Source organism: Phocoena sinus, chromosome 1 (assembly GCF_008692025.1).
Source record: "Phocoena sinus isolate mPhoSin1 chromosome 1, mPhoSin1.pri, whole genome shotgun sequence".
In the NCBI taxonomy this organism is placed as follows: domain Eukaryota; kingdom Metazoa; phylum Chordata; class Mammalia; order Artiodactyla; family Phocoenidae; genus Phocoena; species Phocoena sinus.
In genome coordinates this window covers 97879194-97950269 of record NC_045763.1, presented here as the reverse complement: position 1 = coordinate 97950269, position 71076 = coordinate 97879194, and the positions used below count along the sequence as shown (strand labels likewise).

At 47.6% G+C, this 71076-nt stretch overlaps 1 protein-coding gene across 6 annotated transcripts; it reads right to left on the bottom strand.

Moving 5' to 3' along the window:
- Positions 1-37960: 37960 nt before the first annotated feature.
- On the bottom strand, positions 37961-58248 carry CSF1 (colony stimulating factor 1). 6 transcript variants are annotated; one of them, XM_032637723.1, is made up of 9 exons: positions 57759-58095; positions 54508-54630; positions 53178-53240; positions 51442-51612; positions 46946-47093; positions 44716-44846; positions 44144-44196; positions 43744-43802; positions 37961-40107 (listed from the first exon to the last, which is right to left on the bottom strand). In XM_032637723.1, the coding sequence occupies exons 1-8, from the start codon at positions 57795-57797 to the stop codon at positions 43757-43759; spliced, it is 774 nt and encodes a 257-aa protein (XP_032493614.1). In that variant the 5' UTR covers positions 57798-58095; the 3' UTR covers positions 37961-40107; positions 43744-43756. The 6 variants fall into 6 exon arrangements, with proteins under 6 accessions (XP_032493614.1, XP_032493576.1, XP_032493605.1 ...); XM_032637685.1 differs by having other exon boundaries at positions 44716-45737; positions 57759-58093; XM_032637714.1 differs by having other exon boundaries at positions 44716-45737; positions 51442-51498; positions 57759-57978.
- Between the last annotated feature and the right edge of the window lie 12828 nt (positions 58249-71076).

Here is a 71076-nt window from a genome sequence, read left to right as displayed (position 1 = left end):
CTCACCCAGGACTCTTTGGATATATGGCCAGAAATAACTTTCATCCTGTGGGTTTGCCCAAACTGTTGTCAGAGTCCAGGGATCAGAGCTGCCTGCTTAGAGAACAGAGTCAGGGCCAGCTGGAACAGAGGTGAAAACTCCACATCCCTTGAATAGGAAAACATGTGACTTAGGTTAGCTTATTTGAAAAAAAAAAAATAGGTGTTTTTGTCTTTTGGGTTTGATTTTTAAAACTCCCGTTGTCTGAGAGCTTTGTGTGTCAGTCCCCCAGCTCTGCCGTGCATGTTAGCATTCAGACTGCAAGACGGCTAGGGACTGGAGTTCAGCCTCTCTTTTATGCCCCCTGAACCAAAGTAACAGGTTTTCCCTTACACTAGGCTCACAGAATTGCCTGCTGCTGCTGCTGATGGTGACGACAGGGCCAGGTCTACAGGAAGCAGTACCTTTGCAGTCTGAGGCAAAAGGAGATCAGCAGGTGTGACTCCACTTACATGAATGCCTGGCCCAAGTAGAGGCTGGGGAGGCTGACCTAGAGGAGTCAAGGTGCTTACATTGAAAGCGGGAGGGCCAGCACTCCCTGTCCTGGTGGAAAGGCAGCAGGCCTAGGTGGTTCATGTCAGGCTAGAGCCAAGGGCATTCCTGGAAACAAGCACGCTGTGGAGGACACGGATGGTTGCCATCCCCATGGCTGTGTGTGGGCTGGAGATCAAAGAGCTCACCCAGTCGGAGGGTGTGACGACATAACATCGGTGAGAAGAGCCGTATGCTCCCCGCCCCCCACCAGATGACCCCCACAGGGCCCAGCTACGGGCATGACTGCTCATGGATGGAAGAAGTGACCTTCCCACCCAACCTGGCCCCAAGTCCAGCTACCAGCCTACTCACCCACCTGTCTGAGCTGAGCCTCCACGCTAGGTCAGGTGGGTGAGTCAGGGCTCACTGCTCTGAACGGCACCATCCCGATGACAGATGTGACTACAAGGAGCCAAGGTCTGAGAAGAGCAGGGACCCAAGGACAGGTACACCTGTTGTGTGTGGTGGGGGGACGTCTCCAAAGGGTCTAGAGCCCAGAGGGACCCTGCTCTAGAAGGGAGTAGCCTGAGGAGAGAGGTGAACTGGGAGATGCTGTTACCAGAAGGTACGGTATGTGGGCTGGGGCTGGTTAATCAAATTCGCTCTTCTGTCTACCCCCAACATTACCCTCCATGCGCATTCATTTCTATTTAATTCATAAGATATACCCTGAACGCTGAAGATGTGCTGCGAGCAGCGCTAGATGTTGGGACGACAGAGACAAGTGAAGTGCCGAGCCCTACCTGGGAGTGCTGGTGGGGTGGGGGATGGGAGGGTGAGCAGGAAAAGCTTTGCAGAGAAGATGCTGCCCCAGCTGCTTCTTGACATATGAGCAGCTGGACAAAGCAGGAAAGGGATTCCAGGCTGAGGGAATAGCCTGAGAAAAGGCAGGGCAGTGACACAGCCTGGCATATTACAGGAACTATAAAGATTTCAGTGTGGGTGGGGCATAGGGTGCAAAGCAGGGTGGAGCAAGAGCTGCAGCCGGAGCCAGATCCCACGGAGCCTGGTGAGCTGTGGGTGGCTGGTGGTGACGTCCCCTGGGGTTGGTGAACACAAGGAGGAAGAGAAGCGGGTCAGATGGAGGGGCTGCTAAGATCAGGAGTGAGCTTGAGACATGATGAGTTTGACATGTGTGTGCAGTGCACTGTCCCAGAGGCCCAGGGGAGCCTATGGTGGCTGTTCCCTGCTGGCCTGGCACCCTTCTAGAGCAAGGCCGTGCTCTCCCTAGAGCCCATTCACCTCCTGGGGTGTGAGCCCCAGTCTAGTCATTTTCTTTCTGTCCGGGAGCCCCCTTGTTGCACAACCCTGGGAGGCACCGTAGACACAGTAATTGATGTGAAGGGTGCCCCGAAATGTGACTCCAGATTGCTAATCTGCCCTGCTGGCCCTGAGGGGATGCCCAGGGGCAAGATTCCCAGCTGTACCTCTGTGGCTCTGGGCTCTGGCTCCCCAGGGATGCCAGGCTCCTACTTCCCACAGCTCCTGGTTCCCTACTTCCAGCCTCCTTCCCTCCCCTCTCTGCAATCCCAGCCCTGTTGGGAAGAGGCTCCAGAGGGCCAAGGGCTGAGAAAGACTCCTCCTTCTCTGTCTCCTCCTCTGCTTGTTATGATCATATGTATTATTTATTTTACTATTTATTATTACTTTGAACATAATCTTTAGAGGAAAGAAAAACCTGTGAAGATAAAAATCTCTTTAGGTCTCCTTAAGTTCACTTCTGGTTCTTCTCAGTTTGCAGAAGCTCACTTTTGCGTACCTGTGATCGGTAGGTACATGTCATTTTGCGTTCTGCTTTGGTCAAATTACAGTATTTCAAAAACATGTTACCACATACAGAGATTGTTTACATACTTATCATTGTCAGTGCTTCCCAAGGGTGCCATCGTATTGCCATAGGAGCTTGCCTAATTGTTTTCCAATTGTTGTTTGAGTCGTTTCCAACTCAGTGAAATATAAACAGAGTGTGTGCCGGGGTAGGAGTCAGAGTGGGAATGGCTTTCAAGCAAAACGGACAAGCTAGGGTTGCAGCATCAGATCCTTCCAGAGAGAAGGAGCAAAAATGTTAAGCACTGGGGTCAATTGTCCTAGCTGTAAACAGGGCCTGGGGGAAGGCACATTTTTGCCATAAGGGCATGTGCCTGGACCTCACGATGGCTGACTCACGGGGAGGCTGCATGGTATGGAGGGAAGCTGGGCAGATGGAAGTGTGGCCTCAAGTCTTGACTCTACTACTGACTTGGCCCCTGGAATCCTGAGTTTTTCTGGGCCTCTGTTTCCTCATGCAAAACAGGGTGATAGCTCTCCATCTGAGGCTTGTGATGATCCAGTCCAACAAAATAATAAATATAAAAGAGCTTTGAACAACTTGCAAGTATTGTGAAAATGTAAGTTATTAACATGTGGACCCAAGCTAAAAATCTGGAGGGGAAAGGAGTTATTGTCGAGAATTTGTGCCTTGCTTCCCAGAATGACAAGAATAAGCAGAAACGTGACTGCCGCAGAAAAGGATTGTCATTGCTGGTCCTGAGTACTTGTTTACACTGGGATTGTACTTCCTTGAAAAGGAAGGCTGGACCTGCCCCAACCATGAGCAGATGTTACTTCACTGGCCCAACCTGGCCCCTGGGTATGGCTACTGTGTGTCTAGCAGCCCCTCAAAACTTCCTCAGATGCTTTCTTTGGGGGGTTGGACCAGAGAGCCTGATGTATCTTTCTTTAGTTTCCAAAGCTGCAGCCCATAAAAATCAAGGCTGAGAAGGCATCCAGTAATTGTAAACAATGTTCAAGGAATCTGTTCTGATGATTCTTTGTGCTACTTTGTGTACTTTTGACAGTGTGTGTGTGTGTGTCTGTGTGTGTGTGTGCGTGTGTATGTGTTTGTGGTGAGGAGCTTACCAAAAAAGGACTCCAGAAATTGTGAAACTGGCCTTGGCTTTCAGCCTCTGCCCATGTCTCTGCCAGTCAGTTATTTACTGAACACCGGCTCTGCTAGGTGCCAGGGAGCCCAAAGTCAACAAGACAGGCACAGTTCCTGTCTTCATTGGGCTTAGAGTCAATAGCAGGCCTTTGTCACAAAATCTGGGTCCCCCAATACCTTCTCAGAGAGGAGCCCTCCTCCTTACTCTCTCCATGTGCCCTACCCTACAGAATCCTTCCTAGAAGTAAAAGTCATCTTCTCCCTGCCTCTGAGACGGTGCCGGGCCCCAGGGTGGGGAGAAGGACAGCAGTCCATCCCCAGAGTTCAGATAGACTTACCAACCCTCGGAGTCACCCTGAGTCTTTAAGAAGCTTCTGAAATACTGTCTCCCTGGCAGATATCCTTTCCCAAGACAATGGAGAGTGGGCTGGCAAGGTGGAGCTGCCGGTTTGCTGAGATCAGGTGCTGCAGTGCCTATCTGTGCCTGCCACAGGTACCGCCTCTCCAACCCCTGCCTGCCACTTGCTCCTTGCCAGGTGATTAGATACCCTGTTGGGGGCTAGTAGAGGCGTTTGCCTTGATTGGAAAGGCACTGGGACTGGATGGAGTGGGACAGGCGGAAGCGGCAACTTCCCAAATCCCAGGTGGCCAGGGTCTTGCCCCCTTCACCCCAAAGGCCCTGCCCTGTGGCTGGTTTGTTGGAGCTGGAGGAGAGAGAGTGGTCAGCTGTTGGCCGTGTGGAGGCCTGCTGCTGGGTGGGAACCCGCCTTCCTCACCCTTTCTGGTGTGCAGGGCGGGCCCTATTGCATCACCCTTGGAGCCTCTGCTCCGGCTTTGCAGCCAGCTGGGCCCCTGGAGGAGGGACTCTCCCTGTTTTTCAAAAAACCGTTAACCATTTCATCCTCCTAGGCCTTCCTATAGCCGATCTGGATTCCCCAGGCTGCCCCTCATGCCTGTCTGTCCAGGCCTTAAAAACCCCTGTTCTGCTTCACGATGCACGGATGTTCTGCCTTTTGAGGGCAGCCTTTTGAGGGTTGAAGTTTCCACCTTACCCAGTGCATGCCTGGCCTCTTCCCCAGGAAAGGAGTTAACCTCCCTCATCCCCACCCTAAGCATTTGTCCCATTCTGCAGCAGTGAGGAATGATTCGTCGGCCTCTGTCATGAGCTCATGCCACTTCCACACTCCAAACAGCGTCGGACAAAGGGTCAACACAATGTTTTAGACCAAGAGGAAGAGTGGCGCCCAAGACAGCATCTAGGAGCTTGGACATTGGCCTTGCTCCACAGCAACTCTAGCCATTTCCTACAGACCTGCTCGGGCCTTTGCCCTCTTTACGGGGACCAGGGAATGTGTGGGTGGAGCGACGGTCCTAAGGGGCCCAAGGGTGTGATGGAGGAGAGTCCCAAGTACACAGTGTTTCCCTGCTCCTGTAGGGGCTGGGAGAGGAGGCATGGGGGGTAGAGTGGGGACAGGAGGAGTGCAGAGAGGCCCTTCCAGTCAGTAAGGCCCAGACTACATTCCTGCTCAGGACTTTCATCTCCCAGCCTCAGCACTCCCCTCACTACCCCACCCGTTCCAGGGCCTGAAATAGCCTGAAACTTCATCCAAGCCTAGGCCTAGGTCCCAATTTTAGTTCCACAAACATTTGGCCGCACCATAGCTTGCAGAATCCTGGGCTGGGTCCTGTAGGGGATGTAGAGATGAATGAGGCCCAGCCTCTGCCTTCAGGGAGCTTGTAAAACATACCCTGTGACTGTAGTCAAAGGCATAAGACATCTGTGGGAGAAGAAAGAAAGATGGCTTTCTGTGGAAGGAATGAGAGCAGACTTGTGGAGGAGAGTTGTTTTTGTGGAATCTCAAAGAATGAGTACGATTTCAACTGGCAGAAATGAGGGGCACTGATTCTGGATGGAAGGAACAACAAGAGCAAACCTATGGAGGTGTGAAGCTTACAGTATGTTCTGGAACATGGCCCGAAGTCTGGTTTGACTGGAGCACAAGGGGAAATATTGAACGGTTTACAGTTTCCATGCATGTGTCATTTAATTTACCAGTGAGTTTGTCTAGCCTTCTTGCAGGCCGAAGACTCCAAAGGGGCAAAGACCTATTGGTTCCTAGAACTGTGCAGGCCAGAAAATGGAGGCACAGAGAGGTTGATGAAACTTGCTTGGAGCTATACAGCACATTAGTGATAGAGCGAGGACCAGGTTCCCCTACTCTTCTCTGTCTTGGCTCAGTTCAGGTCCCCTAGTCCAAGGAGCTTAATCCATGAGCTGACTGACCCCTTAGGAGGTCAAGAAGACGTTTGAAATGAACAGCCACACATCAACGATGAACACAAAGATTTAGCCACATGTGTGTCCCTCATGGTGTTGCATACAAGCATGAATGAATAGCCCCACGACACTTGATGGGAAAGAAAGGCCAATATTCTTTATTTTTCCTAGTTTATTTAATCTGGTCCCAAGCCCCATCGCAGTTGGTGAGAATTTTAGGATCACTATTAGGGCTTCATCCCTCGGCTCATCGGGTTTTACAAAAAACAAAAAACAAAATTCCCCAGACAAGCAAACAAAGAGCCTGGTCTTGTAGAGTTGGGGCAGCTGGTCCTTGTTCAGTGGAGATGGACACAGTGTCGTTGCTCCTTGTGCCCTGTGTTGAATGCCGATCCTTTCTGTCTGTGGGCACTGCTTCTCCAGGCAGGCTGCTAAGCCACCCACTCACAGCGGCCTCTCCCAACAGCTGGCCACTTAGTGGTCTTTCTTCCTGCCTTCTCTTTACGGCCATCTTCATACCAGTTTTTGCCATCCTGAGAGGTGGGAGACTGTGTGTGTTCCAAGTGGCTCTCAACTTCTCCCACTTGTGGACGTTCATGATCCCCCACCCTCTGCTCAGTTACTGGAAATCACTGCCCCACAGGTAAGCCTACTCCCATTCCTCAGTTGGAAAACCAGCCCCAATCTTCTGTGACCTCCAGGACTGGAAGTCCCAGTTGCCCTCCTCAGAGGATGTGGGAAAAATACTTCACATTCTTTTTGGAAGAGTCCGCAGCCAAGAAAATCAGATACGACTGATTTCTCAATCAGGTTACGCTGCCACATTAAATGTTCAATTAATCACCCTGTCCCACCACTAACAGCAAAGAAGAGTTCAGCAGCAGGTGACCAAAAATATGGTAAAGGTCATACTGTACAACATGGAGACTGTTTAATAACATGGAAAGGTATTCACAATAGAACGGACAGCTGAAAAAAGCAGCTTTTAAGATAGCATTACAGTTTGAACTAATTTTTTGATAAACATAAAATTATGTGTTTATACAAAGGAAAAAGAACTGAAAAGGTAAACACCAAAATGCTTATTTCCTCTGTGTTGTGAGATTACAGGTCATTTTTATTTTCTCATTTTAGCTTGTTTTTATTTTCTAAAAATTCTACAATGAGTGTGTATTGCCTTTTCTGGGTGAGTAATTTGAAGAAAACATTAATTTTAAATGATAAAAGTAATGCATACTCATAAAAAAATCTAAAGAAACATGTATGTGTGACACAAGTGCAAGACCTCTTCCCTGTTCACTTCCACACTCCAGGCTTAGAGTGAGGAACCTCACTCCATTGCTATTTTTTGTATTTTCATACATGCATTAAGAAAATTGCACAAATAGGACTATCCATATTACTCTACAACAGTTTCCTAGTAAAACTGAGATAACAATGTTACCTATCTTACTGGGGGTTTTATCACAATTGAGTTAATATATGTAAAGCGCTTAGAGCAGAACCTGGCATATAAAAAGCACTACATGAATTTTAAGAATTTTAGTGTATTTATTATTTAATTTCCCATTCTACTTCATAGATGTCACTTTATATTAGGACTATATCAATTTAATACTTAGGAAAAATTAAAAATTATTTTTTTGAAAACTGAAACAAATAAATAGCTGACTTCTCATCTGTTCCTCCCATCACTTGGAGATGGGCTGCCTGGTGGAAAGTTCCCCCTCTGTTGCTTTCACATTGATGACCTGGGCTGGCATTTACCTGAATGACCATGGGCCTCAGATGGGCAATCTATTCAGCCAAATGCCATGTTTACCTAGAGGCCTAGGCTTATCGGAACTATTTACACCCTTCTGGAGGAGAAGGAAGCTGAAATTCCCTAAGCCCCCTGGAAATCTACATAGTTGCGAACTGCACAGCGACCTTGGCTCACCTGGTTGTAGATTTTGTCCAGGTGTGGCTGCAAAACAGAGGAAGAAAAACAGAGATCAGGTTGACAGTGCAGCTGTAGGAAAATGTAAACATTTGTTGCACATTAAACATTTGTAAACATTTGTTTTCATCAATCACTGAAAACACGTCAGCAGGGAAGACCAGTTTTAATAATTGGCAATAAGATAGTGAGATTACAAAAGTCAGTTATCACTGCAGCCAGCATGACTACCATCTGTATTTTGGATTCAGGAGCAAAACATAGGAGAAATTATATCCAATTTACAGGCCAGCAAATACGACTGTCTCAGAACCCAGGAAGTATCTTTTATGGGATGTTTACCAAATCTTTGTCATTTCTTAGGTTCTATCCTTTTTAAAATAAAGAAATGGCTCATTAATAGGATGTCATTATACTCAAGCCAGAAAAAGACATCACAAGGAAAAAAATTACAAATATCTCTCATGAATATAGATGCAAAAATCCTGCACAGAATATTAGAAACTAAAATCCAACAATATAATAAAAAAGAATAATATACCAGCCCATGTGAGGTTTATCCAGAGAATGAAGGGCTTGTTTAATATCTGAAAATCAATCAGTGTAATCTCCATATTTGCCATTTAAAGAAAAAAACAATATGATTATAGCAATTGATGCATACAAAGCATTTGACAGAATTCAACATCCGTTTATGATTTTAGAAAAGATATAAAAGGAATGTGGATTACAAAGGAAGAAATATTACTGTCCCTATTCACAGAGAAGACCAAAGAATTCTCATACACATACAAAAAAATCACCTAGAACTAATAAGTGAGTTTAGCAAGATTGTAGAATGTAAGATTGATACATAAAAATCAGGCATATTTCTATACACTAGCAATAAAAATTGGAAATAAAAAATGTTAAAATAACACCATTTACAATAGCTAAAAAATGAGATATTTAAATATAAATCTCCTAAAACATATACAGGATCTATGTGCTGAAAACAATAAAACGCTGATGAAAGAAATCAAAGAAGACCTAAATAGTGGAGAGACATACCATATTCAGGGATTAGAAAACTCAATATAAAGTATAGATTTAATTCTCTCCAAACTGATAAGTAGATTTAACTCAATTCTAATCAAAACTTCAGTGGATTTTTGGTAGATAGACACACAAGCTGATTCTAAAATTTATACAGAAAGATAAAGGAGCCAGAATAGCTAAAACAATTTTGAAAGAACAACAAATTTGGATGAATCACACTGCCTGATTTTAAGACTTACTTCACGGCTACAGTAATCAGAAGAGTGTGGTATTGGCAACAGGAGAGACACATAGATCAGTGAAACAGCATAGAGACTCTAGGAAGTAAACACACAGATATGGTCAATTGATATTTTACAAAGGTGCGGAGGCAATTCATTGCAGAAAGGATAGTTTTTTTTCAACAAATTGTGTTGTAGCAGTTGGACATCCATATGAGGGAAAGCAAACCTCATACCTTATATAAAAATTAGCTCAGAATGGATCATGAATTTAAATGTAAACATAAAACTACAAAACTTTTAGAAAAAAAAAGTAGGAGAAAATCTTCATGACCTGAGGTTAGGCAAAGAGCTCTAAGACTTAACAAGAAAAGCATAATCCAAAAAGAAAAATATGGATACACTGGACTTCATCAAAGTTAAAAACTTTTGCTGTAAAAGAAACAATTAAGAAAAATGAAGAGACATGTTACAGACTGGGAGAAAATATTTGCAAATCATATGTCCAACAAAAGATGTATAGAATATCTAAAGAACTCTCAAAAGTTTCTTACTTGACAGTAAGGAGGCAAATAATCCAATAAAAATGAGTAAAAGACTTAAACATTTTATTAAAGAAGATGGCAAAGCAAATAAGCACATGAGATGATGTTCAGCATCATTAATCATTGGGAAAGTACATATTAAAACCTCAGTGAGTTAACACGTCACATGTTAGAATGGCTAAAATAAAAATACTGACAATACCAAGTGCTGATGAGGGTGCTCTCATATAATGGAACATTGTTTCAATACATTGTTGGTAGGAATGCAAAAATGGTGTAGCCATACTGGAAGACAATATAGTTGGACTAATATCTATCATATTTGTTACTATTTTCTATTCATTATCTTTGTTTTTTGTTCCTATTTTTGTCTTTTACTCTTTTTCTGGCTTTCATAGTTTTGAGTATTTTTTATAATTCCATTATTCTCTCATAGCATACCAATTATACTTCTTTTTAAACTTTTTTTTTAGTGTGCCCTAGGGTTTGCAATATACATTTACAGCTAATCAAAGTCCATTTTCAAATAACACTATACCACTACAGGAATAGTGCTGTATCTTCTAATAACAAAGTATTCCTAATTTCTCCCTCTGAACAAACTATTATCTATTAGATCAAGTAAGAACAGTAAAAATAAAAGTTTTAATTTTACCTCCATTTATTTCTTCTTTCTTTATGTATATCTGAGTTTCTGACCTATGTAATTTTACTTCTCTCTGAGGAACTTAACATTTCTTGCAAGTCAGATCTACCAGCAACAAATTTCCTCAATTTTTGTTTGTCTGAGAAAGGCTTTATTTTTCCTTCATTTTTGAAGGATAATTGCACAAGGTACAGAATTCTAGGTTGATGGTTTTTTCCACTCAACACTTTAAATATTTCACTCTGCTGTCTTCTTGCTTGCATGGTTTCTGAAAAGTCAAATTAATTTTTATCTTTGTTCCCCTATAGGTACGGTGGTTTTTTCCTCTGGCTTCTTTAAAGATTTTTTCCTTAATTTTTGATTTTATGCAGTTTGAATATATTTAGATGTAGTTTTTATTGGTATTTATCCTGTTCGGTGTTCTTTGAGCATCCTGGATCCGTGGTTTGGTGTCTGTCATTAATTTGGGGGACATTCTCAGCCATGATTACTTCAAATATTTCATCTGTTCTTTTCTCTTTTTCTTCTTCTAGTATTCCCATTGTACAAATGTTACTCCTTTTGTACTTGTCTCACAGTTCTTAGATATTCTGTTCCATTTTTTTTTTTTCAGTATTTTTTCTCTTTGTTTTTCAGTTTGGGAGTTGCTATTGGCATATCCTCAGACTCGGAGATTGTTTTCCTCAGCCATATCCAGTCTACTAACAAATCCATCAAAGCCGTTCTTTATTTCTGTTACTGTATTTTTTATCTCTAACATTTCTTTTTGATTCTTTCTTAGACTTTCCATCTCTCTGCTTGCATTATCCATCTGTTATTGCATGCTGTCTACTTTTCCCATTAGAGCACTTTTCCCATTGAGCATATCAATCATAATTGTTTTAAATTTCCAGTCTGATAATTCCAGCTTTCCTGCCATATCTGAATCTGGTTTTGATGCTTGCTCTGTCTCTTCATACTGTGTGCTTTTTGCCTTTCAGTATGCCTTGCAACTTTAAAAAATTTTGGTTGAAAGCCTGACATGACGTACTGGATAAAAGAAACTGGTAAATAGGCTTTTAGTATTGTGATGTAAGGTGCGGGGGGAGGGTAAGCATTCTGTAGTCCTATGATTAGGCCTTGGTCTTTTCGTGAGTCTGTGCTCCTGGGCTATGAATTTCATATGTGAGTCTCAGTTTTCTCTCCCTTTAGGTAGAATAGAATGTCTAGAGTGGGCTGGAGTTGGGTATTTCCCTTCCCCCAGGTTGATTAAGCTCTGATAAAACCCCAATAAGTTAGGCTCTGGTAAAATAGTTTCTCTTGAGATCAGGCCTTGTTAAGAAGAACAGAAAGAATTTGCTGGCATATTTCAAAATGGTCACTTTTCCTCTTCCCCTGACGGAATCATGAGGGGATTTTTCTCTGACATTCTCTATGAGAACCTGGTAGAGCTTCTATAGCTAAAACTCCCAAAAGGGTGGGGATCACCCCTGATTGGTCCCCCTGGAGTCTTAAACTCTCAGGCTTGTCTATACTGAGCCTCTAGCAATTCGTTAGTTATAGTGTAGGTTGTCCTACCCCAATACTGGTTTTCACGGAAGTTCCTGCTCGGGTAGGTAGCGATGCTCTGTATCTACCTGTCTGTCTCTCCCATTTGGGAAGCAGCAATTTGCCCTGTGACCTTGCTTCTCTGAAGGATCTAAGAAGAGTTGTTGATTTTCCAGTTTGTCCATCTTTTTACTTGGTGTCAAGATGGAGTGATGACTTCCAAGCTCCTTACACGCTGGACCAGAAACCATAAGTCAACTTTGTTAATTTTAAAAAGAAAGGACTCTTAAAATGGTTAAAATGTAACTTTTATGTTATGTATATTTTAAATGATAAAATTTTTTAAAAAGAAAAGAATAAGAAATTATAAATGAGGAACAGTGTAAGGGATAAGGTGATTTTTCCAAATCCTTGAAGGATATCTGTACTTGATAATGCCATCAATATATCAATTCAACATATTTTAAATCCTTGTAACTTACTTTGCCTCCTATGTTTTTGATTTTCATTATAGTGCCACCTTTCTGTTGGTTACCCACGCTCCAAACCTTGGGCCATCTTTGACCACTCTTTCTCTCCAATAGTCTATCAGTTGCCATGTCATGTCTATTATGTATTCAGAATTCAGTTGTACATCCATTTTCTCTTTTCCTTACCTCCTGCCCCTCCTCCAGTTCATCACCACTTGTTAGGACTTTTGGAATTGTTTCCTAACATCTCCCTCCCTTAAGAATCAGCTTTGGGGAACTTCCCTGGCGGTCCAGTGGTTAAGACTCCACGCTTCCACTGCAGGGGGCACGGGTTTGATCCCCGGTCAGGAAACTGAGATCCCCTCATGCCGTGCAGCTCGGTCAAAAAAAAAAAAAAAAAGAGTCAGCTTTGAATTCAGACTGACCTGAGTTTAAATTCTAGCTTTGACACTATCTCTGTTTTTGATCTTGAATGTAATATTCTTAACATCCTTGCTTTGAGGTCAAGCATCATCTGTAAAATTGAGGTAGTAATATTCAACTCCCAAGGTGATTATGAGGATTGGAAAACACCATGTGCCAGGCACTGAATCTTAAATGCACTGTCTATTACATTTATTGAATGAGACAATGTTTACAAAGGGCTTGGCATGGTACTGGGTGTATAGTAAGTACTCTATCATTGCTGGCTGCTTTATATATCCATCTTAGCCACTACTGTCAAATTGATTTTCCTAATGAGCAGCTTTGATTCTGTCCATCTCTTGCTCAGAATCTTTCTTTGACTCCTTCTTGCCTGTTAAAGTAAGCCCAAACTCCTTTGCCAAGCATTCAAAGCCCTCCTTGATTGGTTCCCTCCTGCCTTTCAGATTTTATGGTCTGAATTTCTCTACTCACTGGACCCCGTATATACTCCTGGTTTTCCCTCCTCTTTAGTTTTGTTCAAACTGTTCCCTCTCCCTGGAATGCCCTTCCTCCTCCCATTTTGCTCAGCAAATATTTACTGAGTAAATAGATGCTATCCTTTGGAAAAGCTCCTCCAGAGAAGCCAGTTCTTATCCGTGCCTTATGACCCTCCTGTGCTGGAGACACACAAGGGAGCTTATGTTTATTTTCAGCAGGACTCTCTGTAGGGAAGACATATATACAAATAGAGAGGTTTTAAAGAAGTCACCCCTGCTCCACAGCCCTCTCCACCCCTCCTGAATATTAATGCCACATAAAACTGATGCCAAGAGGAGATATTGCTCATGTCCTCTTGTTCAGTGAACCTCTCAGTTCAGAGCATATTTTGGGAATACCTACCAAGTGCTCTGCAACATATTGGGAACTGTGGGGGTCAGAGCACATTTAAGACCATCTGGTTGGTGGAGAGAAGGCTTATGCAACAATGGCAGACAGTGCATGGGAGCTGAGAATCAGGATCTAAATTCTGTGATGCCAAAGAGAAGTATCTGACCAGGATGAGCCTTTACAGTAGAGAAGGGGTCAAAGAGGCTGCAGCCAGATGATGCTTTGCGACAGTCATGCCTGGGGTGAATTTCCACATCCTGCATGCTTTGAGAATGTATGGTATGCTAAAGCAAACATCTGAAGTGTGCTGGGGAAATGCAAACCAATGAACTTCTCTCTTCATGTGATAAGCCAGGCTCAGGGCAGTTCCTTAAAAGGCAGCTTTCCTAAAACCACTGGTAACTTTCTGCTGCTAAAGGCATGGATACAGGTGGAGATTTTTTCCGAGGACCAGCTTCCCACACCAAATGCAGTCCGTTTGGTTCAGCACAAGCTCAGTTATTGAAAATGCTAAGGTATCTTTCATCACACTAGGAGTGATAAGCTTCAGGTTAATGAAAAAAATGAGCATGTGTAGCCTTGTAATTTTACTCAAGACCCTAGCCCAGCTTAACTCAATATCTAGGATCTCGAGGTCTCTAATCTAGGTTTTATTCCCAGAACATTCTCAGCTCCTGGATTATTCAGAATAGGATAAGAGTTAAGTTCAATCACTTACTAGCTCTGTGACTTTGAAACTCAGAGAAATGCTCTATGACTCAGTTCCTCATTTTGCCCATTGGGATGATACCACTGATGTTAAGGTTTGTTGTAAGGATTTAATGGAATGACATGTGTGGAGTGCCTGAAAGAGTAGGTGCTCAATCTTTGATGGTTACTGGAGGCCCCTCTACCATACTCCATTCTATGCCCAAACTCTCTCCTCTAAAGCTACCTGAACTCTAAATTTAAGAGCTTCCTCTGTATTTCCTTTACACCTCCTAGTAACAATAATAGTAGATATTAATAACAATAGCAACAGCCCAGCTATAATAGTGGGCCTACTGCATGCCATGCCCTGTGGTGGGACTTTCTAAATTTTATCTTCAATCCTAATTATTTCCAGTTTACAGTGCAGGAAACTGAAGCTCAGGGCAAAGAAGTGCCTTGTCCAAAGTGGCAGAGTTGGAATCAGAACTCAAGTCTTCTTTCTCTGAAGCATATGCTCTTTCTAATCAACCATGTTTTCTCTACTGGGACGACATCCCTTTTCTGGACATGAGGATCAGAGACACTAGCTACGCCTTAATAACTTTCAGATCTTTTCTAATAATTTGCCTCTGTAACTGCAGTTCATTCATTCATTCATTTCACAAATGTTTAGGGAGCGTTCACTAGGTGCTAGGGATATAAAATTGAATAAGACAGTCCATGTCTTTAAAGAGTTCACACTCTCCAGAAACATGGATGGACCTAGAGATTATCATGCTAAGTTAAGTAAGTCAGACAAAGACAAATATTATATGATATCACTTGTATGTGGAATCTAAAAAACTGATACTAATGAACTTACTTACAAAACAGAAACAGACTCAAGACAGAAAACACATGGTTACCAAAGGGGAAGAGGGAGGAGGGATAAACTCGGAGTTTGGGTTTAACAGATACACACTACTATATATAAACTAGATAAATGACAAGGACTGACTGTATAGCATAGGGAACTATATTCAATACCTTGTAATAACCTATAAATGAATCTAAAGAAGTACATATATATATATATATACATATAACTGAATCACTTTGCTGTACACCTGAAACTAACACAATATTGTAAATAAATCACCTATACTTCAATTAAAAAAAAAATAAAGACTTCACCCTCTCATGGAGAAGACAGACAAATGGATGGGAAATCAATGATTAAATAAAAGGGCACAGTGGGACCCCAGAATCCAGGTAAGGTTGAAGGGAGCAGTGATGGTGTCAGATAAAGCTTTCAAAGGAGGTGATTTGAGTTGATTCATTATCCTGCTCTTTATTTCATTCATTCCTGAAACATATTTTAAGCAACTACTGTGTTTCAGGCTTTAGGCTAAGCCCTGGGATTAAACACAGGCAGTCTCCATCCAGTATATGCCCCAAAGAAACTTACAGTCTAGCCAGGAAAGATGGATTGTAAATAACTCAACATCATTAAAATTGTGTTGGGATGCACAAGGAATGGTTGATGCTGTAGGCCAAGGGTTGTTTCAGAGGTCCAGTTTCTTTTAAACGTTTTTTTTTCTCTTTCCTATTTATCGCAGTCTTCTGGCACTTTAGACACCTTTGAGGATATTCCACAGACCATGCCAAGTAAAAATAGCCATCCCAAACTACATTTATATTTTACGATACTCTCTAGGGGAAGAAGCTACAATTCAAACCACAATATGTCAAGATGGGACAATGTCTCCATAACCAGCAACATCTTGGTAAAATGAAGGAGATGAAACTTTGACCACTGTATTACAAAATGCAGCTTTAATTATGTTTTAACTGCCTGTTATTTGTCTACTGTTGTCATTTCTAGAGTGCATTAGAGTGCAGGACAAAGTCTAGCTGTCCAATTGCATGATTCTCCTTTCATGAATCATATTTTAGACCTACTGAACCTCAGACCCTGTAGGTAAAAGATTTAATAATAAGTATTCAAAAATAAGGAAATTTAATATATGATAAAGGTGTCCTTTGTATCAAGGACAACTGTTGGCCATTTGGAAAAATTTAATTTGATATACTCTAATTTTTCCATACTCCATTCCTTTACACCAAAATAAAATCAAGATGAATCAAAGATATTTAATATTTGAAAAATGAAATTTCAGAAGCACCAGAAGAAAACATGAGTGAGTTTTTGTTTTCCTTTTCATAATCCTTGAATACGAAAGGACTAAAGCTATAATAGAAAGTGTTGATAAATTCAGTCACATGAAAATCAAACATTTCTGCATGGCAAAAAGAAGAAAAAAAATCACCATAAATAGTCAAAGTGAAATAACAAAGTGGGGTGGGGGAGAATATCTGAAACTTAATAACCGCAAAAAAGGACAATATATAATATCCTTTTAATATAGTAACATATAATTATGTTATTAATATATAATGCAGGTATGATTATATACAAATTATTATTTTTGGATACTGCAGATAGATCTAAGCAATTCTGGAGGGAATTACGTATATATACAAAATTATTATACATATATATATATATATTTTTTTTTTTTCCTCAAGTTCCCTCCAGAATTGTTCAGATCTACCTGCCCCTCCAGGACCTCAGTTGTTTGCTCAGTGAAGTGTTTGGCCACTGCCCTTGTTGCCTTGTCCCCAACACACTGCCTAGCTTGTCCTCCATCAGGCTGAAGCCTGGGCTAGAACCACAGTTGCATTGATGCCCAGATCTGGAAGATATAATTCTCCCCTCATTTGAGCTCAGATTAAACATCATGCCATAGGATATGGGACCTGGCTTCCCCACCAGCTGCGCTGGGTGATGTAACCCAGAAGTGCAGGGCAGTTGATGCCCTGTGGGACAAATGTTGACCTATGAGAGACTACAGATGGGGGTGGGGGTGGGGAACTGACGATAAAATTCTCCTCCCCATTTGACATTTATGTAACTGAGCAATTGTGTTTCCTCGTGAAGTTGTGGCCAGCTCCATACTGTACCACCTTGTATTTGCTGCCCCTCCTTTTTGGCCTCACTTCCATTTCCCCCTTCACTCTTGCTATCCTGGGATTGTACTCCCCCAGTAAAGCATGAGCATGTGAACTTCCCCTCAGCCTGTTTCCTAGGGAATCTGAGTCAAGACCATGTATAAAGAACTGCTAGAAGACAGTATGAAAAAGACCAACAGCCCTACAGAAAAGTAGGCAGATATGAAAAAATAGTTCACAAAAAAGTTACTCTAAAAGCAACTATAAATAACTTTAAAAAATATGAAAAGATGATTAATCTCACTCATAAGAGAAAGACAAAGTAAAGTTATAATGATATGTATTTTTCAGCTGTCAAATTGAACAATCTGATAACATACTGTGTGAGCAAGGTATAGGGAAAATAGGCACTCTCATTGCTGGTGGAAGTATGTATCTATATAACCTCTAAGGAGGAAAATTTAGCAATATCTTTAAAATAAAAAATTTGCATACTCTTTAGCCCAGCAATTTAAGCTCATTGTTGTTTTCTTTGTAAAAGGATTGGAAATAATTAGAAACTGGTTCAGTAAATTATGGTACAACCGTAAAGGGACAGCTATGCAGCTATTAAAAAAAAAGAAGAGGTTTCAAAAAAAAATGTACTGATATGTAAAGATCTTCAGTTTATACTAAGTAAAAATATCTCTAGAAAGATACACAGGAAACTGGTAACAGTGCCTCCGGGGTGGGCAGTCTTACTTTGCACCTTTTGTACCTTCTGAATTTTGTACCACATGTATCTATTTTTTCCTTATCAGGTTTATTGAGGAATAATTTATGTACAGCTAAACTATATCCATTTAAAAAGCACAATGCAATGAGTTTTGAAAATTGTATACACTTGTGAAACCACCACGACCATCAAGATACAGAACATTTATATCATCCCCAAAGACTCCCCATGCCCCTTTGCTCTTCCTCTCTCTCTCTTCCCTGGTCCCTCACAACCACTGAACTGCCCTCTGTCATTAGTAGTTAGTTTGCATTCCATATAAATGGAATCGTATAGTATGCACTCTTGTATCTGGCTTTTGCACACTGCATAATGATTTCAAGATTCATTGATATTGTTATGTGTATTGATAGCTCATTACTGAATAGTATTCTATCATATGGTTATACCACATTTTGTTTATCCAGCCAACTGTTGGTGAACATTTGGGCTGTTTACAGATTTGGGCTATGTGAATAATGCTGCTGTGAACCTTTGTGTACAAGTCTTTGAATGGAACTATGTTTTCATTTCTTTTGAGTAAATACCTAGAAGTGGAAAGCCTGGATTGTATGGTATATGTACGTTAACATCTGAAGAAATGCCAGTTTTGCAAAATGATTGGACCATTTTCCATTCCCACCAGCAGTGTGTGAGAATTCCAGTTGCTCTACATCCTGCTGATACTTGGTGTTGGTCTTTTAAATTTTATAATGAGTATATAATGGTGTATTACCTAATTTAAAAGATACACTTAAGAGTAAAAATAAATAAGTTGGTATTTACTTATAGCATTTCCCCCCCAAGTCTATAAATAATATGATAATAAGAAAGTTAGTTGTTGAAATTTTTAGGAGGGGTGTTAGTTTTCTATTGCTATGCAGCAAAACACAATCTGCATTTATTATCTCGTAGTTTCTGTGGGTCAGGAGTCTGGGTGTGGCTTTGTTGGGTCTTTTGCTCAGGATCTCACATGGCTGCAATCAAGGTTTGAGCCCAGGCTTCCTTCTTTGGTGGAGCTTGGAGTTCTCTTTCAGCTCACATAGCTGTTGGCAGAATTCAGCTCCTGTGATTGTAGCACTGAGGTCCCTGTTTTCTTGCCGGCTGTCATCTGAGGCCCGTTCTTTAGCATCTAGAGGTCACCCACATTTCCTCTCTCAGCATTGCAGCTTACCTCTTCAAGTAGGAGAATCTCTTTCCTCTGAGATGGTTTTATATAACGTAATAGAATCACAGGAGTATCTATCCCATCACCTATGCCATTTTCTACTGGTTAGGTGCAGGTCACGTACTCTGCCTGTACTTAAGGGAGAAGGTTAAACAAGGACATGAGTCACTGCGGGACACGGTACATGTGTTCATCACAGGAAACATACTGTGCCAAACTTGGCACAGCTCTCAGATTTGCGTGTGCACAAGATTCACCTGGAGGGGGGGCTATTGAGATTAAGTTAGGATTCCTGGGACCCATCCTCAGAGTTTCTGACTCAGTAAGACTGGGATGGGGCCTAGGAATTTGTTTTGCTGGTTGGCAGTTAATTTTTCAGATGTGTCTAAGGCAGGGTCCCCAGGCCATATCTACAGAAACACTGTCATGGAGGTTACTTTATGACTTTGGAGAGGGACACACTTGGATCTGAGCCTCCCCTTTGCCAATAAGCAAGTGAGACTGATTGATTCCAACTTCTCTTCTTGAAGACCAAAGGAGAGTCTGGATACTTATCAGCAGAGCCCCACAGAGGCAAAGACCACAGCCAGGGACAAAAAATTCTACAAAGCAGAAAAACTCTTAGGACAAAGTAATCCACTAGGACATTGCTGAAAGGCAAGGCTAATGAATCAAAGTAAAACCAACTGGTAATATAATGTTTAATACAATTTAAATTATGGTTCTACAACTTCTAGATGTAAAACATTGTCACTTAACCTCCCTGAGCCTCAAAGCCTGCAAAATGAGGATAATATCTACTTCCCAGATTTGTTACCACATGTCAATGAGACACTGTCGGCCAAAACAAAACAAAAAAAATGCCCACATTCAAACATCTGCCAAGTCCTACCTAAAACACTAGAATTTCAAAAAGGATTCAAGACTGTCAAAATAGTACCACAGAGGTTGGTGCTTCTGTTTCTCCACAGAGACAAGTGAAAGAAAGCAGGAAAGGGACTTCTCTGGTGGCACAGTGGTTAAGAATCCGCCTGCCAATGCAGGGGACACGGGTTTGATCCCTGGTCTGGGAAGAGCCCACATGCCGCGGAGCAACTAAGCCCATGCACCACAACTACTGAGCCTGTGCTCTAGAGCCCGCGAGCCACAACTACTTAAGCCCGCGAGCCACAACTACTGAGCCCGTGTGCCACAACTATTGAAGCCCGCGTATCTAGAGCCCGTGCTCCGCAGCAAGAGAAGACACCCCAATGAGAAGCCCGTGCATCACAACGAAGAGTAGCCCCTGCTTGCTGCAACTGGAGAAAGTTTGCCCGCAGCAACGAAGACCCAACGCAGCCCATAAATAAATAAATATATATATATAAAAAAAGAAAACAGGAAAGTAAAAAATGGTGCAATAAAAATAAATATAAGTGACAATAAAAGATCATACAAGTATACCATTTATATTACATGTCAGTGAGATAGACTTCCCTATGAGGAGAAAATAAGTTTGAAGACTGGGTTATAAAATAAATATAACTATTCATTACCTATAAGAAAAATAATTAAAGCCAAAAGACTTTATTTATTTATTTATTTTTATTTTGGGCTGCGTTAGGTCTTTGTTGCTGCGCATGGGCTTTCTCTAGTTGCGGTGAGTGGGGGCTGCTCTTCGTTGCAGTGCACGGGCTTCTCATTGTGGTGGCTTCTCTTGTTGCAGAGCACAAGCTCTAGGTGTGCAGGCTTCAGTAGTTGCAGCACGTGGGCTCAGTGGTTGCAGCTCGCAGGCCCTAGAGTGCACAGGCTTCGGTAGTTGTGGAGCATGGGCTTAGTTGCTCCATGGCATGTGGGATCTTCCTGGACCAGGGATCGAACCCATGTCCCCTGCATTGGCAGGTGGATTCTTAACCACTGCGCCATCAGGAAGTCCAAGACTTATTTAAAAAGGACTAAAATGATGGGAGTATTCTAAGTTCCCTTAAGAATGTGTAAAAAACATGATGTCAAATAAATTAGATTTTAATCACAAATATTAAGGGTGATAACCCAAACTGAGCAAGGAGTGCCTAACAATTCTCACGTGTTTGGTCTTAAATAATGTAATAATAAAGACATGTAAAAAGCTGGTAAAAATTAAAGAGAAAAATAAAAAACAATTGCATTTGGATTCCGTGGCACTTCATTAACTAGTTAATTTTCACTTTAAAAGAGAGAAAATGGAGAAAATTAAATCATGTATGAAAAAGAAAAGCAATTTTTAAGCATATAATCATATTTTTATTAGTTGTTGAAAACACTGTCAATAAAGTTTAACATTTTTTCCTTTTTAAAGCTTTGAAATAAGGTGTGGAGATTTTTATTCTTTGATGAGAAAAATCATGTACTTAATTTGAAAAGCCAGTGTCACACTTAACTGGAGATATAAGAGTTCCTCTCCTTGAAAGCAGGAACAGAAGATTCACCCAGTACCATTCTTTTCAGCACGGTATTGGAAATGCTGATAATAGCTATTTGGGAAGGATATAAAAATTTAGGGATAAAAGAATACTGCTTTTTATATTTGACATGATTATATACCTGAAAGTTCCAAGAAAAGCAAACCCTAAATTACTAGAAATAATAAATGAATGCAGCAAAGATGTAGCCAAAAGAAACCCACATAGAACAATTGCATTTCCTTCTGTCAGTGAAATACAGCTGCATATTAATTAAAACATAAAATAGAAAAGGGAGAAAGATTCCATTTATAACCACAAACCAAAAATGAATTTGAGGATTTTCTTCGAGCCACCAGATTTATTCCAAGAAAATACTTGAACCATAACAGGAAAAGAAAAGGAGGATGTGAACAAATGGACAGATACACCAGATAGTTAATGAAAAAACAAAATCTAGTAAATGTGACAGTGTTAATAGATTTAATGCAATAGTAGTTAAAGGCCTTATAAAATACTTATAGTAGCTGAGTAATTGATATGAACCTTAGAGAATACTGGGAAAAAAATAAGGACTCTCTCACAAGATTTAAAATGCGTTATAAAAAATATTTATCAAAACTATAGGTCCCCAAAGAGAAAAAATAAATCAGTGGAACATCTCTACTTGGTATAGCATCTTAAGCTTAAAACAGGACCAACTCCGAAGTCCAAAATATTCCTCCAAATCCCAAACTGAGTCTGCTTCATCTCAGTAAATGGCAAAACCACCCTTCCAATGGTTCTGGCCGAAATATGTGGAGTCATCCTTGACCTTCTTTTTTACCACCCACCACATCTAAGAGGTCAAAAACAGGTCCAGAATTGACCATTATTCACTGCCTCACCTCCATCAACCTGACTGAAGCCATCATGGCCTCTTTCCTGTACCACTGTCAGGGACCTCCTAACACATCTGCCATCTCCGCTGCTCTCCTCCGGTCTGTCTCAGCACTGCAGCCAGAGCATACCAGGTATATTTCTCCTCAAGGAACTTGACGTTCTTTTACAACTCTGTTCTCTCGACTGGAACCTTCTTTCTCCCAGCTATTTGCATGCCTATTCCCTCCCTTTCTTCAGGTCTTTGCTCAGATGTCATCTTCTCAGTGACGTCTTTAAGTTCCCCATTGAAAAATTCAACTTTTCACCCCCCGTGCCAGCCTCCCTATTATTCTTTCCTACCTAACTTGTTATTTATCCATCTATCAACTCTTATAAAAGTTTGTCTCTTTCCCCCCATTCCTCCACCAGAATGTTAGCTCCATGAGGGCTGGGATGTTTGTTTTGTTCATACCTGTATCCTTAGCACCTAGAACAGTGCCTGGAACATAGTAGGTGCTCAATAAATATTTGCTGAGTGAATGAAACAAAACAGAAATTCTTGTAGCACAGATGTCCTACTTTAGAAACTTAATTTACAACAAAGGAGAAACAATACAACAATGCAGAAAGACTTCATTGCTTCATTGCTTACTAACTGTTTGGATAGTGGAATAATAAGGAAGTTATTTACTTTAGAGTAATACATCACATCATAAATAATAAATTTCAGATGCATTAGAGTAAAACACACACTAGTATTTTTAAGAATGGGAAAAAATTACACGGCTATCTCATGTTTGAAGAAGTGATAAATGTCTGACTGTTGAAGAAATGAAAAATGTTATTAAGCACAAGATAGAGAAATATGAATATGTAAAGATTATTCTAAATTTTATGGTAGATACATATAAAACAAGGCTATAGAAAGAAAAGATATGTGAAAAATATAGTTACTAGCAGCTTATTCCAAAAAAGGAAAGAACTGATACAAATATATAGTTTATGTCTAGATTCCACTCTGTAAGTAGCCAAAGAAGATGAAGAGTTTATTCCCAAATAAAAAGGAAGAACAAATATCACATAGAAAAATATACAGCCTTGAAAGTGGTAAAAAAAAAAATATATCTAAACAACTTAAAGATATCATTCTAGAGCTATTAAACTACTTTTTTCTTTTCTTTTTTAAAAAATTAATTAATTAATTTTATTTTTGGCTGCGTTGGGTCTTTGTTACTGCATGTGGGCTTTCTCTAGTTGCGGTGAGCATGGGCTTCTCACTGCGGTGCCTTCTCTTGTTGCTGAGCAGGGTCTCTAGGTGTGCGGGCTTCAGTAGTTGTGGCACGCAGGCTCAGTAGTTGTGGCTCGTGGGCTCTAGAGCACAGGCTCAGTAGTTGTGGCACAAGGGCTTAGTTGCTCCGCGGCATGTGGGATCTTCCCAGACCAGGGATCGAACCCTTTTCCCCCTGCATTGGCAGGCAGATTCTTAACCACTGAGCCACCAGGGAAGCCCCTATTAAACTATTAAAGCAAATAAAAATGATAAACTGCTTGTTAACAGAACTGTGGGGAAATAGGTACTGATTTGTTGCTGGTGACAATATGAGTTTGTGTAATTCCTTAAACAAACAATCAAATGATATGTATCAAAAGCTATAAAAATATTCATATCTTTCAGACTATTCCATTTTAGGAAACTTAGCTACAAGGAAGTAAATAAACCACAAATTAAGCAAACAAAAAAAAAGTAATCTGTTTTTATACTGTGTAGAAAAGCAAAAAATTGGAAATGGCCCAAGTGCCAATGAGTAAAGGAATTTCTAAGCAAACTTTCTTATAATAACACGTTGGACCATTACAACTGACAATGTGGGGACTTTTTTTTTTTTTTTTTTTGCAGTACGTGGGCCTCTCACTGTTGTGACCTCTCCCATTGCAGAGCATAGGCTCCGGACGTGCAGGCTCAGCGGCCATGGCTCACGGGCCCAGCCGCTCCACGGCATATGGGATCTTCCCGGACCAGGGCACGAACCCGTGTCCCCTGCATCGGCAGGCAGACTCTCAACCACTGCGCCATCAAGGAAGCCCTGTGGGGACTTTTTTTTAACACTTGGGAATGTGAATGTCAACACAGCATAATTATCATCCTAAACGTTGAACTTAAGGTGTGATCTTTCTGTAATCAAGTAGAGGTCACCTTTGGGATCAGAATTCTAATCTTTGGGGCAATGCATCCAAGAACGATCGTATCAAATGAAGGACTACCTTACACAGCATTATGCTAACTCTTCAGAATGAAAAGTCTAAGGAACTCCTTGGTGAGGCTTGAGGCTGGAAGTCAGGATTTAACTTAGCCTCTTGGGTGCTATTAACTTGGTCTCAGGGACACACCTGCCCTGCAGTAAGTGGAAGGGAGGAGGAATGGCCAAATAGGCAGGACTGTACTGTTCAGAGGCTGAGCACCCACTGAGGAGGAAGAAGTAAACCATCTCAGAGGCTCCTGGAAACTAGAGGACCTCACAGGGAGCCCTGGGTCTGGGAGCTGCCCTCAGAAGCTCCAGGGGTGGCAGGTCTGAGGGTGGGAAAATGCCAGAGGAAGGGTCCAACATTAAGGAATTCCGTGTGGACCCGGAGCCCTCTGTATATGAGGCAGGATCCCTGAAAGCCCTAGACAGAAGACATGGCAAGGTGGAGAACAGCTGCTGTTTATTTGTCCAACTCACAATCCAGGTAATCAGGAAGATGAGGTGTTTGCCTAATGGTGCCGGACTGCCTGGATTTGAATTCTGACTCCACCACTTATTGAGTGACCCTGAGCAAGCCACTTAAGTTCTCTGTGGCTCGGTTTCCCTCTGGGGAAAATGTGGGATAACAATAATACCTACCTCATAGAGTCGCCATGAGGATTAGATGCAACAAAACAGGTAAAGCTCCTATGCTGGAACTCTTGTCATTTTTATGCACTTGGGGTGACTTGCTTAAACAACAAAGTGACTGTGAGTACAGCTTGGAGAATCAGAAAGGGCTGGATCATGTCAGAGCATAAGGAATTTATAGCTGAGAGTTACTGAACCACGTGAGATTTTACCCAGACTCATTTTTTTTTGTTGATGACATTAGTTTGGGAGGAGGAAGAAGGAAGACCTTCAAGGTGCCCACATTGGAGATGCTGTGCTGGCTTGGGGAGGTGGGACGTCCCCGAGGGTTTGGGCCAGATGGGCTGTCAGGCAGGTTTCTCCTCCTTGGAGTCAGCCTCGGGGCCCTGGCTGGAGGGCAGTTCCCCTAGAATTTCTTCTTGTGACAGAGGGCTGGTCCTAAATATGTCCAAATGGGACCACTGGGGACTCAGACCTCACTGTGTGGCAGACAGATCTAGGAACACGCCCAAGAATTTAGGAAGTGGATAGTGCTTTTTTTTTTTTTTTCCCCCTTGATAGCCTAACCATTGGTTGAGAGCAAGTACTGTCAAAATTAAATCCTGATGCTCATGTGTTTTCCCTGGGAACAATTACAAGTTTGGCAGCCTGGGGCAGTGGATGGACAGGCAAGTGGAGAGACTGAGTGAAGGGGCCTGAAGGAGATGGAGAAATGTCTCCAGGGCATTTTTAGGAAGCTTTGCTGTGTAATGTCCTCCTCCTCTATGTCTCCAAGAGAATTTTACTAAAGACTGATTCATCTTTTAAGGCTTCTTTGAAGTTAGATTTAGATTTCATTGAAATGTTGTTCTGTGATGGTCCTTAAGGTGGAAGCAATCCATAGATATGGGGTTATTTATTTGTATAATTATCTATTAAGCACCTACTGTGTGTGAAGCACCATATTAGGAGCAGAGGTAAATAAGGTAGAATCCTTGCTCTCAAGTTGCTCACAGTCTACTAGAGAGACAGGCAAATATACAATGAAAAGGTAAATTGTAAGTGTAATGATAGTCAGTAGGCTGAATAATGCCTCCTAAAGATATCCGAATCCTAATCCCTGTGAGTATTGCTTATCCAGGTGGACCCTAAATGTATTCAGAGGTGTCCTTAGAAGAGAGAGGCAGAGGGAGATTTGACCCCAGAGGAAAAGGTGGTGATGTAATAATGGAAGCAGAACCTGGAGTGATGTAATCTGAAGATGAAGGAAGGGGCCACAAACCAAGGAATGCAGGTGGCTTCTAGAAGCTAAGAAAGGCAAGGAAAAGGCTCCCTTCAGAGCCTCCAGAAGGAACCAGTCCTGATGATATCTTAATTTTAGCCAGGGGAAGCTGATTTCTGACTTACAAAGCTGTAAGAGAATAAATTTATATTGCTTTAAGCCACTAAATTTGTTGTAATTTGGTACAGCAGCAATAGGAAGTGAATACACTAGTGTTGAGTGAAATAAGTGGCACATAATGCAATGGATGCTCTGACTATTGTCCCATTGACATGCAGTACACACGGATATGAGGAGAATTCAGAGAGGTGTTGCCATTGATTCTTCCAAGTGGGGAAGGACTGTTAAGGCCATCTTCATAGCACTCTTAGGTGTGGAGAGGTGAAGGGATTGTCCGAGGTCATACACATTCTTTCACTAAGCAAACATTTATTGAGTATCTGCTCTGAGCTGGATCCTGTGTTGACACTGATGGGGATCTGAAAATGAATATGGCAAAGTTCTTGTCCTTAAGGAATTTACACTTCAGCAGGGAATAACTTGGCATAAAAGCCCTGGGTTTGTCATTACACTGGACCAGTGACTTAACCTCCTTGGGTTCAGTTCCTTCTGTGTAAATCATAAAAAGAGCTACTTCACCAGATGTTGTGAGGACCAAATGATAAAATACATGCAAAAGTGTTTTGTAACCTGTAAATCATCTTGTAGGGCCGAATCCTGGTCTTTCCATAAACCCTTCTTAATCTGCAGATTTCCCTGGGCTTCCTTACTTCCACCACCTTCACCTTAGAGAGGGTCCCGGCTCCTCATTAAGGTGTCCAGTATTAAAGCCAGGTGGTGTGACTCCAGTCAGGGCTCATCCCACCAACAGTGCTATCTCAACAACAGGCACAGAGTCCGGGGCTGGCCTCCATCAGCCTTTTCTTTAAAAAATACTGCTCAAGTTAAAAAAAAAATTTTTTTTTTTTAATGAGAAGGCTGCTCACTGTCAATTCACATGAAGGATGAAGAGAATAGTTTCTGGGAGAGATGATCTGTTATTGTGAGCCAAAAATCAAATGCTGTTTAAAGTATGTTCTATTTGGACCTCTACTGATATTTCCGTATCAGATTACGTTGTGCTGAAAAATTGATGGAGAGAATGCTTGCACTAGAGCAAAAGTCCCAGCTCAGCGTTTGGTTCCTGGGTAAAAATAAAGAGGGAAATAATTGATTTAGAAGTTGTATTTGTCTTCTCTTTCTGTTTTGTCCCTTCCAGCTCTGCAGAGCTGAACTGAGTGCCTTCTCTGCCCAGCCGTGTGCTGTGCGGTAGGCAGGCTCTGTGAATGAGTTCAAGTCTGGTGAAGCTGTGTGTCAGGTGTGGTTCCTCTACCTCGGTATTTGAACTTTTAAATCAAAGGATTATGACTTTTAAGGAAGATTCTGAAGCCCATTTCAAAACTTTCCTCCTCTGTGTATTCTTCACTGAACGTTAGCTAGAATGTCTCTCTCTCTTTCTTTTTCTCTGTTTCTGTCTCTTTTTATGTTTCTCTGTCTCTCTATCTCTCTCCCTTCCCCAACCCCTTCCTCCAAGGGTAGTCTTTACTCTGTAGCCCCCAGGACAGTTCAGATTTCAAATATTTTTCCCCACAATCCCTACGTTAGAATGTGCTACAAATACAAATGTTTTCACAACCAAGCAACAGCTTCTGAAATACTTCTGTGTCCCAAAATAATAAAAACAGATACACTTGCATAGTGCTATTTTCCAGGACAGTTTTGAGACAGGTACTATTATCATCCCCAATTTACAGGTGAGGAAACTGAAGCACAGAGAAATTAAATGACTTGTCCAAGGTCACCTTGGTCAGATCCTGTGGACCAGTTTTTAGCTCAGAAGATAATGGTCCTCACAATCACCCATTCTCACAGTGGTCTCTTTCACTCCTCCCTAGCCCTGTCTGAAAGCTTTGCACATCTATGTCCTTCATCCCCTCATGGACAGAGACATTGCTGTAGTCACATGCCTTTGAATGCTCCACCATACCTGCCTTGTACAAAGTGGAAGCTCAGTTAATAACTACGGATTCGGGGCTTCCCTGGTGGCGCAGTGGTTGAGAGTCCGCCTGCCGATGCAGGGGACATGGGTTCATGCCCTGGTCCAGGAAGATCCCACATGCCGCGGAGCGGCTGGGCCCGTGAGCCATGGCCTCTGAGCCTGCGCGTCCCGGGCCTGTGCTCCACAACGGGAGAGGCCACAACAGTGAGAGGCCTGCATACCACAAAAAAAAAAAAACAAAAAAAAAAAACTATGGATTCGTTAATCAGCTCAGAAAAACATAGAAGATAAAAGAATAAATAATATTTATAAAAATTGTAATGATATGAGAAATGGTTCATGATTATGATATTAAGTATAAAATTGATATAAAACTGTGTATACATTATGATATTAACGATATAAAAATCTAAGTAGACTATTAAAAGACTGGAAGGAAATACAACAGAATGTTGGCAGTGGCTATTGATAAATGGTGTGGGTAAGAGTGATTTTATTTTTTTATTTATACTTTTTTGTATTTTCCCAATTTTCTGTAATCACCTTGTGATAACTTTATAAACAGAAAAATGTAAGTTTTAAAATATATCATCCACTTAAAGGAAAGCAAGAACAACATGTAAGAGACTGGTCGATTGGAGGGTCTCCCCAGGGATTGAGCTGTGTGAGTAGAATTGGGGTTGTGGTGTGGCTCTCACAGCCTGTGTGTGTGTGTGTGTGTGTGTGTGTGTGTGTGTGTGTGTGAGAGAGAGAGAGTGAGAGAGAGAGAGAGAGAGAGAGAGAGAGAGAGAGACAGAGGGAGAGAGAGACAGAGACAGAGACAGAGACATCTGTGCCACAATCCGATGGTATACATATGAGGACATAGTTTAAATGATTACTTATGAACTAGGAAACAAAAAAATCTCTCTTTGGTATAGTTCAAATGGCCCATGAACTTTGGAGGAAACTGATCCCAGAAAAGATTAGCATGTCAGAGTGGGAAAAGGGCCACCAAGATCTAAAATCGAATCTTCTTTTCTTATAGATCAATATCTGACGCCTATGGCTGGAGCTAGACCAGGAAGGAAAAGGTAGAAATCAGAAATAGAATTCTCACTTCTTCCTCTGTCTGGGTCAGACCTGCAGTCTGGTCCTGTTGCCTGGGGGGAGGGCCACGTAGGCATGCCTCCGACGGTGGGCTGCTGCCCTGGTCTAGCCCTGCTCAATGTACCTGTAGTTGTCCCTGGTTGTCTTCACCGTCGGGGGGATCATGTCTCTGTGGTTGTGTGTGTGTGATGTCTTGTGGTGAGTGATTTGGAGGAGGGCACAGGGCAGTGGGACTGGGCTTTCTGAAGACCCAAGTCCACCAGCCAGGCCAGCTAAGCTATAGAGTCTGCCCTGCTGGCCTTCCTGATGAGCTGTTCTCCACTCCTGCTGTGCCCCTGTGACCAGCAAACTGGTCTTTGTGACCAAAATGACCATTCAGAGACATCAAACAACCAGTGACCAACCAGTAACTTACCAGTAATTTGTTCAGTTGGTCACACTGCTTTGTTTGTTTAGATCTTGCTGCAGAAGGTAACATTTTGTGGTCCTGTGGGTGACTTCAGGAAAATCACAACTTTACACACAGAAGGTTTTACAAAATATTTAAAAAATTTTTCTGATTATAAAAGAAATGTGAACATATTATTAGGAATTAGAAAATATAGAAAGAATAAAGAAAGAAAATAAATCCCCCATAATTCTAATCCTTAGTTATAGCCTCTATTAACATAATTGTTTTTCCTTGCAATTAGTGGTTCCCTCCAACCTTTTTTCTCTCTATAGATATATGGCATAAAGTATATATTTTTTATTCCTGCTTTTTCACCTAATGCTATATGATAAGCATTCCCCATATCCCTCAAAATTCTTTGAAAAGTATGATTACTGATAAATGCATAAAATTCCATGGTAACAATTAACCATCATTATGCGATTATTCTCCTAGTATAGGAGAATACATTTCTAAATTTTAAAGATAAAACTATATAATATCATTTATATTCAATTTATGGAAATGTGGGTGTCAGAGGAACACACTAGTGACACTATAGCACTGCAATCAGCAAAATCCAGATTCCAGGAAACTCTACAGGACAAATGAACCAGTTTTTTCCAGCAAATAAACTACTGGGGGAAATAGATCAGGGGAAGGGATCCCATAGAGTCCTGTGGATGAAAAGAGGCTTAAAAGGCATATCAACTAATTGCAATGTATAAATGATATTTGGGTCCATATTCAAACAAACGCTAAAAAAATTTAAGAGAGAGAAATGGAAACACTAACAGATATTTAATGATATTAAGGAATTATTATTTTTTTCAGAAGCGATAATAACATTGTGGTTATGTTTCTAAAATCAAATCCTTGCCTTTTAAAGACTTTTAAAAGGCAAGGATTTGATTTTAGAAACAACCAAAATGCTCCTTTTAAAAATTGCTCATTTCAAAAGATATATTTGGGATTTGCTTCAAAATAATGGGAGGGAAGACAGGGGATAGTGTGTGGAGATACAGATGGGTCAAGACTGGCCGCAATTGTTGAAGCTGAGTGATGGGTACAAGGAGGTTCATTTTACTATCTCTTTGCTTTGGCATCTGTTTGATATTTTCTATAATTAAAACGTGGGAAAAGGAACAAAGGAAAAGGAAGCTGGCATCTCTGATGCCAAGTGCTGAGTTTTGCTATGGAGGAAAGAGACCTGTACTTGAATGAGACAGACTTAATTTTAGTCCCACCTTTCATACTTACTGGCTATGCATCCTTGGGCTGCTTTCCTAACGTCTTTGAGCCTCAGAGCCCTCACTCATAAAACTCATACTATAATATAAAGCCTGCCTCACAGTGTTTCTGTGAGGAAGAAACATGATCTTATCTGGGAAGTGCTTGGAAAACTAAGGAACACTGGGTATTTTATTTTAAGGGATGAGTAGAGCATGAGGTCAAGGGGCAAGGACAATGTGTACCTCTTTCCTCCTCAGGAAGTTAAGCCTCCCCAGTTTTTCACTGACAGCAGGAGGGTGAGTGAGGCTTTTATAGAAAAGTACTCAGGTATGCCATTTTAGTTCCCTTGTCATTTCTTTTATTATGTATTTTTGGTTGTTTTCTTAGTGGTTGCCCTGGGGAGTACCATTAGCATCTTAACTTACAACAATCAGTTTAGATTAACAACCAACTTAATTTTGATGGTACACAAAAACTTTCCTCCTATATAGCTCTATTTTTCCCCTCCTTTATGCTGTAATTATCACATATCACATCTTTTTAAATACATTTTTTATCCACCAACATAGATTTATAATTATCGCTTTGTTCAGTTTTCTTTTAAATCAATTAGGAAAAAAAATACACTCATACTGTCTTTTGTCTACAGTATATACTGTAAATATACACGGGTATATTTACCAGTGTAGTTAACTTTACTGGTGCTCCTTATTTCTTCATGTGGATTCAAGTTACTATCTATTATATTTTTACTTCAGCCTGAAGAAATCTCTTGGTATTTCTTGTAGGTTAGATCTGCTTCATGACAAAATCTCTCAGTTTTTATTTATCTGGGGACGTTTTCATTTTGCCTTCAGATTTGAAGGATAGTTTTGCTGCATATAGAATTCTTGGTTGACAGTTTTTCTTTCAGCACTTTGAATATGTCATCTCACTGTCTTCCAGACTTCATGATTTCTTTATTTTTCTTTTTCTAACTCCTTTAGGTGGTAGGTTAGGTTGTTTATTTGAGATTTTTCTTGTTTCTTGAGATAGGCCTCTATTCCTATAAACTTCCTTCTTTGAACTGCTTTTGCTGTATCCCATAGATTTTGGAAAGTTGTGTTTCCATTTTCATTTGTCTCGAGGTATTTTCTGATTTCCAGTTTGACTTATTCACTGACTCATTGGTTTTTTAGTAGCATGTTTAGTCTCCACATGTTTGTGCTTTTCCCATTTTTCTTCCTGTAATTGATTTCTAGTTTTATATCATTGTGGTCAGAAAAAATGCTTGATATAATTTCTACCCTCTTAAATTTAATGAGACTTCTTTTGAGGCCTAACGTGTGGACGTCATGATTTCTGATGAAAAATCAGCTGTTAATCTTATTGCAGATTCCTGGTACCATATATCACTTCTCTCTTAATGCTTTCAAGAGTCTCTGCCTTTTGAAACTTTGCTGAGCTTCTTGGATGTGCAGATGAATGCTTTTCATCAAATTTGGAAAGTTCCAAACATTATTTCTTCAAATATTCTTTATCCTCTTTTGTTTCTCTCTCTTTTCCTTTTTGGACTCCTACTATGCATATGTTGGTATGTTTGTTGATGTCCCGTTGGTCTCTGTTCACTTTTCTTCATTCTTTCTGTTATTCAGTATGAATAATCTCAATGAATTTATCTTCAAATTCATTGATTCTTTCTTCTGGATGTTTAAATCTACTACTGAGCCCTTGTGGGGAAATTCTCATTTAGTTATTCTAATTTTCAAATCCAAAATTTCTATTTGATTCCTTTTTTATAATTTCTACATCTTTGTTGATATTCTCTGTTTGGTGAGACATTGTTCTCGTACTTTCCTTTAGTTCTTTAGCCATGGTTTCCTTTAGTCTCTGAACACATTTTAAATACCTGATTTAAAGTCTTTGCCTAATAAGTCCAATGTCTGGGCTTCCTCAGGGATAGTTTCTATTGATTGCTTCTTTCCCCTACATAGGGCCCATACTTTCTTGTATTTTTACATGCCTTGTAATTTTTTTATTGTTGTTAAAACTAGACAGTTAAAATGACATAATACAGCAACTCTGGAAATCAGATTTCTACCCCTTCCCCAGGATGTTTTTGCTGTTGCTGCTATAGAAAAATACTCTGAATATAACACAGGCCTTGGGCCAAATTCCCTTCAAGCCTGAAGCTCTTCTTCGGGTAAGTAGACTGTCAGAGTGGGCTTCTTGCCTATGGGCATGGAGCTCATTTTAGGAAAACCAGCACAGATTGAGCACCTCAGTGCACTCTGATCATGATGCCTCTTTGAGGCTCCCCCAGACATCACACTCGGGGGGGGGGGGCTCCTGCTCCTTCCACTCCTCAGCCTTTGGCTTGTCTCTCCAGAATCACTAGAGTGTGTTGAACCTGTAGATGTCACATTCAGTGGTCCTGATCCAGCCTTGCCCACACAATCCTAGCCAGGCCTGGATGACCTCCCCTGGGTGTCTGACTGGGTGTGAGGAGAACAAATTTCCAGCCTCTTCATCTGAGAAGGTCACATCAGGCAAAATAAAAATGATGCTAAAAAGACTGTTACCAGCTAGAGTGATCAGTGCCCAGATGTCTCCTGGGCCAATAATTAACCAGGGGCCTGGGAGATGCCCAAAAGGCAGGCATGGAGAAAACATATGGGTTACAAAGGGTCCAGGACAAAGGAAGCCAATGGCAGGACTGGTAGTCAAGAAGGGCCGTTCCCAGAGGCCCAGATGGTGGGCACATTGCCCAGGAGGGGCCTTCCTCCTTTCATGGTGGATTCAGGGTTAGGAACAGGGTCAAGAGAGTAGAAATCCGTTATAGGCACACCCGCTCTCCAGTGCCAGACTAAACAGTCCTTCTGAGGGGAATAAGGCAGAGGATGCTAAGGCCCTGGGGACCTTCAACCCCAGGCTGGCACAAGCTGTTTGCGCAACAAGTATCTGTCACTAGGGTGTGATGTGACAAGAGTGTGGGCTTTGAAAACACACAGACCTGGGTTCAAATCCAGACTCTGCCACTTACCAGCTGCTGTGACCTTGGCCAAATTTTATGCTTCTCTAAGAAAAAAAAAGAGGATGTTAGCACCTAGCTCATGGGGTTGTTGTAGGGTTGAGTGAAATTGCATTTTTATAGAGTACCTTACACATAACGGGTAGCTGATCAATGAAAACTGTTCATCCTTGTTGGCGGCATTGAATAAGGGAGAGGAATAGACCATGCCACACTGCTTGAAACCATCCTATGGCTTCTTCTGCCTTAATCATTCTGAAGGCCTGCAAGGCCCTGCATCCTGGGTCAGGCCCCCTATTAGAAGCTCTCACAGCACTCGTATCTTCCTACCTCTATTTACATTTTATGATTAGATACTTATTTGTGTGGTTGTTTGGATAATACCTGTCTCCCCCACTGGCTCTTCTGCTCACCATTCTGTGCTCAGTGTCTAGCAATCAATGGGGAAATGAATGAGTGGATGAGGATGAGGCTCCAGCCCTCACAGACCTCACTAGGTGCACACATGCAAAGAGAGGCTGGGGCAGGAGTCCAGGACCTCAGGGTAGTGATGGGGCCTGTGGGCCAGAGAGGCTGGAGTCCAATGGAGTCCAACATGGAATTCTCACCCAGCCATCCTCCAGAAATTCACCCGACAACTCCCTTGACCCAGCCTCCTCCACTCCCCAATCCATAACATCTTCTGCCCCACGGCCACCCAGTCCCGGAGCTGCACCCATGTGGACTCTACACAGGGCCATGGGGGTCAACCTGTGGGCTTCCCTGTGGTCCCAGACCAGGGGTGGGACCACAGCTGCCACAGCCCCGGCAGGGCTTTGGGAGCGAGCGTCTCTGCAGTTCCTTACTTTGCCAGGGGGCCTTCGAGGCTGGCACAGTCCTCTTTGTTCCCTCAGCAGTCCCAGCACCCAGGGCGGCAGAGCCTGGTCATCCCCCTTCCCAGAAACTGGCCCAGGAAACCAGGGGACAAAAGTGCTGCTCTGGTAGAGGGTGCCTTCACTGGGGGCTGGGGACCCTTGTCGGGAAACATGGTCTCTTTCCGCAGGGCTGCCCTGCAGCTGACCTGGGCCTCAGGCTGCCTAGTCACTGCCCACCCCCTAATGACTTTAGCTCCTCATTCAGGGGGTCATCAGATACCCACCCAAGCCCTGCCCAGACCCTAGGCCACCCCAACCCCTTCCTTGCCATGGCCTGCAGTCTGCATGAGGTTAACCTCAGGCTTCTTCCTGGTTGTCTCTGATTCAGTTTCCTGGCTCTGGCCGGATAATGGTTTGGGGTTTGGCTGGGCCCTTCTGCTTGCATACTCAAAGCCAGAGTTCCTGACCCTGCCTGTTAACAGGCACCCGCTATGTCCCAGGGCCATTTCCTGCTCGGTCTCCCTTCAGCCCCACATCCTTGAGCTACAAGGTATCTGAATCCTCATCCCAGCTGGAAGCGCCTGGCTCTGCCACCTTCTGCTGAGTACAGCCAGGCTCTGGCAGCATCCCGGGTCCCCAGTGCCTGCCCAGAGTGGAGCTGTGTTTGGCTTGGGCACCATGGGACCAGCTGGCAGGGGCAGCATCAGAACACACTTTATCTGAGGGCAGCCTTTAGAGTCCACAAGGTGCTTTGGGGTTTGTCCCTGCATTTGAACCTCAGGCCAGGTATACCTGGCTTGTATTCTTAAGCCAGTTCTAAAGATGAGGAGAAACCTGAGGTTCAAAGGGATTAAACACTTCCCCAAGTTCACACAGCAGGAAGAGATCCAAGCCAATGGCTTAAGTTCTTTGGCCTTGAATCCAAAGTTGATGTCGTTCCACAGATACGACACTTCTGAAGCAGCACCTGTAGCACATGAAGCCCAGGAAAGGCTACTGAGATTCTCTGGCATTTCTTCCTGGATACCTCCTGGGGTACCTCCTGGGGCCTCCTGGGATACCTCCTGGGGCCTCTGGAAAGGCAAGTGAGGGGCAGGGGCATTTGTTTGTTTGCCGATCCTTGCTTAAAGTCCTTGAAATTACATTCCATCCACTGCCCAGTGATCAGTTAGGGTTCTAACCTAGCCCCATCTCCAACAGAAGCCAGGGAGACCTGCTGAAAATACCTCCTCGACTAATGAATTGTAGTTATTAGATATATATTCCACTGGTTAATATCAAGTAAGGCCCTAGAAAAGGCCACCATTAAATCTGGTCAGAATTTGCCTTACTATACCTTTGTTCATGTATTCAGTATTAACCTTTTGATGCACATTTATTGGGCACTTACTGTGTGCCAGATACTCTCAGGTACTGGGATGCAAGGAGGGATACAGAACAGTTCCTGCCATAGTCAGTGGCCTGGTGGGGCAGACAAATAAACAGGCTCTCAGTCTGTGGGAGAACAGGGGAGGAAGGAATTGAGCTAGGGTGGGCCTCCGGGACCTGGGTCAGGCTGGGAAGGCTTCTCAGAGGAGGCAACTTTTAAGTTGTGACTTGAAGGAAAAAAATATGAATAAGTTTCTTCAAAAATCTTTTCTGAGGAGCTTTTGATAGAAAGGGAAGAGCTAGCTTAAGGGAAATGATGAGAGACAGGGTGGTAGTGGGGGCTCAGGGCACAGAGAGGGGTAACTGAGATACCTGGGTACTTAGTTCCAGGCATGTTTGCTTGGTGCCCACTCTGACCCTGTAACCTTGGTCTCCTAAGTCTGGGGACACAAACTTTTGTGCAGCGCTGTCCAATATGATTTCAGAGATGATGCAAATGTTCTGTTTCTGTGTTATCCAACATGGTAGCCACACGTGGCTATTGAACTTTGAAGTGTGGCTAGTACTACTGAAAAACTGAATGTTTACTTTTATTCCATTTTAATTAATTTAAACCCAAATAACTTCCATATCAGACAGTGGAGCTCTACATGCTTCTCATCCAGGATCACATCTGAATCACTTGAAATGTCTTGAAAAACTTCTGATGCCTGGTATCTGAGCCTCACGCCTGAGATTCTCATTTTGTTGATCTAGGGTGGGGCTTGGGTAGCAGTATTTTTTGAAACAACCTAAGTTAGTTTCAGGTGAGCCAGGGTTGAGAACCACTGATGCAAAACTTTGTCCACCACATTCTTAGCGGTGGGGAGGCCCCTTTTATCCCAGCCTTGCCCAGGGTGTGCGTTTGGGCTATGCTGGGCCTTCAATCACTCTGAACCTTCCGAACACCCCTCTGCCCCTGGAAGTCTGCATCCTTGGTCTCCTCTCCACTCCCAGAAGGAAGATCAGGGCTTAAGGCCACTCACAGAGCTTGCTGGCTCTCCCTCTGCCAGCCTCCCCTAGTTCCCAGTCCAGAGACAGTGCTCATTCACCTCAGAGCCTGCGAGGACCCGGACAGCAGGGGTCAGTGGTCAAGGAGCCTCATCCTTACAGGCCCCTTGGGCCCTTGGACAGAGCCCAACCAGCCATGCTGGGCTAGGCTGGGCTGGGGCAGGGGCTGGTGGGCAGGCCTGACGTTTGGCTGGTTTCTGTCCGTCTTCCTGTTAAACAGATATACAGATGAATGTGTTTGGGACAGCGATAATGCAGGAGGTTTTGGTAACAAGACTGGAAGTTGGAGAGAACCCTCCTTCCCCACGTACCTTGAAAAATGCTTTCTGAGCTGGGTCTCCCCCAGCAGCTACCGCTCACCCCTCCGACTCCATTTTCGCCATTCACACACCAAAAGCAACTTTTCCCATGACTCACACGTGGCAGCTTGCGCACTTCTTTTATTATTAAATATATAAGCAGCTTCCTATTTTTTAAATAGATATTTAAATGACTTCATATAAAATTCACCACTTCCAAGTATAAAAACAATATCTCACAGTGTGTGAGCCAATGTTCCCTCTCGGCTTTCTCAGAGAAAAGAAAGGTTCCTGTTCAGGTAGCTGGGGAGCCACCCAGAGGGGGCTCTGAGGCCCCTCCCACTCCTGTGTCACCAAGAGCCCACAAAGAGTTTCTGTGATGGATTGGACTTGCTTTCACGACCTTTAAAACACCATACGTTTAAGGGGTGGGGAGTGAGGGAGGAATGCTTTTTCTGCGGGGTTTTTTTCCTTCCACTTTTAAATATATATTTTTTCGTATCAAATAGAGTCTGTGACTAGGAAAAGGGACCCGAAGGGGAAAGTTCTCCACTGCCCTTCCCTCAGCTGACAGCAACAGGGCAGGGGAGGCAGGGACCAGCGGACCCTCACTTTTAAGGGCAGGAAGGGAAGCTCCTAGGCCCCAGTCCAGTGGCCAGGTAGGGCAGGCTCTCTCAGTGGAGGGCCCAGGGCGGCAGGAGAGGAGGGACACAGTAGCACAAAGGGACCGAGGGTAATCAACAGCCCTGTCACCTGCTGCTCAACTCTCAGAGCCACAGCCATGGGCTGACCCAGGAAGCTGAGGCCCTCAGGCAGACTTGGAAGCAGATGCCTGGATTCTCCAAGTCCCTCTCCCACCCTGGCTTGCCTGGTCAGAGAGATGGTGCTAGCAAGGGGTGGGATGAGAGCTGTAGGGTGTCACTGCCTCCCGGGCTCCTACCAGGGACAACCACTCACCCCAGGTGCCAGCCAGCAGCAGCCTTGGGGTTGTGGTTGGGGCAGGGGCCTGGTACAGGGCAAGAGCACAGGCTGGGGGGTCAGGGGTGCAGACCCCTTCCCCCACCTCAGGGCCATGCCCTTAACTTCAAAGACCTATTTTCCATCAGAGCTCACCCTGCAGCCTCTCTCTGTGTCTGTCCCTGCCCTCCTTTTCTCCCTCCCACTAGTCACTTCCCTCTCGGGAATGTCAAAGTGCAAGATGCAGAAACCTGGGCGAACAACGCAGCCTGAAGACCAGCTCTGGCTGGTGGCCCGGGCAGTCCTCCCACCCTAATCCACCGCAGGGATTCAGAGCCAGGTCAGCAGAAGGTCGGGGCTCAGGGGCTCCCTCAGTCGACGGGCGAGGCCGGCTCGGGCACTCAGTGCAGGAAGCTGGGGACAGAGGCTGGAGGGGTGGGAGGACGGATAGGTGTTTGCTCTCGGGGATGGATGGGGCAGGCTGTTCAGCAGGCGGGTTCAGTATTCACAGTGCAATGGCTTCCTTCAAGAGGAGAGCCTCTGCGCGGCCTCCTGGAGAAGCTCTGGCAGGGCTGGGGGGACGCTGGGGCCGAGGCCAGAGCTTGGTCTTGCCCTTGGCATCACGAGCCAAGCCAGGCAGGTCCTGAGGGTAGGGCTGGCATCCCCTCTCCGCCTGGCCACCAGCAGAGGGCAGTTAGGCAAGTGGAGGGTGCAGACCCGCTCTGGGCTGTCAGTGCAGACCAGCAGGCCCGGAAGCCTTCTCTTCTCGTCTTTCGGGCTACACACCTTTACGGGAAATCCAGTGACACTGTCCTGCCCTGCGAATCTCATGCTTCTCTCTCTGGAGACGAGTCCCTGCTTGTCGGTGTTGGGATCCCTTGGCACCAGGCGGGTCCTCGGGCACAAGGGCTCTTCCATTCCTCAACGCCCACCCTGCTCTCCCATGTCCCATGGGCTTCTGGGTCCCTGGCCCAGGTGTTGGCTTGGAGGGGAATGGGAGGAGGACACAGCCCCTGAGGGGAAGAGGGTCCTCAGCCGGGCTTCCCAGCCTTCCTCAAGCGGATGGGAGCCTCCAGGGCCCCCGATAAATAGCAGCGTGGGGGGCACCTCCAGCCCTCTCTTAGTCAGTCCAGAGTCTGAGGGTCGAGGGCTGAGGGCCCCAGCCTCGCTGCTCTGGTCCAGTCTTGCTCTCCTGAGTCCAGGAGCTCTCATGGTAGGCAGGCCACATTCCCAGGAGAATGGCTGGGGAGGGGTGGTGGTGGATGTCCCCATAATGTCTCCTCGCATGGAGAGACTGTCCTGTGCGCCCAGCTGTAGGGGAGAGACAGAAAGGCTGGTCAGCCGGGTGGGAGTGAAGGGAGGGGTCGCCGAGGACATGGGTGGGCGAGGTAGAGCATTCCTGTGGGCCGTTGGTGGTGCTGCAGACAGGACTCCCCCCATCCTTTCCCTCACCTTCCCAGCCATCCCAGACACCACAAGGGGCCGGGCAGCTTTCTCTGGCAGCAGCCCAAGCCACTGGGCAGACTGGCCTCACCTCCTACCTCCTCCTGGGGAACCAGGGACCATAGGGGGAGGTAACAGGGCCTGGTAGAGGTCTCAGCAGGGCTGCGGTAGGGGGCATTGCTCAAGTGGAGGGGTCTGACAGGGACGGAAGGGGGCACTTGCATGTCCTTAGACCCCTCCTCAGGGAAGACCATCTCACTGTCCTTGGTCTAAAAAAATCAAAAGTGAATCCTGCTAACTCTAGCAAAGAAGAACTGCTCACTCCCACCTCCTCACCGCTTATCACAGAGGGTCATCACACATGATATTCAGGACAGCAGGGCAGAGGTATCTGAAGGGGAAGAACCGGAGGCAGTTCTGGACAAGGAAACTCCCACCCTGCCATTTGGCGTGCTAACCCCTAAGCAAGCCAGCCTCCTGCCGGATGGACCAAGGGACTTGCCTCCCTGCATCATCCGTAAGAGTCAGGGCCCTGCTCTCTCCAAGCCCTCCCCCATCCTTGTCCTCAGAACGTTTTGTTCCCAGAGCAGAAATCCCCTGGACTCCATCCAACAGTTTGACTTTGGACCCAGTGTGGAGCTTCCCTCCCGGACTGTCCATGGGCCCTACTAGCAAAACCCGTGATGGGTAAGGAGGAAGGATAGGACCACAGCTTCTGGCTCCCAGCCCATTCCCATGTTCTGGAAGGGGAAGAAGGGAGGACCATAAACTGGACATGAGCCATGCTGGGTGCAGCCAGGCCACAGGCCCTGCTGGGGCCAGGAGGGAAGGAGAACCAAATGGGCAACCTCCAGCCCATTGCCCCTATGTCTTGGTTCCTTGGAGTGGAGGGTCTGGTGTCCATGTTTCCTTTCTGAGGGTCCCTCTCTCGGACCTCTGCCTCTGTGTTTCCCCCTGTCATTTCTCTCCCTAGAGCAGCAGTAAGTCTTGAGGCTGGTCCTGAGTCTCCCTGAGGCTCCTGCCACCTGGCCTGGAGACCACTTTAGGGCTGGATCCAAGTGGAGGTCTGGATGTGGCCCCCGCCCCGGGTTCCTCTCTAAGTGAAATTTTAAGGGGAGGAAGAGGAAAGCTTGGGAGGGCCTGAGATTAGGCAGGCAGAGGGCCAAGACCAAGGGGGGAGGCAGGGGACCAGTCAGAGGGTGGTACAGCATTGAGCTGTGAAGTCCCTAGGGACCTTGGTCCATCCTCTACTTGCCAGTCCTGACGGGATATGCGTCATTCTCGCAGCCCTGCCAGTGTCCCATCAGACCCATCTTCGTTTACCCTACCAACAAGGTGACCCCAGGATTCCAGATGTGTTACTTCTTGCTGTTTTCTAAATAGGCTCCCCTGGTTTTCGGCATTTGGCAGATCCCCTATCTCGCTAGGAGCGGCCCAGACACATGAGAAGGCCCTGAAGTGCTGGCTTGCATTTGGCATGGGATGTGGCTGGAAACTTGAATGGGTTCACTCTAGCTAGTCAGCCAGCCTGCCAATGAGCAACTCAGGCAGGCAGCCAGCCAGTCAGTTAGCCAATCAGCTCACCAAGCGACTAGCCAGTTAGGCAGTTACTAGCTAGTAAGTGGTCAGAGTCACCCAGCCGACTGGTCAGCCGGTCAGAGTCAATTAGTTAGCTGGTTAACTGGTCAACCAGAAGGCTGGACAGTTAGAGACAGCCAGCCAGGGCCAATCGGCCCGTCAGCCCTGAAGCCAATCAGTCAGCATTTACTGAGTTCTTAGCGAGGATGAAGAAGCCCTCTCTGTTTAGGACTCAGCATAGAAAAAGAGATGCAAAAAAAGTAGAAGACACAGTCCCTGCCCTCAAGGGGCTTACAGACTTCTTAGGGGTACGGAACGTACATGTATGCATCAAGTAAGATTTTAAAATGTATAAAAACAAACAATAACCAAGTAAGTGCAAATCGATATAGTATTAACCGAATACAAAAGAGCAGAGGAGTACGAGCTAAAAGAGAAACCAGAGGGTGATGGAGACCGTCAGGAAGGGCTGATTCCTGCAGCCTGACTGCGGTCTGAGGGGAAGGAAGGGAGGAGGGCCGTGGGCTGCCTGGAGTTGGGGAGCCCAGGGTGAGGAGTGATAAGAGTCACACGTTTATCAAAAAGGTGTGCGAGGACAACAGAAGGCACTCATCTGTCTCCTGTGTGCAGGAGACACAACTGGGAGGGCTGTGAAGACAGAATTAGGATTTAAAACAGTTTCAGTAGGCTCGGATGACAGGCCTGAGCCCACAAGGTGGTTTTAACAAGGACGAATATAAATTCCCGCACACTGGTAAAAACATTAAATTCTCCAAGTACAGGATAGAGTCTGGCTTGACAGAGGTTTATGGGAAATGGAACTAGGGGCTTTAAATAGACCACAAGCTCAACATATGACAACAGAATGATGTGGTTGTTCAAGAAACAAACAGACACGAATGCAATCTTAATCTGTACGAATAGAAGAACACTGTCCAGATCAAGGAAGGCAACAGTCCCACTGTGCTCTGAGCTGGTCAGACATCTGGAGCACTGTGTCCGGGGCTGGGCGCCACATTTTCAGAGGGACATTGACAAACGAGTGTGTCCAAAGGAGGGCGAACAGGATGGTGAGGGGTCTGAAAACCATATCATATAAGGAATGTTTGAGGGACTTGGCCACACTTAGCTTAGGGAATTCTTAAAGGGGACATGGATAACTGACTTTAAATACTGGAGGGCTCTCGTGAGGGAGGATGGGGAGGGGGCAGGGAAGCCAGTTATGCCTCTAGTGAGGAAGGACTTCCCTACAGTGCTACTGGGAGAGGGCAGGGAGCGTGCCTGTGACTGAGAGTGTGTGACCAGAAGCTGGCTGACTCCCCATCTGGGATGCAGAGACACTAGGCCAAATGACCTCTGAGAGCCCTTCTAAGACTAAGCCTCTATGGCTCCTTGCATCTAAAAGCAGGGAAGTAGAAATGATCTTGGTTGGGAAGAAGGGTCAAATCAGGGCGCAGACAGAGAGGAAGCTGGCAAGAGGTGCGTGTTAGGAGCAGCTGCTGGAGGAGCTTGGGTGCCAAGCTGAGAATGTTGGGTTTGAAGTAGCTGGTGATACAGAGCTGCTGAAAGTCCCCAAGAGGCTAAAGACCTTACAAAAGAACAATTTGGTTGCTCTGCGATGGAAGGTGGCAGCAAAAGTAGAAGCCCAGTGCAGAAATAATAGCCCGACACAGAATTAACAGTGCCTGGCCTCAAATGGGGTGGAGGGAATGGAGGGGCAGTGGGAGGCCTGAGGACTCAGGGAGAAGAGGGTTGGCCAGACCTGGCGATAGATGGAAAAGGGAGTAGGAGAGAGAGAGAGAGAGAAGGGAGTCAAGTGTGGGTGCCTCCGGGGAGTTGGTGGTACCACAAACAAGTTAGGGTGACTGGAAAATTTGGGTGTAACTAATTTTAAGGGGTTGCGAGAGATCCAGATCAGAGTCTTACCTTAGAATTCCCTCTACACTGGCAGTTCCACCTGTCTGTCCTCATCCTGGGTCAGGGGGCTGCGGGCAGAGCACAGGCTGGCATAAGACTTCAGCAGAGGCCAGGGAGTGAGGGGATCCCCTAAGTTTGCCCCCCAAGCCTGCACACACGTGCTCTAGCCCTCCCAGATTTAGAAGACCCAGAACTGCCTAACCCTAAGAAGAAACTAGGAAAAGTCCCAGATAGCTAGGAAAGAAGAGACACCCTTCCTTCTCCCCACCCACCCCGGAATCCTGTTCCGAACCTCATCTCCTTAGAGCAAGTGGGAGAACGTCTCCTCCAAATCTAGATGGGAAACAGATGCCAAGACAGGCCCCCCCGTGCCTATCAGAGCCCACCCCCCCAAAAAAACCCCTCTCACCTGCCCTCCGGTTGTTCCACGGGAGAATCTACTGTCTGAGGCTCTCGATGGCTCTGGGGACAGAAAAGAGCAGGCTCACTGAGGAGCTGAGGGAGCGTGGGGACGCCGTGGCCCCATCCTCAGGCAGGGCTGCTCAGGGACTCTATGAGAGAGTTGCCAAGCTTCCCCACTCTGGATCAGCCAGAGGGCCAGGGGGCTTCCAGAGGCCTCTCCTATCCTCATACCCCAGCTCTGCAGAGCTCCCAGGCAATGCCCTGCCCTGACCTCACACGCATCACTTTCCTCCTCCATCTCCCCTCCCATCTGGGTTCTCATCCTGCTTTAGTCCAAGCACAGTGTCTCCTACTCTTCTGCCCCAGTCCCTACCGGTTCATCGTGTAAGCCTGAGCCTTCCCTGTTCTTGAAGAAACCCTCCATTTCAACCTCCCATCCCCTGTGCTCAGTCAGCCTCCTGTCTCTCAGCGCCTGAAGAACCCAGTCTGAGCCCAAGTCGTCCTCCGACCTGCTCCTCCAGCCAGGCTGTGCCCTGCCCCCATGCGGAGCCCTTCTCTCCCGCATCGGGCTCTTCTTACCCGCCGCCTCCGCCTGTAGAACAGGAGGCCACCGACAGCCAGCAGGACCAGGATGATGCTGGGCACCAGCAGGCGGAAGACAAAGCCGGGGAGCTGGGGGTCGGAGGGTTCCTTGTGTTGCCTCTCATGGCCTGCGTCAGTCAAAGGAACGGAGTTAAAACGGGCTGGGGGCTTGGCCGCCCCCTCACTTGCTTGTCCTCCTTCCAGCTCTGCGGTGCTCCTCCGGTCCCTGGTGCTCCTCTTGCCTTCCAGCTCCCCAAGGGGCAGCACGTTGCCCCGGGAATGGCTTCTGGGAAGCCTTGGCTGAGAAGAGGGGGCAGAGGGACTGCTGAGGCCGTGCGGGCGCAGTGCTGGGGTCCCGGCAGAGCCTGGCTCCTGGTGGCCTCTGGGCGAGGCAGATGAATGGTCTGCATTCTCAGGTGTGTGACTCCATGCCTCAGTGGCTCTCACGGGGCCCACCGTGGGCAGTGGTGTGCTAGTTACATCCGCTGGCTGCCAGTCCTTTCCTGACCCAGAGAGTGGTGAAGGTGCTGAGAGGAGACGGCTGGTCCTGGCAGTCTCTGCCTGGACGCTGCCTCTCCACAACGTGCGGGAGGCAAGCTCTGTCCCTTGGGGTATAAGACCCTCGCTAGCCTCTCCGGAGGCCTCTTCCAGGTCCAAGTTAGTGCCCAGCACAGAGTCAAGAATGTCTTCCATCCCAGTGACAGGAGCTCCGACAGAGGGCTGGGGCTGAGGTGAACCTCCAGTGGGGTGGTCCTCGACGCCCAGGGTCTCTGGTGACTCAAAGCTCTGGCAGGTGCTCCTGGGTGGTCGCTGTTTGGCACTGCCCGGGTCCACTGTGCGAAGGGCCTGCTCTCTGGGCAAGAGGGAGCTGCCCTCTGTCCCCTCAGAGTCAGCCCAGGTCAAGCCAGCCATAGGGGCCATGGAGGGGGCGAGGGGCTGCTGAGGGGAGACAGAGGCCGGGTCACTGCTAGGGGTGGCTTTGGGGTACAGGCAGTTGCAATCAGGCTTGGTCACCACATCTGAAAGAACCACAGAGAGAGGGAGAGAGAAGGAGGGGGAGGAGATAGAGTCACCAGCCTCCAGCACAGCTTTCCCAGAGGGATGGAGAGGGGTATGTGGGTCTGGGGGTCCCCTCATGCCCTAACTCAGCCCTGGGGCTGAGGAGAGGACAGGACTGGAGCCAATGCTCATGACACAGGCCTTAGACAGGGAAGGTGCAAACTGCAGGAAGGTTCTTTGCAGGAGAGAGCAAAAAGTGGGGTTTAGACACACAGATTGGGGGTTGGGGTCAGGCAAGAGCAGAGAACAGCCCTTCCTGGAGTTCCAGCTGGCCAGACGCCAAGCCAGGGGTGACAACAGCCAGCCAGGAGGTTGAGTAGTGGCCTCCAGGACTAACACAAGACACCCTCAAGCCCCAAAGACACTGTTGGTTGGAAAGCAGCAAGGCGGTTTCATGCACAGCAAGGGGCTGAACAGTCACGGCCACAGGCGGGAACAGGCTGGGGCTGGAATGTGGCCAAGGCTTGAGGCCTTGGGATTGAAGCAACGAGACTGGACTTGGCCATTGGCAGGTCGCAGGGCCTCAGCCCCTGCCTCGGGGAGCAAGGTTGAATGTAGGTGGGCACACGTGGCACAGGACGCAGAGACGAGGACAACGCAGGGTAGACATGTGTGCAGCTGGGCCAGCACTGGGAGAGTTTGAATGACGCTCAGACTTCAAATCCAGCCTTGTCCCTTGAGGGGACACTCAAGGCATCCTGGGGGCTTCTGGAGCCAGGGTATCCTGGTGATTCGCAGCAGGGCTCCCGGAGCAAGGGCCCTGAATCCCCGATGAAGCCTCTGCTCTCTCCACGGTACCCCCCATACGTTCAGCCAGCCTGCAGAGCCGGTGGGAAAGCCTCCATGCCTACAGGGCTCTCTGAGAGGGCCCCCTTTTCCACTCCCTGATCTCACAGCCACCAGCATGATCCTTCTTGATGCCTCAACATGCAAACATATGTAGGTGTGCATGCACACACATGTCAGGAAAGGCATGGGCCTAGGACCACCCAGAGGTACACGAAGCCACATATGTACACAAAACAAGCACGTCTACACACACAGGAGCACGAGTAGCAATCAGGCTGCCTCCCAGGGGTCCCTCCAGCCCCATGCGTCACCTCCCAATGCAGCTCTGTTCCACATGCCCTTCCCCACCCCCACACTTGCTGGCCCCTTCTGTGCTCACCTTGGCTGGAGCATTTAGCAAAACTATTGTTGCAGTTCTTGCTGAAAATGTTCCAGTTCTTTTTAAGGAGATTCTTTGTTTCATTAAAGACATTCTTGATCTTCTCCAGCAACTGGAGAGGCGTCTCATAGAAAGTTCGGACACAGGCCTAGAAGGAGAGCAGAGACCCCCTCGATGAGGATGAGCATTGGTCCCACGTCTCTAGCTTGTTTGTCAAACTCCCTTGGCCTTTCTTTCATCTGTCTTCTTTTTCTCTTGTTTTCTCCCTCCCCTCTACCCTGGTTTGCAGGACCCCTATGTCCTGAGTTGGTGAAATTTATCATTTATTCATGGCTCCATTTAACCCATATTAATGTGCCAGGCATCTGGTAACTACCCGGAAATCACGCAGTGAACAAGAGGGAGGTGGTCCCCGGCCGATTTGGACATTGAGTCCAACAGGGCATCGTTATTAAACATATTGTTACAAGTGTGGTGAGTCCTAAGAAGAATGATCTGGGCTCCCCTGGTGGCGCAGTGGTTGAGAGTCCGCCTGCCGATGCAGGGGGCACGGGTTCGTGCCCCGGTCCGGGAGGATCCCACATGCCGCGGAGCGGCTGGGCCCGTGAGCCATGGCCGCTGAGCCTGCGCGTCCGGAGCCTGTGCTCCGCAATGGGAGAGGCCACAACGGTGAGAGGCCCACGTACCGCAAAAAAAAAAAAAAAAGAAGAAGAATGATCTGAGAGTGTATAACAAGGGGAACTAAATGAGGGCCTGGGGGAGTCCCCAAGGAACTGACCAGACGATGAGCAAGACTTAACCAGGAAAGGAGGCGGGGTTGGAGAGAGCTGTCCAGGTGGTGAGAATAGACTGTGCAAAGGTCCTGACGCAGGAAAGAGCCTGAAATGTTAGAAGATGGAAAAGAAAGCTACAGTGGCTATAGCACAGCCATCTAGGAGGAAAGTGACAAGAGATGCAGCTGAGAGAGGTCAGCAAGGACCAGGTCCTGCCGGGCCTTGTTGGCCATGCCAAGAACCATTAACCTGGGCTTCCCTGGTGGCGCAGTGGTTGAGAATCCACCTGCCAGTGCAGGGGACACGGGTTCGATCCCTGGTCCGGGAAGATCCCACATGCCTCAGCGCAACTAAGCCCATGCGCTACAGCTACTGAGCCTGCGCTCTAGAGCCCGCGAGCCACAACTACTGAGCCCGCGTGCCTAGAGCCCGTGCTCCGCAAGAAGAGAAGCCACCAGAATGAGAAGCCCGCGCGCTGCAACGAAGAGTAGCCCCCACTCGCCGCTACCAGAGAAAAGTCCGCGTGCAGCAACAAAGACCCGATGCAGCCAGAAACAATAAATAAATAAAATAAAATAAATAAATTAATTTTTTTAAAAAAAGAACCATTAACCTTATCCACAGAGCAAAGAGAACTGAGGGGATGTTGGGGAGGTGAGTGGAGCATAAGATTCCAGTCTTTTAGAGAGATCATCCTGTGTGGTGAGGAGAATGGCCTGGAGGAGGCCACGGGGCTGTGGGTCCTTCTCTGGCACTGGTGTATCTTGGAAGGAGAGCCAAGGCTGCCCCAGCTATGTCTGTTGAGCTGCTCTTTTCTCTTCTGCTCGTGGGACCCAGGCTCCCCACACCCACTGGAGCTCTGAGAAACTTCACGCACTCCTGGTTTTCCTCCCACCCCTTGAGCTGCTCCATCTCAGTCTCCTTACCAGGCTGCCCCCCTCCACCTGACTTCCATAGGCTGGCACTCCTCAGGGCTCAGTCCTGGGCCCACCCCTACTCTCACCCCAGACACTGTGCCCAGGGCTTCATCACATCTATGGCCCACCTGCCGATGACTCCCAAGTCCTTCCTTAAACTGACCTGCCTGGGGAAGAACTACAGGCTTTACTAGGTGGTGAAGTCCTTGAAGGCATCACTGGATGCCCAGGGACCGTGCATAGTAGGCCCTTAGTAGATGTTTACCAGATACAGGAGAGAATGAATGCGGGAATGGGAAGACCTGGACTTGGCTGCATCACTCCCCAGCTCAGCAACGCTGGCCAAATGAACTTTCCAGCTTGGGCTCATCTCTTCATTTGTAAAGTCAAAACAACAATCCCTGCCTGCCTCCCGCCCAGGGCAATTGTAAGGAACAGGAAAGTGGCCTCTTCTCATCTTTCTTATAAAATCTCTGTGTCCTTCATACCTCACCTCATACTTCATAGAGAAAACAAGGACAGAAGGTCCCGATGTCTACCTGTCTCAGCAGAGTCTGTGTCTTCTTGCCTCCCGAGCTCTGAATCCCTGCCCTGCCGGCTCCTCAGGAGACCAGCTCCTCCAGCTTCACTGGCTCCCCGCTCCTGGAGTCTGCCCCCCTGCTCCCAGCATCCCATACAGTGTGCAGGGTGGGCGGCTTGCTAAAATGCAGATTCCGAGGCCCACCCACAGACCCAGTGAATCAGACTTTCTAGGGGTGCATACTGGGAATCTGCATTAAAACTTTTTTTTATTAAAAAATGTTTTTTGAGTTTTTATTTAAAAGGAAGGTGTTTTCTTTGGAATCTGCATTTTTTAAAATGAAGACTTCCTTTTTATTTATTTTTTGGCCACGCAACATGCGGGATCTTAGTTCCCCAACCAGGGATCAAACCCGCACCCCCTGAAGTGGAAGCGTGGAGTCTTAACCACTGGACCACCAGGGAAGTTCTGGGAATCTGCATTTTAAACAAGCTCCCAGGTGATTCCTACGAACCTCAACATTGGAAAACCACAGATCTAATACCTCTCTTATTTAAAAGTCTTCCCTCCCTCCATCCCACGCTCACTCCAGCTACCTCTCATTTTCTGCGGTTCTTTGGGGCCAGGTTCTTCCACAGTGTCGCCTCTACTTCCTCACTTTCTGTTCAATGATTGGGCACCTGCCTCCAACAGCGACCTCCACGTTGCCAAATCCATTGGACACTTTTCAGCCCTTCTCTTGCTCGGCTTCTCAAACCCCGTGTGATAAAGTTGACTACTCTTCCCATCTGGAAATACTCTTTTTCATGTGCTCAGGGATCCCACACTCTCCTGGGTTCCCTCCCACCCCTTAGACCGCTCCTCAGCCTCCTTGCCAGGCCCCCTCCGGTGCCTGACTTCTAAATAAATGCTGGGTTTCCTGGGCCTGTTTCTCTTCTCACAGTGGGCAGTGTCATACAGTCCCCTGGCTTCACCGATGACCTACAGACCAACACCACTTACGTCTGTCTATCACCAGCCAAACTCAAGACCCATACGTCCAGCGGCCTGCTCGACATCTCCACTCGGCCATTTCACGAACATCTCAAGTGTAATGTACCCCAACCTGAACTCCTGCCCTTCCCCCAAACCTGCTCTGCCCCATTTCAGCATCACGGGAACTCCACGTGCTGGAGACAAAACCATCACGACCCTTCCCTTCCCTCAACAACTCACAGCCGCTGCATTACCAAGTGCTCGGGTTCTTTCTCTAAACTCAGGAATGCGTCCCCTTGTGTCACCTTCACTGCACAACCCTAGTCCAAGCCGCCTGGACTTGCACCTCCTGCTGGCTGCCCAGCCTCCATCCCTGCTCCCTACATACCATGGCCCGCACAGCAGCCAGAATGGTCTCCCAGCGCAAGTTAGACTGGGTCCCTCGCTCTTTAGACAAAATCCCCCATCTTTAAGACCCCAGATGATCTGGCTCCCACCTCCCTGGCTCTCTCCCCTTCACTCCCCTGCCTTGGCCGTGCTGACCCCACCTGGGGGCCGAATGTGCACTTTCCCGCTCACCTAGGGCTTTGTGCCCAGCGTTCTCTGTTCTGGAATGCTCTGACCAGCCTGATTTCTTCCTCTTACTCATCTTTGGACCTCAAGTGAATATTTTCTTACTCAGAAGCCTTCCCTGTCTCTTCTTTCCCACTGCCTTTTAAATCCAAGTCCTGTTTCTCTCTCCCGGAGCCCCACGTACTTCTTCCTTCCTGGCTCACTCCCTCACCTGCCTGCTTCAGGTCTTCCCTCTCTGGTTTTCTTTCTGCAATGCAGTTATTGACACTTTACTTACGTATTTCGTTAACTGTCTCACCACCCCTACATGTAACCTCCATGAATGTGGGGAATTTTATTTGATCACAGCTGTATCCCAGAGTCTAGAACAATACCTGGTATGCAATAAGCACTCATTAACTATTTGTTGAATGAATGGATAGTCCTCATGGGTTAAAATTCTATTTACTTGTGTCATTGTTTGTTTAATGGCTGCCAACCTCACTTAACTATAAGCTCTTAGAGGGTGGGAACCATGTAGTGCTTGCTCTTGAGACATCGTCAAGGCTTAGCACTGTGCCTCCTGCACGGTGAGTCCTCGGCAAAGATTTATGGGATGAATACGTGAGTGAGAGAGCCAGTGAGCAATGACATGGGTGAGGCCAGTGAGTGCCTCTGTGCCTATGGGTAGGGATGGTACCACCGCAGCTGCCCTCTGCCCTCCCCCACTCAGTGCTCCTGGCTCCAGGGCCCTCCTACCTTGTCCTGCCCTTCATAGTCCCTGGTGAAGCAGCTCCTCAACCGCAGAGAGAGTTCCTGGAGATTGACAATGACAATGGCATTGGGGGTGTTGTCTTTGAAGCGCATGGTGTCCTCCATTATGTCTTGCACCAGGAGAAATGCCTTCTTAAGGTAGCACACGGGGTCGTTCTGAAAAGTAGAACCTGGAGTTGACGACCCGCTGATGCCACTTGGGAGCCCAAGCTCTGTGCTGGATGCCCTCATCCCAGGCAGATGGAGGGCTGCAGCCTGCCCTACCCTTACTCCTGAGGACAGGGGCCACCCCCTCCAGTAAGAAGGAGAATGCTGCCCTCAGCTGGCTTTCATTCTCCCTTGTTGCGATCTGGTGCTGCTGGGAATTGTGGTAGAGGGAAGGAAATGTGGATTCTGACCAGAGAGATCCTCAGATTTCTGAAAGATGAGGCTTTAATCAGGATGAAGGCGTACAGGTAGAGTGGGTTCTGGGGAACTTCTGTTTCTCTGTCTCTGACCCTCTTTTGGCTTGCTTTCACACAAAGCCCTTTACCATATGGCTCCTTCTAATCCTCCAGGCCACAGGGATACTGGAGACTACCTCAGGGTCCAAAGAATGACCTCAGTGTTTTGTCTCCCTAAAGAGATGGTGGGTGCCTCAATGAAGACTTGGCTTTTAGCTCTGTATTCCTAGCACCTGGTACAATAGGTTCCTAGTAGTAAATGCTTGGTAAGGTGTGAGTGAGTGAGTGAGTGGAACACCAAGGTTACTCCTTGGACCATGAGGTGGTCTCCAGTTCTAATAGAAATGTGTACGGGTCAGGCGCGCAGAAGCTCAGAGATGGGAGCAAATTCTGGGCATGATGGTGATTTTCTAGGAGGCACAAAGAAGAACAGACGTGGAATAAAGGCTGGGGTGGGAGCAGCTGGAAAGGCATTACGGGCATCAGAAAGAGCTTGTGCAAAGGCTTGGAGGCAGGAAGAAACAGGGAATGGGAGTAGTGGGTTGGGCCGTGTGATAGAGACTGGAGCTTGTAAACCCCAGGCTGAACAACCTAGGCTTTCTCCTGGAGTGAGGGGTCTCCAGGTTTGGGGGAGGTGGTGAAGATAACAGGCTGTGGTTCAGAGAGCTCCCCCACTAGTGGTGGGGTGAGGGGTGCACTGGATGCAGGAAGGCCATTTAGGAGGCTTTTGAAATCGTCCAAGCAACTGATGGGGTGAGGCCCCAGGAGCCGGAGATGCTGGGAGGTAGAACCAGCAGCACACAGTTGGGTGTGGGATAGGAGGAATAGGGAAAGGGCTGGACTGATTCCCTCGTTGCTGGTCTGTCTGCTGGATGGAGGTGACATCCTTAAGCAAAACATTTGACCCAGAAGAAGTACTGGTTTGCCTTAGGCCTTAGAGCCAGCCTGCCCGCGTTCAAATCACTTGCTACCTATGTTCTCTCCCTTAACCTCTCATGAACAAGAAGAGTGAACCACATAGTCAGGATCAAAAGTGCCTGGCACATAGTAAGACCTTGACATGTGCCAGGCCAGCAGAAGGGAGCAGCAGGGGACTTGAGGCCTGGGCCCTGCCCAGCTCAGCCCTGGACCCTGGCACCCCAGACTTGAGTACCAGGGATCCTTACACCATACCCTGCCCAGCTCTAGGACTTCTCCTACCTTCATGCTCCCACATACACCCACCCTGGGAAGTTCATACATGCTGGCACGTGGGCCTTGTAAACAGCCATAACTCACCAACTGCTCCTGGTCTACAAACTCGAAGGCAATTTGGCACGAGGTCTCCATCTGACTGTCAATCTGTAAAAGAGAGCAGGCCAGTGGTGGCAGGGTGTCTGCACTCGACTGAGCTTGCCTAAGAACGGGGACTCGAGTTTCTGGATGGATCAGGGTTTGATCCTCATCCATCTCCCCCCAACCACACCTGGAAAGACAGAGCCAAGGCTAGGGGAAGACCTGTGCCCTCCACATGCCCAGGGGAGGGTTATAGAAGAACAAGAAGTCTCTGTCTTGTACCTCCCACTCTGAAATCTCACAGATGCCAGCTTGTTATAAGGAAGAACTATCTAATGTAGGACATAACCTCCCGTGGGAAGTAGTGAGCTCCCTGTCCTGGAAGGAATTCAAGCAGAGGCTAGACAAGCTCTGGGGATTCAGGATCTGTAGGGACTGAGGCTAGATGCCCTTAAAGCCCTTACTGGCCCTCAGAGCAGTGGTTCTGTGATTCTAAGCCTCAGAGAATGTGGTGGCTCTTGGTCTACCTTGGATTGCTGCAGGAGCTACATACAGGAGGAAGAGTGTAGGGGGTAATAGAGGCAGGAGGCCCAACCTATGGGCTCCAAGCTCAGGGCCCTGGAGCTGGCCTCAGCCTGTGGTGCTCTCCACGCCTGGCTGGCTAGAGGGATGGTAAATTCTCTTCTGAGCAGGACAGCAGCCATGACAGCAACCTGATTCTGCCGGGCTGAACCACGTTTGAAATCGTTGACGACTCTGCTGACACGATTAGAGTGAGGCACGGGCTCCTTCATGGCCTGGGTGATCAGGCCATCCCAGCCCCAGGGCTCAGGCAAGAGCCAGGGAAGTGAGGGGGGAGGGCTGGGAGTTAGGCGGGAGCCTCCCTTCCAAATCTGGCTGAGGCCCTGGTGCCAGGCTGGTGGCACATCTGGGAGTCCAGGAGCTAGAGGCAACATCTGGACACAGCAGGCAGACTGGGCTGGCTCCTCAGAGGAAGCATCCCACCGAGGGAGAGCGGGCTTTACAAACTTTTTCAGAGTCCACGTTTGACATTCCAGGCAATCATTAACCTAGGCAACCAGCTAGAAGTCCACCCTGTCCACCGCCTGCAGGGGAGTGGGAGAGGGCTTCAGGATTGAGGGGGGGGGCTCAGAGGCATTGACCTTTAGAAGGTCAGTGAGAAGAACATCCGTGGAGCTAGTGGGAGCCACGAGCCACATCCTGCATGGCCGTATTTCTCTGCCTACAACCACTCTCTTTGGCCCTGCTCCCTGACTCCTGCCTCCGTTTCCCCAGTGGGGAGAAGGTAAGGTAGGCAGGACCACACACTCACCAGCCGCTGCAGTAACTGCAGGTGTCCGTTCCCAATCATGTGGCTACAGTTCTCCGACACCTCCTCGGTAGTACTCCTGTTCACGAGGAGACAGGCCAGCAGCAGCAGGCGGCCCAGCCATGTCTGTGACAGAGAGGGCATAATTTCTCCCCCGCTCTCACACTCCCCAGGAACCCCCACGCCCTGCTGAGGGTGGAAAAGCAAGGACCTCAGACCCACAATGCTACAGACCTGCCCCTCATTCCAGAATGCAGCATTCCCCAAACCCACCTTACTCAGGATTTCCTAGCAGCCACGCACAACCCTGCTCTCCCTCGCTAACAATCCAAATGTCGTCTCCTCCAAGAAGCCTTCCCAGATTAACCCAGGCCAAGCCTTACTACACACTGAACTTCTAATGAGGACATGGGAGGTATGCCTACCAGTCTAAATGTCAATTACACAGGAAACTCCTTGAATGCAGGACTTGCATCTACCCATTATTCTGTCTCTGCCATATCACACACTGAGCCAGGCATCTTGTGAGCTGCCCACTCCTCTCAAGTTCATGTTCTTGCACTGGCTGGCTTCCAGACTTGGAGCCAGAGGTATTTGCCTGGGCCCAGCCCTTCCTCCTACCTGATTCCACACAGGTCTGGCTCTGCTACTGGAAAAACCAGGGGCCCAAATTCAGTTTCACTGGGAACCTATCCCGCACCACAGACCTTTGGAGCCCTGGGTATGTGTGTCAAAAAGAGCCCAACCAATTAATCAGAGGCAGCAGTGGCAGCTCTAGACCATCCCTGGCTGGCACCTGCCTATCGGAACCCCATCAGGCTCTGCATCCAGCCAGTCAGCTCTTAGCATTGCAGGAATGTTTTCTGAGATCTCTCCCCTCTTTCAGCACCCACCTGGCCCGGTAGCTGCTTACCCCCAGAGTGATGGGACAGGCTCCTGACACCCTGTTGTTCCCCTTCCCTCCTTCTTGCCAAGGTCCCCTTAGCCCTCTCCCTGGCTCTAGGTCTCCCCTTCTCCGGCCAGAGGCAGAGAAAGACCCTTGGGCTTTCTTTCCGAAGCTGGATATTGCCTCCTGGCAGATTCAAGGAAATGCTGTCAGGATGGGGTGCGGGCTGGCACCTTGCTGGGTTCTGGGCTCTGGGCTCTGCCTCAGTAATTCAGATGACGAGACAAATACTGCAAACAAGTAGCACATTGGAGGCTATGAAACAGTCCACAACAACATGCTGATTTACATATAACTAAAAGCCCAAATGTTTGTCAGCTCTTACTAGGGAGGAGAGGCCCTGGCTGGGCTCCAGGGAGGTTGCAGGGAGGAGGGGCCACAGTGAGGCCTTGAAAGATGGGGAGAAGTTGATGGCAGAGAGAGGGAAGGAGAGGCCTGGAGGAAAGAGGCACAAGATGGCCCAGTGCCATTCAGCACAGGGAAATGGTGAGGGTCCTGGTCTGACCTGGGGGAGGGAGACTGTGGAAGAGGGAGAGCAGTCATGGAGGAAACACTGGGCTCTTTTGCATGGCTGAGGAGGTAGCTCTGGGTGGGAATAGCTGCCCAGGCCCTCAGGAACCTGCAATTCAGGACCCATGGGAGGAAACTGGGCCATGCAGAAGGTATGTCTCTGCCCCAGGCTGGCTGCCCCTGAGGCTCTGAGCCCCAGGTGTCAGTGGTATGGAGGAAAGGGCCTATGGGGAAGGGGATGCTCAGGAAGACAGCCTTGCCACACGCATTTCAAGATATTGATGTTTGAGGACAGCAAGGAGAGAGCAATGCTTAACCCCAAGGGCTGCCTGGCTTTTGGAGTTATTTCAGGCACCATGTGGGAGGCTGACTTCGAAGGTAGCCAAAGGGGCCACCCTGCACCTGGGGCCCTGATTTGGCCTCAGAGGAGGATCTGGACAGGCACCAAAGGGTTAACACTCTAGCTTGCATCCGGCCGGGCCGGCTCTTCTCCCCGCTTCTTTCTTCCTCCCACCCACAAGCCTTGGCCTCTGGGGTAACCACAGGAATCTTTTCAGTCTCAGAGAGATGCTGGGACATCTCAGCCCAGCTATCCATCCTCACCTGCCTCCTATCTTGTTCTATCTTCCCCATTAACAAGGTCCCTGAAGAGATCTTAGCATGAGTGGACCCTTGGGCTGCCCCTGTCTAAAACCAGCCTCTTTCTTTCCACCTTTCCTTTCCTCCTCTTTCCTCATGGTCTCACTTCCAGCCCCTGTTTGTCTTGTTGCCTATCACCTCACCCTTCCTGATTTCCCCTCCTAACCCCATCTCTTCTCTCTCAGTTGGGCTCCTCCTCCCCTGTGGAAGGGCTCTTCCCTCTTACCCTACCTGCAACCCCCTCCCTTATCCTCCAAATATTTTTCTGCTTCTCTCCCCACTGGGTTTCTCCTCTAGGATTCCTCAGAAGCAAACCCACTGGAAGACCACTTACTGTCCATTAACGGTGCCACCCTGCGCCATCTAGGAGCTGCCCCACGGTTGGGGCAGGACAGTCCCCATGCAGTCCTGAGCAGCCCGCTGTCCCTGTCCACAGTTCTGCAACCCCAAACCTTCCTTCCACCTCCTCTACCACCACTAAGCCCAGGATCTCCCCAACGGACTGAACCAGGTTTGGCAGGAAGATTCAGAGCTGGCCCCATGCAACTCTGGGACGCGGCCCCCCCACAAAACATACTTGATCCAGCCACCCAAGTGCCCAACAGCTTCTGTCTGTGAACCGGAACAAGTAGTGGCTTGCCCTGCACCTTGGCATTCTATAAGCTGGATGGCCCCTGAACTTTCCCCATGCAGAAGCGCCTGCTCTCCAGCAGGACCTAGAAGCATGTGTATGGCCCATGAGGAATGCCCGCTGGGAAGGCACCACCCTCAGCACACAGCCACTCCGCCTGTCCCTTGGCGGTGGCTGATCAGAAGGGAGAGAGAGTCAGGGACGCAGCCTCTGCCCCGTGGCTTCGAGCCCCTTTCTCTTGCCAGCGGGTGGCTCAGTGTGCCTCTCCATGCAATGGGGGTGAGCAGCCTTCCCTTTCCCGAGGGAGTGCCGCAGCCCCAAGAGTAGCTGCAGGGCCGTCTCGGGTCCCAGCCAGAGCGCGAGGGGCCTCGCGCAGTCCGTGCGCAAAGATGGGATGGAAACCGGAGCCCGCTGCCGGGGCGGAAGAGCCTCGGCAGTCGGCGCGCCCGGGCAGCGGGCTCCCAGGGGCCGCGCCGCCGAGCTCCCACCCCAGCCCGGCCAGGGCCCCGCGCCACGGCCGTCGCTTACCGTGGGAGGGCAGCGCCCGGCGGCGCCCCGCGCGGTCATACGGGCAGCTGGGTCCCGGCCGGGCGCGTCGGCCGCCCTCGCTCTCTCGTTCGCTCGCTCGCTGGCCGCTGCAGAGTCCACGCCCCGGCCGAGGGCCGCGCTGCTGTCCCAGGAGTGAGGAGGGACTCGCGGCGGCGCAGAGAGCCCCCTGGAAAACTTTCACTTTCCCCGAGCCGGGCTCCACTGGCCAGCTCCTCGGCACAGCCTTTTAAGCGGACTTGTGAGGCATGTGGTTTATGGGAAATCACCTTGGACAGGCGCCAGATGCACACACGCACACACACACACACACGCACACATACACACACACGCGCGCGCGCACTGACACAGACACACAAACTCCAGAGGCCCACTGAACCGCCTCCCCGCCCCCACCCCGAGGGCTGGTCTTCTCCGCTCGTCTTCCAGTCGCCTTGTTTGCTGTGCTCAACGCCAAAGCCTTCGAGAAAGTAACGCGGGCTTCACCACTTCCCTCCCTCCAGCGCGCCGGCTTTGGACAGAGCCTCGCCTTTCCTTCCGCGCTCTCCAGGCGGATCCGGTGTTCTCTCTCTCTTTCTAATATTCCTTTCAAGGGACTTTCCCTCTGGGCCTGAAAATTCCCAAATCTGAGCAGGAAATGGCCTGAGAGCAGGGGCAAACACTGGAGACTGGGGCCTCCCCGGCTGCGCTTCCTGCAGCACCTTGTGGAACCCGAGTCAGCAGGTTTGGAGGCAGCCCTCTCCTTCTTATGCAGCCCCCAAGCCGCCCGCCCAGCCTCTGTCTCCTGTTCTGGTGTCAGGGTAGAGGCAGGGAGGCTAACTACCTGGCCAGAAGGGGATGAGTTGTGTCCTGTGACGGGGAGCTGGGAGGCTCTACTGTGTGCTAGGAGATGCCCCCAGCACCTGACCTGCAGGTGATGTAAATGCTGGCTGGTACCCATGCTCCCTTCTGAGCCTCCAGACCTGAGGAGATTGGCACCTGGGCCCTAGATTCCCCTTGATGCTTTTGGAAATGCATTTACTGAGATGATTAATCACATTTCGTCTCTACATGAGAATGAATCTAAATGAGGCCTAATAGGAGGAGCCTATTAATCATAATACCAAATTCAGGAGCTTTCTCTTTCTTCAATTCACTATGGTTCAATGTTTCAATCTCTCTGTGACTCCACCCAGCCCCAGCCCCTTGGAAATACATGATATACAGCCGGGTCTGGAAGGGGCATCTCTTGTCACTTGCTCCAGCCCCAAGAAGTAATTTTACACCTGCATGCTCTTGTTCATACTGGTTCCTCTGCTTAGAATTATCCTTTCCCCACTTGTCCTTAAGGCAAACATCTCACCCTTCAAGGCTGAAATCACACCACATCCTTCACCAGCAAAGCCTTCTTTGACTCCTCAGGCAGATCAATGTTTCCTTTTCCTGCGGTCTCACTGAATTTGGCTCCTTTCTCTGTGGTCTCCCTGAGTTGTTTGTCTTTCATTCATTCATTCTCCACATTATTCTAAAAAGTATTTCAGGTGGTGCCGATAGTTAGATTCTGGATCATCAGACTGAAACTTCACCCCCACCCTGGACTGAGAGTTCCTCCAAGCTGGTCCCATGTTTACCTCCAAATCGAAAGTGCCCAGCACATAATAGGTACCCGGTTGATAGTGATCAAATGAGGCCATTAGAGAAAAATTCATTCATTTAACAAGTGTGCACCGTGTGTCTACTATGTGCCAGGCACTGAGCTAGGCCTGGGAATGTGATGGACATGTCGGCATATCCCTGCTTTCATGGGTTTGGGAGTAGTCAGAGCTTAAAGGGTGTGGGGCAGGCCTGGATGTTCAGAAACTTGAGGAAGGAAGGCCAGAGACAGAGTCCAGCCAGAGGAAGGAGTCTGAGGGCTTACTTCCCCTGGGCATTGTCAAGTGGTCCCAGTACAAAATGATTTAAGATAACATGTTGACACCACTTGTTCTGAGGACTGATATGAGGTTAGAGGAAGTGATGTGAGGAGATAAACCTCTTGACTTGTTGAACTGGGAGTAAAATTTTACCTGCTCCCTCCTTCACCTGACCCGATGCTGTGGGCTCACTGAAGCCAGTGTCAGGACATAGCTCTGCCTCTGGAAGTCAGCCTTCCTCTGTCAGCACAAGCCTTGGCTTCTTGTTTCCCCTAACGGAAATTCTTTACACCCCCAGATTTGAACCCTGATTCCACTACTTACACGCTACTTGACCTTGCAACTCTGCCCAGTCATTTGTTGTATGACTTGGGACAAACCTCTCTTAGCCTCAGTGTCTTCATCTATAAAATGGGGACATTTATATTTCTCACCAAAGTGTTGAGGATTTCGTAGGATGATGCTTGTGAAGTGTTCAGCCCAGGACCTGAAGGTAGTAAGTGCTATCGGTATTAGCATCAGCATTGGTATTCGTATTATCTGTCCACTCACACGTGTCTTAAGCAATGACACCACAGTAGTGCAGTAAACTTGCAAGTCCCAACGCCAGACTTTAGTCCCAGCTCTGCCATTCATTTTCTGTGTGACTTTAGACAAAGCCTTTATTCCTTTTGAGCCCCTCTTTCTTCATTTGACAATGGCGACGATAAGCCCTTTCCCCAAGGAGTCGATGAGAGGTCAAATGGGTGACAAATGGGAGTCTCTAGGGCAATGAACAGCACAGAATAAGTGCTTGGTTATGAAAGAACACTTTGGAATTGTAGGCTATGGGATGCTGGGAGACTCTGCCTGTGTGGAGCTGCAGAGGGATGAGCAAGGTCCTGGGTAACTGTGACTCCACAGTGGGACTTGCAGCTGTCTCGTCTCTGTTACCTTAAAAGGAGAGGTTGTGAACCTGCTTGACCTCAGGCAAGCTTTACCACCAGACATGGAGAAATTGAGGCTGGAAGAACTTATGGTGTGCCTGGTAGGGCTCCCCTGGACAGCATCTCCTGGGCTCTCTCCCGCACTGGGCGGATACTCCAGCCCCTGCCTGTCTGGCTGGGAGACCTGGGGCAGGCAGGTTCTGGCTGCATCTCAGGGCCAAGCCAGCAGGATGGTTTCCATCTGCACGTGGCTCCTTAGCTGTTTACACCTGTGCAAGCCTGTGTGTGCCCATTGGTGGTCACAGACCTGACCTAGAAGCTGTTCCACCCATATTTTGCCTCAAATGAGCAAACAGAGTCTCAGACAGGCGAAGCCACCTCCTCCAAAGTCACACGTGATTGGTGCAGTGTGGGGTGGGCTCCTCAGGACCGAGGCCTGGACTGACCCAACTCTGGATCCCCTGTGTTCTCCCTGGTCAGAGTAGCTGCTGTTCTCCCTGCTGACTACTGTTGGAGTCATGTCCAGAGCAGGGTCCTGGGAGAGGCATAGAGGAATTTGGAACAATCCAAGATTTGGGGTTTCAATGATTTCCTAATGTAGCATCATCAAGGAGGCAGTGCTCAGCTGACCCTGGAGGAGGGCAGAAGGGAGCACCAGAGGGACCCTGCTTGTCAGGGGAATGAAGCAAGGGTGGGAGGAGAGAGACAGAAAAGAGAGAAATGGAGACGGATGGCAGGAAGTGGGAGGAAACCTTCATTTGCTAGTTATCAAAATGTCATTTCTTTGAAATTATTTGATAGGCAATTTCCCCTTGAGATCTTTTCTAGGGAGTTGACTTCTATCTATCACAAAGGACTCCTTTCTTTCTCTTTCATTTTCTTTCTTCCTTCCTTCCTTCCTTTCTTCCTTCCTTCCTTCCTTCTTTCCTTCTTTTCTTTCTTTCTTCCTTCCTTTCTTTCTTCCTTTCTTTCTTTCTTTCCTTCTCTGCCCCACTCTCTTTCTCTCTTTTTTCCTCCCCCTCTTTATTTCTTTCTTTCCCCCTTTATTTCATTCCCCCTTCATTCCTTTCACTTTCCTTCCCTCCTCTCTCCCGCCTCCTCTTCCTCTTCCTCCTTCGTTTTCTTCTCTCTCTCTTTCTTCTTTCCACTAAAGTGGCCCAGGGCTCTTTAAGAAGTGGACTGGGGCTGGATAGCGTAGCCTTGGAAGCTTGGGGCTGCAGAGGAAATGCCGCTTTCCTGTCCCTGTGCTCCTGGCAAGGTGCTGCAGAGACGGCCAGAGTGTGCTGAGACGCCCCAACTAACCCATCTCCTGTGCTGCCCCACCCAGGTCTATTACTCTGTGGGCTGCCCTTCTAGTCATGCCTTCTCCCTTTTTATAGGGCAGTGGTGGGCAGGGTGGGGGGGCAGCAACGGCCATAATGGAGGGACCCTTGGACTGGGCTTCTCATCAATTAAATGGGAATGGTTGGGACTTCCCTGGTGGCTCACCGGTTAAGAATCCGCCTGCCAATGCAGGGGAAAAAGAGATCGATCCCTGGTCCAGGAAGATCCCACATGCCGCGGAGCAACTAAGCCCGTGCACCACAACTACTGAGCCTGTGCTCTAGAGCCCATGAGCCACAACAAGAGAAGTTGCCGCGATGAGTAGCCCATGCATTGCAACGAAGAGTAGCCCCCGCTCACCGCAACTAGAGAAAGCCCGCACCCAGCAACGAAGACCCTAACACAGCCAAAAATAAATTTAAATAAATAATAAATGGGAATGATAGCTCCCAGCCAGTTGGCTTCCCAGGGCTGCTGTGAAGACCTTGTATTTGGTAAACTACCAAGAACCAATATTTGATACTTTGGAAAATGACTGATAGAATTGTTGAGACCAGATCTTCCCCTTGGAGGACAGCCAGCTATACCCCTTGTCCCTGCAGGTACAAAAACACTTGTGCTGGCTTCAGCGCCATGCCACCAGGAGTCTTGCCTCTGAAGGGCAGGCATTCTGGGAAGCTATCTGTATCAGGGCCCCAGCTCTTTCTTCTGCCTGAGCTTCCTGCCAACACCAGGAGGCTGGGCACCATCTTCTAGACCTGTACAGGCTCTCTCAGGTGCTCATGAAGTCCTCAGTCTAACCTAGAAGTGAAGAAAAAATTTATTTGCATGAATTTTGGCTTCCCGAGTACCCTCCCTACCTGCTAGAGTTATAACTCCTTAGCTGAGGACCCTTCTAGAATGAAAGTTTGTCCTAACCGTCATTGGAAAAAAAGAATCATGAAGAGGATCATGTGTCTGCTGGTTTCCAAGTAACAGACAAGCGTACTTCCTATCTTTGGCCCTGTGTGACTTCAGAGCAAATAAGGCAGAGAATTACCTGGAAACAGGAAGTGAAAATCTATGCCATCTGTAATCATGTGTTAATGCAATAGGCATTTCTGAATGTCTGCTGTGTGCTGGGCCCTGCGTTCATCTTCATCAGTTGCATTACGTGCCCTCCCTGCTCACAGCCTGCCAGGGAGACAGACGCCTCAGGGACAGTCCAACTTGAGGCAGTGAGTGTGATGATGGGGAAATGTATGAAGTGTGCCAGGAGCCACTTGGCTTCTGGAAGTCACTGAAGGGAGCCAGAAACCTGGAGCAGAGAAGAGCCTGAGGGTTGCAAGGGTTCTAGTCCCAGATACGGCTGGGGGACAGACCCTTTTCCCACCTCTTGTGATTTAAGGCTATTCCTTGACTTGGTTCTTTATGTTGGTTTGCCCAATGCCAACTGGGAAGTCCAAAAGGAGGCTTCCTCACAAGAGTGCCCAGCTAGTTGGGATGGGGAGGCCCAGAGCACAGATATGAGTCAGGAGGTAAGACTTTCCAGAGTTGCCCTATGTGAGGGGAGGAGAGGCAAGAGTGACGCCCACTCCAGTCTGCAGCACTCATCTCTGTGGCTGCCCTAAGCCCCGGGCCAGGGTCCTAGCCCAGCCCCAGGCCCTTCAGCCAGATGGCAAATCTCCTTTCCACCGGCTGGTGCTGTGTACTTTTCCCCAAGGAGTAGGAAGAGTCCGAGCAGCCCTCATGGGTGGAGCAGTGAAGTGTGGTAAGAGCATTAGCTCTGCGGCCATAATGCTTGGGTTGAAATCCCAGCTCTGCCTCTTGCTAGCTCTGTGTTCCTGGGTAGGTTACTTAACCTTTCTGTGCCTCAGCTTCCTCATCCATAAAATGGGGATAATAACGGCATCTTCCTCATAGGGCTTCTGTAAAGTTGAGTTATTATGTATAAAATGCTTAGGACATTGGTTGGAATATAATGGGTGCCATATAAGGGGAAGAGCTATCATTATTAAGGAATAGTGAGACCGAGAGGGCACTGTGCCTGTTGTCCAGTCGGTGCTACTTGAGACTCCATTAAAAGAGGACTCCAGAGCGGCTGTGCTATTGCCTCCTCAGCAGTGCCCTAGCCAGGCAACAATGGGGGCAGGGTGGAGGCGGCACACGGCCAAGGCTGCTTGCACGCCAGAAAAGCCCCTCTCCTACTGTGAACATTCCTCTGGATCCTGCTGTGGAGAGAGCCCTGCTCTGGGGGCCAGGAGGGTGCGGGGTTGTTGAGGGGCAGGCTTCATCCTGGAGCCAAGGGGGTGGACAGGGTCTGTGCTCCCAGCTCCCACTTGGAGTTGCTGTCAGAAACAGGAATGCAGTGTTCCTTGGGAGCCTCTTTCCTTCCCCTAACCACAATTGGCCCACAGAACCACAACTACCAATCGGTCCATTCATTAGAAAGCCTCCTGAATGTCCAGCCGGTACAGCTCCCGCCTTCTCCCTCACATTCCATCTCCCAGGCGTGGGGCTGCTAGCCCCCAGAGCAGCCTGGTCATCAGGCCTGGAGCGCCCTTCCCTTCTCCCCTTCCAGGAACAGGAGTCTGGGACAGAATCCAGGCAGTCCTACGACGATACCTGGGGGCTCTTTGGGGCTGTTAGGTTAGAATTCTGTTCCTGGGAATTCCCTGGTAGTCCAGTGGTTAGGACTCCACGCTTCCATTGCAGGGGGCCTGGGTTCGATCCCTGGATGGGGAACTAAGATCCCACAAGCCACACGGTGCGGCCAAAAGAAAAGAAAAGAAAAGAATTCCGTTCCCGGAATGAATTCCTTCTAAGAGACTACATTGCCCAGCTCTGTGCTAGAAGGCAGCAGAGGCCAAAACTACATGCTCCAGTCCTCAGTGTGGTGTTGCAGGATTTGGCTTCACCTCAGACAGGGACTTTGGAAACTTGCTGGAACCCTCTACACCTCAGTTTCTTCATCTGTAAAATGAGGATTATAACAATTGTGAACTCCCGTGAGTAGTGTTAGTATTAAATTAGAAATTTCCTAGAAAATACTCTGTCCTCTTGGAAGACTCCTGCAGATGTTGGCCATCACTAGTAAAGGACTTTGGGTTTGAAATTGGGTTTCAGATCCAGATCTGCTTTCCAGCTGTGAAACCCCTGGAGCAACGTAGGAACCTCTTTTGAGGCCCAGATTCCTCATCTGTTAAGTGGAAATGATACTACCTGCCTTAGAGAGTTTATAAAAAGTCAGTACCAGAGATAACCAGACCCTTGTTGCAGAGAAGATGTTCAATGAATGTTAATTACAATCATTCATAGAAATAGTAGTGATGATATGGCCGGAGGGAACTGGCCATGCAAAGTAAACCAGGTTCACACACATTTTCCCTTCTACTCAGCTGCAGCTCCCCATGCTGTAATCACTCAATAAATATTTGCTGATTGATTGAGGACGACTGACTCCAGACTCTGGTGCCAATATCCCTGCATCAGGCCCAGGGCCTTCTTCAGGGGACGTGGAACTGTCTTGCCTGGAGCCCCTCTCCCCTCCCTTTGTCCCTGCCTTATGTCAGATATTTGCTTCCCTTAAAGCTATTTCATAAATAATAAATAAATAGGTCATAAAACACTATTTCACTTATACAAGAAGACTGTCATGCCAAAGCTATTTTATTATGAAGAAAGCAGAAAACCATAGAAAAAATATTTTTAGAACACAGCAGTAGAACTCATGTTCTGGTTCTTCCTTGAATTTGAAAAATAAGGTCATGGACTATATGCCTAATTTTTAAGCCAACTTCAAATAGGGGTCTTTCTAGAGCTGAGTTTTGGGGAGTCCTAAACTGTGGACTCATGCCATCTTAGACACTCTGGGCCCCAAGGGAGTTTCACCCCTTCTTGCAGGTGGGAGCCAGGACTCAAGAGGAAAATTAGACATGTACCTCTGAAAATACTGGCACTTCTTCAGACATTAATTAACTTGTTCACTTAATGAACATCGAGCACCTACCAATTGCCCGGCCCCAGTCACTAGGGCTAAAATCATTGAAGAAGACCCATCCCTGCCCTCAAGGAGCTCTCGGGCTTGTGAACACACTGCTCCCACACAAAGCAGCAGTGCTGGATGGCATTTGAAGCAGGTGAGTGGGTGGTGAGTCAGGAGGGCTTCTAGGAGGAGGAGACCTTGGAGCTGCATTGAGAGCAATAGTACACCAGGTACAGAAATGGGGAAGGGAATTCCAGAGAGAGGGAACAGCGTACACAGAGGCCAGGAGAGGTAAGTGACAGTGTAGTGGGCTCTGGGCAGTATGTTCTGGAATGATTGGAGCTGAGGAGGAAGTATAGAAGTGGGAGAGAGGCCTGGAGGTCATACACACAACATTTGACTTTACCACGAGGAGTTGCTGAGGAAGCTGGAGGGTGACAGGATCAGATCTATCCATTCAGTGCATGTTTTTTGAGCTTAGGGCCCCTTCCTTAGGTTCTGAGGGGCACGTGAAGAGATGCATATGGTACTGAATGGACTCTTGTCCTTGGGAAATGCAGCATCTAATCAGGAAGTGAGGGGGTTTGGGGTGCCAGAGACTTAACTACATTTATCAGCTAAAGGGAAGTTGCCCAGAGAGAAAGAGGCTAAACAGATGGAGAGACAGAGGTCACTGAAGGAGCGGGATCCTAGGGGTGGGTGGGGGTAGCATCAAGGATGCAAGGAAAGATTTGTGGGGTCGGGAGAAGAGGTGTTTTGCCTTTGAGGTCAATGGTGTGGGTTTCAGAAGAAAAGGGGTTCGGGAGACTAAGTGCTGTTGAGAGTTCAGGTGATTGGTGGTGGGTCCTGGTGGGGAGGGAAGGAGGAGGGGCCAGGGGAAGTTCACTGCCTCAATCAGCAAACAAGACACATGATTACTGAGCACAGCTGAGGACCAGGGACAGAACCAAACCGCGTGGCTCCCTCCCCCAGGAGCTCACGGCCTTCTTCTGCCTGGCCTGCTGTCCCTTCCTACCGCTCCCAAGTCCTCCTGTGGAAATCGTGTCTTTTAAGGACCTCCTGAAATGGCCCTGCTCAGGAAGCCTTCCCATTGCTCTCAGCAGGAATGCTTTTTCCCTCCTCTGGATTCCATGGTGCTTTGGTCTCTGCCTCTCTTTTGTTTGTGTCTTCCTTTGCATGTATATTTCTTACCTTTCTACCAACTAAACCATGAGCTTCTAGAGATAGCTTTTGGTCTCCCACAGGACTCAAATATACTAGGTGCTCAATAAAAGTTTGTTGAATGAATGAGTGAACGAATGGACTTCAAGAACTCAAGTCATTCCCCCTGCTGGGAACGACCTCTCCTCCCCTGTTCCTAAGCTGAGCTCCTCACTTCCATCCCACGGTGGCCTATCCCAGGGCCGGCTGCTGGGTCACATGCTTGTCACAGGTCCTCTGCACTTGGTTGGGGTCATGGGCTCTGACAGGATGCCAGAGCTGCAGGGTTTGAACTCAGTCTGTCCGTGAGTCAAGGTGTGAGCAGAACCTTGGGGGCCTGTGCAGGCTCACTGAAGGCTCCGGGCACCTGTGTGCTTACCAGGATGCTGGAGCAAGCCTTCCTCCCTCGTGGCCTCTCATTTCTTTGCTCTAGCCCTCGTGTCCCCGCAGGGCAGTCCTGGCAGTGGCCACCGCCAGCCACCATGGCTCACTGAGTGCTCCAAGGGCTCCATGCACCTCCGCTTGTTTGATGGCAGGACCTTCCTCTGGTTGGGCCTAGCTTTCTTCTTCAGACTCATCTTCTATTATCTACGCGTAGGCCCCCCAAAATTGGATACACCTCCACTCAATAAATCTATGTTGAATGTCTCCTATGGCCCAGCTCAAGATTAGTTGCTGGAATTTCCAAAATATATAAAAGACAGTCTGCACTCCAGGAGCTCACAGTCCAGCAGGGCTAGAGGTGGTTGGACAAATAAGTAGCCTACTATAGCGCCCCAGCCCGCAGTTAGTGCCACGGGCAGGAAGCCCAGGTTGGGACATCTAGGAGAGGGTCGGGGAGTCGGGGGAGTGGCGAGCCAAGGGAAGAAGAGAAGGGAGGGGAGGGGCATTCTGGGTAGGGGGAGCAGCAAAGGCAGGCAGAGACGAGTGTGGTTTGGGGTGGCCGGGTGTGGGCGACACAGGGTTTGATGGGGAGAGGACTGGTGAGGCCAGAGACCTGTCATTAGAACCCCATCCCCAGCCGAGGAAGTAAACCTCTCCTTAAAGCCCTCTCAGCTGTCCCCTTCTCTAAGAATTCCTATTTCCCCAACTTGTGTGGTTTCATCAGAAGCCTATGGCATTTTGTCTTCCTCTGGGGGCCCCTTTCCATGTTCCAGTTTATTTTAGGCATATGTGTGTACCTGCTCTGTCACCTCCACTGGACTGGGAGCTCCTCCAGAGCAGGGACATGTCATTTCAATACTCTCCACAAATATTGAGAGACGACATAATGTGGGCCAGGTTTTGGGTACTGGGAATGCAGCCAAGACTTAGATGGACACATTGAATTAAAACACCAAAGTGTCCACCCATATCCCCTCTGTCCTTTTATCAGGCTCTCCAGTGAGTCATCGGGAGGTTACTTAATAAGCAAGGAATTCATCCAAATGGAGGGGAGCTGTCTGGTGCCACTTGCTGTGTGACATTTAACAAATCTTGTAGTATCTCTGACAGGGATGAAATAAACTCCTCTCTCAGGACATTGTCATGAGAAAATGCAGTAACAACTGTGGAGGGGCTGGGCTAACTTTGCAGCAGCCTCCAGAGGCCAGAAGTTTGAGGGTGGTGTGCTCTTCCACTGCTCCCGCCAGAGTACACCTTCCAAGAGATACTCCCTCTGCATCTGGACTCCCTGCCTGGACAAGGTCCACAGGCTCAGCTCGGCTCAGCTCAGGGCTCCTCTCCAGTTTGCCCAGAGTCTTTTTTTTTTTTTTTTTAATCAGTAAGGAAAAGCTTCTCGTACTACTAGGAGATCTCATGCGTGGGGGTGTGATTTCCAAGACTGCAGTTTATCCTCTGATTCTAGAGGATCTGCTTCTTGGTTCCTTTAACCTCTGGGTTGAGTTGCATCCAAATTTCAATATCAGGGGAATGGAAGGTTCTCAAACATGTTCACATGGTGGAGCCTCTGGAAGCCAGCACTTTTGTGGAACTCACACACACACAAAAGTAGTATGTGCAACCTCCAATCACCCTTACTTGTGCTAAATCAGAGACCCCTGGATCCTTGATTCTCATGGAGATAAACAGTAGCAGGGGCCAAGGTTTAAGGTTTAAGAAGAATGTTAGGATCTCCTGTCCGAAGTGGAGAATATTTCACACTCGGTCTTCAGATTGAAGGAAGGGGATCTTTATTTATGTTTAGGGGTGGGACTCTTACTCCAGGGAACAGAATTTGAGAGCTCTGGGTCTCAAAATTGAGCCAAACCTCAAAAGCAATGGCCCAGGGTCCTAAGAGCTCCACTGACCTCCTGGCTGCCCTAGCTTTTTTTTTTTTTTGCGGTACGCGGGCCTCTCACTGTTGTGGCCTCTCCCGTTGCGGAGCACAGGCTCCGGACGCGCAGGCTCAGCGGCCATGGCTCACGGGCCCAGCTGCTCCGCGGCATGTGGGATCTTCCCGGACCAGGGCACGAACGCGCGTCCCCTGCATCGGCAGGCAGACTCCCAACCACTGCACCACCAGGGAAGCCCCCTTTCCTTTATAATAGGCTACACCCAAATGCCTCTGACCTCCTGACTTTCCCTCTCTCTTCCTCTCCCTTCCTAGAAAGGTCATGGAATGTGGCAGCTACTAAATAGGAACGTGGGCCTTGGAGCAAGACTGCCTGGGTTCAGTATTTACCGTGTGACCTGGGACAAGCCTTCTGTGCCTCAGGTGCCCTATTTGTAAAATGGGGGGATAATAATAAACTGGCCTCACTGTCATTGGTGAGGAGTAAGTGAGTTAACACAGGGCTCAGCGGACCTGTTCTGTAAAGGGCCAGATGGTAAGTATTTTTGGTTTACTGTCCATACTGTCTCTGTCATCACTATTCAGCTCTGCGGTCGTATCTCGGAGGCAGCCATAGACAGTACATACATCAATGGGCATGGGGACCAATAAAATTTTGTTTATAAAAATAGGCAGGGAGCTGGATTTGCCCTGAGGCTCACAGTTTGCTCTACCAAGTTCATATGCGAAGAAAGTGCTGGCTTGTTGTAAGCACTCAATAAATGTTAGCAATTATTATTCATTTATGAATAAACTAAATATTTGAGCACCCTTTCTGTGCCGGGCACTATCCTCACAGCCAAGAGCAACATAGACAAGGTCCCTGAGCTGGTGGAGCTTACGTTATGGATGGGGGACAGGAGTAAATGAGGAAACAAATGACAGAAAATCACAGATGGTGGTAAGAACTGCTGTGAGAATGATCTAGGGGCTGGGATACTGATTTCAGGGCGGCCTCCATTAGAGGTGCGGTCAAGGACGCCCTCTTAGAGGCTGTCATGTTTCAGCCAAGACCGTGACAAGGACCCAGCTCTGTGGCAACTCTGAGAAGAGAATTCCAGGCAGAGGGACAGACTAGCTCTGGCTCCCACTTACGAACCAGCTGCAGGGTCTGCAGTGCTGGGAAGACTGGGAGATGGGAAGTGAGAAGGAGGAAGGATAGGACAGAAAGGAAAACTGGGGTCCCTTCTGATCTGCAACTCAGGGTGCTGCAATGGCTATGGGAGGGCCCCTCTTGCCCCGCAACCCCTCTCCCGGGATATGTTCCTTTCCCCGAGGTCCCACCCCTCAGCCCAGCTCCGCTCTCACCTTCTCTCCTGCTGCTGCCTGCCTCAAAGCCCTCAGCCCAGGCCTGGCACCCACATCTGCTCTTCACATCTGTCTCTGGAGCCCAGGCTTGCTGAAGCCAGCTACTCACCACTGCAGCCAGAGATGTCCCCTTCCCACCATCCAGCAGGTGAGCAGCAGGGTCTGGATTCCGCCTCCTTCTGTGCAGGGAAGAGTGGAACTCCAGACACAGGAGATGGAGTGGGTTTCACTGGAGCCGCTCCCAGACACAGAGCCTGGAAGAGAACTGGAACTGAACTGGAGGAGAACTTAGAAGTCCTGCCCTCTGGCTCATGGTTCCCACAATCTTTGGTGTGCGTATGGGTTCCAGACCCTGCTCCAAGTTTCCTCTCTTCTG

Coding starts and splice junctions, on each gene's coding strand:
- CSF1 (XM_032637705.1), bottom strand. CDS start 57,797: ATGACCGCGCGGGGCGCCGCCGGGCGCTGCCCTCCCACG. Junction 51,613..53,177: donor TTGTAGACCAGGAGCAGTTG/GTGAGTTATGGC, acceptor TCTACTTTTCAG/AACGACCCCGTGTGCTACCT. Junction 47,094..51,441: donor ACTATGAAGGGCAGGACAAG/GTAGGAGGGCCC, acceptor CTCTCCTTCTAG/GCCTGTGTCCGAACTTTCTA.